Raw genomic sequence first — 72089 nt, 5'->3', positions numbered from 1 at the left:
TAAAAGCGGGTAATTTAAGTCATACCCACAATGTTATATAAGTTAGAATCTAAGCTCTATAAATATTTAGCTATGCCGAACCCTTAGGGAAATAAGGTTAAAATTGATTTATGCTTGTTTTGTAAATATTACTGTTATGTTGTTGGAGTACTATAAAATATCATTTTTATCATTTTATTTTATATTAAAAGCATGTTTCTCATTTCAAAATAGTTTAGGAATAATAGTTTGAGTTCGGATGAATAATATGTAGTAGTTAGAGTTTGGATGTAATAAATAGAGTCAAGAGAGTTTGGATGTGACTGTAAGAGATCGAAAATAATAAAAGTAGGATACGTTAGAATGAGTTCGAGCATTGCATGGTTAGCAAATCTGAGAGATCAGAAATAACATGTATAGCTATCATACACAATATAGAGTTAGGGAATAGTGCATTTTTATTTTATAGCATTTATGTCATTTTATGGATCAGAAAATAATAAGAGCTCGGGAGAAATGTTGCACAGTCTCTTTATAAAATATGGGAGTTCGGGAGAGAGTCTTTCCTTGAACCTTCTTATTAAAAGTAATTTTTTTATGCCGTTTGTAAAAACCACAATCTCTTTATATAATATTGGAAGTTCGAGAGAGAGTCCTTTCCTGGAACCCCCTTCCATATCTATGAAAAGCATTCTCTTAAAGTTTTCTTTTTCAAAATATTGGGAGTTCAGAAGAGAGTCCTTTTCCTAGAACTCTGTGACATCCTCACTTTAGATAGTCCGTACGTTCTACTGTTCCGGTGACCAATATTTGTCCTAACAGCCAAAATGTCTAGAACTATATTTAAATTATAGTGAAGAGTCATAAATAACCCAAATAATAATAAGAAAAATTAAGAAAAAATTTAGGAAATGAAATGCAAAGAAGTTAAACGAGCCAGAGCTACAGCGATGGGTGACCTAACGAGAAGTGACTGTAAATACAATTGCTGACCCTAGACCCATGGGAAAACCCTGTGAAATAATTTCTGGGACTCCATGGAGGGATTATTGAGGTTTCGATGACAATAGATTGTTAAGAAAACAAAAGAAAAATTAAATCAATCGGTACAGATAATTTTAGCTCAATGAGCAGAACGAAGGGCATTTTGGTCATTTTACCTTCAGAGATGATTTTTGACCAACTTGTCTATTTAAGTAAGTGAGCTTTACAACATAAAATATGAATAAATATTGCTAAAAATTTAATTAAAAATAAGTAAAAGAAAGAAGAAAAGAAAATAAAATAAAATGAAATTAAATTGAATTATTACATAAGCACACTTCATTAAAAATTTATAACCAATCATAAATAGGCAACCACATATAAAAAGACATAAAAATCAATTAAATGGACAAAAAGAACTCATCTTCTTCATTTTGGATCACCTTAGCAGAACCATACTCCAACTCTCTTCCTCCATTGTTGAGCTTTCTAAGCTCATGAATCCCTATGTTCTCTTAATAATTCCCATAACCCCTAACATAACATCTTGATTTTTAACCTTGCTTAACAATTTGGGAGCAAAAGTGAGAGGAGAATTTGAAGTTGTTACAAGCTTGGAAGAGTGATCCACATAAGGTTAGTGCTAATTCTTACCTTTCTCTCTCTCTATTCCATGTTAGGGACTTAAATTGAGTTAGAAATTGTAAGAAAAATAAAATAAAATACACATGCATAAAACCCTGAATTTTGGCAACCATGGGAGGAGGTTGGAAATTGTTGATTTGTTTGAATTAAATTGCTTAGAAATGGTCTTTGATGAATAGATTTGAGTTAGATGTTAATTGGTATGTGTTGGATGTAATTATGGATGGTGAGGGTTAGGGTTTGTGAATGAATTTAGGGATTTGTTACATTGTTGCTGAATTGATGTTATGAGATCAATTATGGATTAATTGAAGTGCCATGAATGTGAATTGAATTTTGGAAGTTGGGTGGAATGGAAAATTGGGAGTGTTGTTTCATTATAGGAATTCTGGACCTATGAGTCTAGTGTGTTTAAATGACCATAAGTAGAGCTATGTTACTCCAATTGGTGTGTGGACAATTGGAGATAAAACTTAGGACATAATACAATAGTTTTCATGAAGAAACCATGCCCAGAAACTGCCCACAAAATGACCTAAAATTGGTTTGAATCTTGGTAACCACTTGCAGGACCTGGAAAAATGACCGAATGAATAATAAATGTTCAAATGGCCATAATTCACTATAGGAAGGTCAGAATGACCTGATTTTTAAACCATTGGAACGCTTAGACATAGGAGAACATTTACTATGAAGAACTTAGAGCCCAGTTCTAACCCTAACCTAATAAAATTGTTAACCAAAGTTAGTCCAACAAAACTACTAGAACCAAACTGACCAGAAAATTCTAGACATTGACCAGCCTGACTAGTTTTGGAAAAAATGCCATAACTTGGTCTGCAACACTGTAAATGAAGTGAAACCAAAGCCCAAATTTCTATAAGACCTAGAACTACAAATTTGGTATTTTGACCAAAACCCAGAATGTGACACCCCTCACCCAACCATAGTGTAGCCGAGCAAGGCATGTCACACTCTGTGCCGGAGTACCCTAACTTATCTTACTTTATTTCTTTAATCATTTTCAAGTTATTATCTTTTAATATCAATTATTTTTCGATGGAGAAACTAATGGAGTTTCTCCTATTTTATTATCATTTGACGTGTTTTGCTATTTACCTGTTTGAAATTTTCAATAATATTTTAAAATAAAAAAATCTCATCATTTCATGTATCATCTATATATTTCAATTTCGTATTCAAATCCATACAATTTCATTCATATCCATTTCCATACATTCCCATTCATGCTCAACTCATATATAAAAATTTTCAATATTCATTAATTTACATGATATACAATTTAATCATGTATGAACTAACAGATTTATTAATTTACATCACATACCTATTAATTATATTTTCATAATCGACATTACAATACTATAACTAAGCATTTTATACAACATACAAATTATGACCTATATGGGCCTTATCTACATGCATTGCTGAGGAGGTGACAACCTTGAATACTTCAGACAATTCTACGGATCAAAACTCCAAATCTCTGTTTAATATTCGTTGGGCTTTATCTTCAGTACTTGCGCAAGGAAACAAATCTATCGCGCTAAGCATTGTTGCTTAGTGGTACAATAATATAACAGGAAAATAATATACAATAAAAAAAAGGATCAAAATTTGGATACTCTATAATTTAATCTAATTTCATATAATACTTCTAGTATTAACTATCCTTTGTTCTAATTTATTCCTCTTCAGAAGCGCTCAATTATTTCATAATAATAAAATTTTAATATCGTTCCAATTCATTTCAATTCTTTCTACTAAATAACTAATCTAATTTATTTTAAATATTCTTACTCATTTATTTAATTGCTAATATTTTCAGTTGCTAATATTCTTAACTTATTATTTAGTCGAAGGCTAATTACATCTTATGATATTAACTCTTTCTAGCATTTCATTAATTGTTTTCTTGACGATTTTGAGCCTCTTTTTATTGTAATTATTCTTGTTCTTTATCTTGATATTTAACTTCCTTACTTCCTTTAATAATCAATTCAATTACATTTATACTTTTCCATGCCCAAGTAACCTATACAAATTGACAAGACTGGATAAACGGGTAAACTAGCACTGGGTACCAGGTAACTCGGGCCGTCACACCATCGATTTGAAGGAACAGAAGCGTGAAAAACACAAGTTTATACCATTGAATTCAAAAATTTTCACCTAGGGTCACATGCATCATGCAAGATTTATTTTTATCTATTTGATTTCAATGATAAACAACATATTAAAACTCTTTTAATATGTTTTTGGATCTGTATTTGCCATTTAAGATTTTAAAATTAATCAGATTAATTTTAGAACCCTAGATTAAATCAAGAACGATTACACTAACCTCTTGATGCACTGCAGCGTGTCTGTGCCTTTGAGATTCGTCTTCAGGACACCAGATGTTGTCCCTCTAGCTTGTCCACACGAAGAACACCTATGGCAGCCCTTAAACAGCTTCTAAAGCTTTTTCTATTAATTAGAAATTCAAGTTCTTCCTTTTAAGAGATTAGAGATGTAAACAGGACACTAGAAACAATTTCTAGTATTCTTAATTCAAGAGATTGATGGCTAATCTCTTTGAATTGATGAGAGATGAAGAATAATAGATGAAAAACCTCAAAGTGGCGTGACAAAGGAGAGGAGTGGCTACTGGTTGCTTTTCTTTTTCATAACAACACTTAAATAGCTAGGTTAACACATTAAACCCTTGCCACATGTCACCCTTTGATTAGCTCTAGGTTTAAGTGACCCAATCACATTGTGCCAAGTGTCAAACCTATATTTAATCTTGATTTTAATCATCTTACATGATTAAAAAACATTTGGCAAGCTTATGTGTAATCCCACGTGTCACCATCTCATAGTGCCACGTGTCACACTATGAAATGACCAAAATGCCCCTGTGTCATAATTTTGAGTTCTCAACCCAAAATAATTATTTCTCTTCTTCTAATTAATTTATATCAAATATAAATTAATTAATTAATCTCTATTAATTAATTTCTCATTAATTAAATTCATATTTAAACACTTTAAATATAAATTTAACTTATATTATACATCCAATAATCTAGATTTGGTTTCAAGTCATGCTAGGGACTTTGCAATTTAATTGGAAGCCAAACCTATATAATTAATTAATTAAACTCTTTAATTAATTAATTAAATCATATTTAAATAGGTGATAACTTGTGTATGTGTGTGACTTACTAGGCTCATTACTAATTGGCAATGAGACATGATATCAACTCTTAATATCATCAGAACTCTTTCTTACCATAAATGAGTTCTCTAAATCATTTTATGAACCTCATAGACCATGGTTAACACCTAGCATAGCATGCCATGGCCACCCAATTAGTAATAAGGTTTACCTTAAATGAACCTGTAATCATATGTTACCATGCACTAGAATCTCTCTGTTACAAATTCTCAACTCAAGCTGGAGTCATGGTTTATGTCAAACTCCATTTGTTATGAATATTATGTTCTATTTTAATTCCAGTTCTTGATTAAAAAGATTTTCTCATCAGAAACTCTTTTCTGAATAAATCTATCTGTCCTGGCTAGGAACTTGACACATCAAGAACAATTAAATGAACATAGGATTTTATCTCTATTTACTTAGAGGAACAGATTCCATCTTGATCAACACCTACCTCCATATATAACTAGTAGGAGCCAACACATGCCCATATACCCATACATAGTACAAGTATGAAAGCAGTATCAAACTCAAACTACCTATATACAAGATAACTATGCTATCTCAGGTCTAAAGATTATATGCACTGATATGATTTATGACAAAACATTGACAAGAGTAAACTCCATGTGCTTGTCATAAGTGTTACTTGTTCGGCCTACTTATCATTTATAAGTGCCTATCATGTTTGTCATATGGCATGAGACTCACCATTCCATCTTATTTATATCTCATATAATAACTTGGTAACAAATATGAATACAATCTTTCTGGATAAGTCATGTCCTTATTATGAAGTATTATCGATTGTGAACCTATTTATGATACTTTGTGCTAGAAATATTGTCACTCATATTCTTAACAACTTAAGAATAATATTTCTAACAAAATATCAATGGACCTTTTCTATTACACATAAATATATTATGTAAACGGAAAAGTGGAAATGCCTTTTATTAATAAAAATATGTACAAGATACATACTAAATGATATGCTCTAAGGCATACTACTAACAATCTCCCACTAGCACTAGAGCCATTCATTACAATACCTTAGACCCATCTTCTCAAGATGTCAGTCTAACTGAGCTTGAAACAAAAGCTTAGTGAATGGATTAGCTGGATTTTTCAGCTGATGTTATTTTTCTGCATGGCTATATCGCCTTGCCCAACTATATCTCTGATAATGTGGTAGCGCCTTTCTATGTGTTTGGATTTTGGTGAGACCTTGGTTCCTTAGCCTGTATGACTGCTCCATTGTTGTCACAGTGTAGTGGAACTGCTGACTCAATGGAAAGAACTACTGTAAGTTCTGTCACGAACTTTTTTATCCAAACAGCTTCCTTTGCAGCATATAATGCAGCAATATACTCAGCTTCTGTAGTGGAATCTGCAGTCGTGCTTTGTTTGAAACTCTTCCAACTGACTGCACCTCCATCACAAATGAACACATATCCAGAGGTAGACTTTCTATCATCGATATCTAATTGGAAATCAGAATCAGTATAACCATCCAATTGTAAGTCTCCACCTCCATAAATCAAGAATAAATCCTTAGTTCTTCTCAAGTACTTAAGGATATTCTTGACAGCTATCTAGTGTTCCAAACCTGGATTGGATTAATACCTGCTAGTCAAAGTAACAGCATATGTGATATCCGGCCTAGTACACAACATTGCATACATTAAACTTCCAATAGCCAAAGCATATGGAATCCTTGCCATCTTATCTCTTTCTTCAGCTGTCTTTGGAGACAACTCTTTAGAAAGGTGGATACCATGTCTCACTGGTAACATTCCTCTCTTGGAATCAAGAATGTTAAACCTCTTTAACACCTTTTCCAAGTATAGACTTTGGGATAAACCAATTATTCTTTTCGCTCTATCTCTATAGATGCGAATCCCAAGAATATAGGTTGCCACCCCTAAGTCTTTTATGGAGAATGTATTTGACAACCATACCTTTATATTTGTCAACATACCTGTGTCATTACCCATCAACAATATGTCATCCACATATAAGACAAGGAAAGTGATAGCACTGTCACTAACCTTCTTATATACACATGGCTCATCCTCATTTTTGATAAAACCAAAGGATTTAATGGCTTCATCAAAACGGATGTTCCAACTCCTCGAAGCTTGTTTCAACCCATAAATGGATCGCTTTAGCTTGTATACCTTGGAACCATCTTGGGATTCAAAACCCCTAGGTTGTTCCATGAAAATGTTTTCTTCAATGTATCCATTGAGAAAAGCTGTTTTGACATCCATCTGCCAAATCTCATAATCATAGTATGCAGCTATTGCTAATAAAATCCTAATTGATTTAAGCATGGCAACAGGCGAGAAAGTCTCCTCATAGTCGATTCCTTGCCTTAGGCGAAACCCTTTCGCTACTAGTCTTGCCTTATAGGTCTCTACCTTTCTATCAGAACCAATTTTCTTCTTGAAAACCCATTTGTTCCCTATAGGTACAATTCCTTCAGGTGGGTCAACAAGATGCCAAACTTGATTCTTATACATGGAATCAATCTCGGATTTCATAGCATCAATCCATTTTGAAGAGTCTATATCTGATATAGCTTCTTCATAGGTAAGTGGATCATCTCCATGTTCTACTTCTTTATGAGTAGACAACTCTTGTTCTTCTTCATGAAGAAAACCATATCTCACTGGTGGATGAGATGCCCTGGTTGTTCTACGAGGAACAGCTGTAGATGTTTCATCAACGGGTATAGGTTGACTAGATGGATCTATATGTTAGTAGTATGCCCTAGAGCATATCATTTAGTATATATCTTGTACATAATTTTATTAATAAAAGGCATTTCCACTTTTCCGTTTACATAATATATTTATGTGTAATAGAAAAGGTCCATTGATATTTTGTTAGAAATATTATTCTTAAGTTGTTAAGAATATGAGTGACAATATTTCTAGCACAAAGTATCATAAATAGGTTCACAATCGAGGATACTTCATAATAAGGACATGACTTATCCAGAAAGATTGTATTCATGTTTGTTCCCAAGTTATTTATATGAGATATAAATAAGATGGAATGGTGAGTCTCATGCCATATAACAAACATGATAGGCACTTATAAATGATAAGTAGGCCGAACCAGTGACACTTATGACAAACACATGGAGTTTACTCTTGTCAATGTTTCGTCATAAATCATATCAGTGCATATAATCTTTAGACCTGAGATAGCACAGTTATCTTGTATATAGGTAGTTTGAGTTTGATACTGCTTTCATACTTGTACTGTGTATGGGTATATGGGCATCTGTTGGCTCTACTAGTTATATATGGAGGTAGGTGTTGATCAAGATGGAATCTGCTCTCTAAGTAAATAGAGATAAAATCCTATGTTCATTTAATTGTTCTTGATGTTTCAAGTTTCTGCCAAGACAGATAGATTTATTCGTAAAAGAGTTTCGATGAGAAAAATCTTTTAATCAAGAACTGGAATTAAAAGAGAACATAATATTCATAGCAAATGGAGTTTGACATAAACCATGACTCGGCTTGAGTTGGGATTTTGTAACAGAGAGATTCCAAAGTGCATGGTAACATATGATTATAGGTTCATTTAAGGTAATCCTTATTACTAATTGGGTGGCCATGGCATGCTATGCTAGGTGTTAACCATGGTCTATGAGGTTCATAAAATGATTTAGAGAAATCATTTATGGTAAGAAAGAGTTCGATGATATTAAGAGTTGATATCATGTCTCATTGCCAATTAGTGATGAGCCTAGTAAGTCACACACATACATAAGTTATCACCTATTTAAATATGATTTAATTAATTAATTAAAGAGTTTAATTGATTAATTAAATAGATTTGGTTTGCAATTAAATTGCAAAGTCCCTAGCATGACTTGAAACCAAATCTAGATTATTGGATGTGTAGTATAAATTAAATTTATATTTAAAGTGTTTAAATATGAATTTAATTAATGAGAAATTAATTAATAGAGATTAATTAATTAATTTATATTTGATATAAATTAATTAGAAGAAGAAAATAATTATTTTGGGTTGAGAACTCAAAATTAAGACACAGGGGCATTTTGGTCATTTTGCAGTGTGACACGTGGCACCATGAGATGGTGACACATGGCATAACACATAAGCTTGCCAAATGTTTTTTAATCATGTAAGATGATTAAAATCAAGATTAAATATAGGTTTGACACTTGGCACAATGTGATTGGGTCACTTAAACCTAGAGCTAACCAAAAGGTGACATGTGTCTAGGGTTTAATGTGTTAACCTAGCTATTTAAGTGTGGTTATGAAAAGAAAACATAACCAGCAGCCTCTCCTCTCAATTGTCACGCCACTTTGATCCTCTACATCTATTTCTCTTCTTCTCTCATCAATTCAAAGATATTAGCCATCAATCTCTTGAATTAAGAACACTAGAAATTATGTCTAGTGTCCTGCTTACATCTCTAATCTCTTAAAAGGCAGAACTTGAATTTCTAATTAATAGAAAAGGCTTTAGAAGCTGTTCAAGGGCTGCCATAGGTGTTCTTGGTGTGGACAAGCTAGAGGGACAACATCCGTGTCCTCAAAACGAATCTCAAAGGTGCATATACGCCAAAGACATCAAGAGGTTAGTGTAATCGTTCTTGATTTAATCTAGGGTTCTAAAATTAATCTGATTAATTTTAAAATCTTAAATAGCAAATACAGATCCAAAAACATATTAAAAGAGTTTTAATATGTTGTTTATCATTGAAATCAAATAGATAAAAATAAATCTTGCATGGTACATGTGACCCTAGGTGAAAATTTTTGAATTCAATGGTATAATCTTGTGTTTTTCACGCTTTCGTTCCTTCAATTGGTATCAGAGCCACTATATTTGCCATTTATATTATTGATTATATAATTTAATTGTGTGTTTGATCATGAGATCAAGAGATTCATTGCTGGTTGGATCATGAGATGTGGCGTCACACATGGTGAAGCCACCATTGGTGGCGGCAACAATGGTTCCTTGGGTGGTTCAAGGTTTGGCTTTTAATTCTGCAATTGTTGTATGATCTAAGGCCTATTCTTTGACTAATTAAAGTGTTTAATTAGTTGTTTTAATCACACAATTAAATTATGATTCAAATCAGAATTTTAAAAATTGTTTGAATGTGATTCAAATCTTAATTTTAAAAGTTGTTTGAATGTGATTCAAATCTGAATTTTTAAAGTTGTTTGAATCATATTTAAATCTGATTTTTTAAAATTGATTCAATAAAATTCAGATCTGATTTTTTAAGAAATATTTGAATGTGATTCAAATCTGATTTTTTAAAAAATGTTTGAATGTGATTCAAATATGAATTTTTGAAGTTGTTTGAATGTGATTCAAATCTGAATTTTTAAATTTGTTTGAATGAGATTCAAATCTGAATTTTTAAATTTATTTGAATCATATTCAAATCTGGATTTTTAAGTTGAATATGAGATATTCAATTTAATTTAAGTATGTATGTTTTATTTAATTGTTAAATAGTGATATGCATGATGGATGATCATGGACTATAAAAGACCAATGTGATTGGATTTATTTCTTTTATGTTTCTTTGGGATTGTAAATTAATTAATTTATTTTAATTTATTTTGGGCATGTATTATTAAGTTTGTAATATTTTTGGGTTGTAATTTCATTTATTTAAGTTCTTGTAAATTCGCCTTGGTATGCCAAGGATTACTATGTAATATTGGATTGCAAGAAGTTCAAGGAGGTCAAGAGCATTGGTGGGACCAGTGGGAGGAATTCAATATCAAGTGTTGATTATGTACTCCTTCAGCAACTCTTGTAAAATGAATGAATGAAATGCACCTAGGAATGCCCAGATTCAATTCTTGGTGGCTCGAATTGAATCCTTAGAAAGTCCATGATCATACCATATTTACTGCTTATCCATGAATGCATGAGATGTATGGGAATGTATGCAATTATATGATATATGCATGCTAAATGGATAATGTGCAAAGTGAGACCTTAATAGTAAATAGAATGACCATAAAATCTTCCAAACAAATGATTAAGTTGGAAATGCTATAATTAAAGTAATTATAACATAGGCCCTCCATTGGGGCAATTATTTTAAGAAATTTTAAATAGTTGCATAAGATGCAATTTATTTAAGAGATTTTCTTAAGAATAATTGTTAAGCATGAGATGTTGTAAATATGTAAATGGTTTAGTGGCCAATATTGGATGTACCTGAGGACATTAAAATTATTTACATAATTACTGGCTCAATGGGATCAACTTAACTAATGCAAGATAAGTCAATAATGGATGTACCTGAGATTTTGAGCATTAGGGGCTAGTAAAAGGATTGAACCTCACATGAGATGTGATGGGCAAGGAGTTGCTCACTTATAGTTTATTGTAATTCCAATAATGGATGTACCTGAGGATGATCAATAGAATTATAAGAATTCAATCACCCACTAGAAATCCATCCAACTAGGATTTCTGTTTTCTACTTTGGAAGTGTAGGATTCGCTAAGTTAGTGGGAGGACCAATTTGATTAAAAGACCATAATCATTTTGGTTAATTACATGATACATTTACTAATTAATCTGGTTATTTTCTCAGCTTAATTTTCTCGATAAAAATGAGCACAAAACAACAACCACCATCCAATATCCTTGCAAGCATACTTGATCACAATAGGTTGACAGACCTAATCATGCGATTAGCTAAGAAATTTGAAACTTGTCCTGAACCTTGAACATATAGGATATGTTCTAGATTCAAATGTTCCTGGTCCCTTACCTCCAGAGGCCACACAAGAGGAACATGAAACTTTGGACAAGTGGAAGGAGCATAATATGAGAGCTAAGTGTTACATGCTTGCTTCCATGAGTAATGAGTTACAGAAGCAGCATGGAAACATACAGAGTGCAAGAGAGATCCTCCTTCACCTACAAGAGTTGTATGGTGAGCACAGTAGAAATGCTAGGTATGAGATATCTAGGCAGCTATTCCGTATGAGGATGTTTGAGGGACAGAATGTTGAGGATCATGTCCACAAGATGATTCGGCTGATTGAGCAGTTGGAACATCTTGACTTCAACATGGATTTCCTACTACAAACGGATTTGATCCTTCAGTCCCTTCCTGAGTCTTTTGGGAAATTTGTGACAAATTTCCATATGACTAAACAGGAATGCACCTTAGCTGGTTTACTCAACATGCTAGTTATTGCCCAAAAGAATATGCTGGGCAATAAAGGAAAAGAGGTAGCTTTGGTTGCATCTTCTTCCGCTGGAAAGTCCAACAAGAAGAAGGGCAATAAGAAAAAGAAACTTCACATTCCTGGTCCTTCCAAGAAAATAGCTAAACAGAAAGGGAAGACAAAAGCTGACAAAGGCAAAGGAAAGTGTTTCCACTGCCAACAGGAAAGTGTTTCCATTGCTAACAGGAAAGTGTTTCCATTGCCAGTAAGAAAGTGTTACCACTGGCCAGAGTATAGCAATCTAAATGAATGCAATGCCATGGTGAAAAACAACTCAAGTTCAAAATATATTTGGCACTTAAGGTTATGTCATGTTGCAGAAGATAGGATTGCAAAATTGGAGAAAATGGGGATTCTATCCTCATTGGGCTCTGAGCCTACTCCAACTTGTGAATCTTGCCTTCAAGGCAAAATGACTAGATCACCCTTTGTTGGACAAGGGTTAAGAGCTGAAAATATTTTGGAACTAATACATAGTGATGTATGTGGTCCGTTTAAAGAAATGGCTAGAGGGGGCTTTCTTTATTTTATTACCTTTACTAATGATAAATCAAGGTTTGGGTATTTGTATTTGATGAAATACAAACATGAATCTTTTGAAAAGTTCAAAGAATTTAAATCTGAATTAGAAAATCAAACAGGAAAGAATATTAAAGCTCTTCGATCAGATCGTGGAGGTGAATATTTGAGTACTGAATTTGATGAATACTTGAGAGAGCATGGCATTGTTTCTCAACTGACTCCTCCAGGAACGCCACAGCTGAATGGTGTATCTGAAAGGAGAAATCGTACCTTATTGGATATGGTACGTAGTATGATGAGCTATACTGATATGCCAATCTCCTTTTGGGGATTTGCATTAGAATCAGCTTTATATATTCTGAATAGGATTCCATCAAAATCAGTTTCTTCCACACCTTATGAGATATGGCATGGAAGAAAACCAAGTCTTAAGCATGTTAAGATTTGGGGTTGTCCAGCTTATATCAAAAAGCTGAACACTGATAAATTGGAGACCAGATCAGAAAGAGGTCGATTTGTTGGATATGCAAAAGATAATTTTGGATATTATTTTTATTTGCCTACTTCACAAAAGGTTGTGATAAGTAGAGATGCCACATTTCTTGAACAACAGTTTGTTCAAGAAGGAGGCAAAGGAAGGCAAATAGAGTTAGAATTGGAGAATTCGACCAACCAATGATAAGATGGATATAGATCCATCTAGTCAACCTATACCCATTGATGAAACATCTAAAGTCGCTCGTAGAACAACCAGGGTATCTCACCCACCAGTGAGATATGGTTTTCTTCATGAAGAAGAACAAGAGTTGTCTACTCATGAAGAAGTAGATCATGGAGATGATCCACTTACCTATGAAGAAGCTATATCAGATATAGACTCTTCAAAATGGATTGATGCTATGAAATCCGAGATTGATTCCATGTATAAGAATCAAGTTTGGGATCTTGTTGACCCACCTGAAGGTATTGTACCAATAGGGAACAAATGGGTTTTCAAGAAGAAAATTGGTTCTGATGGAAAGGTAGAGACCTATAAGGCAAGGCTAGTAGCGAAAGGGTTTCACCAAAGGCAAGGAATAGACTATGAGGAGACTTTCTGCTTTGTTGCCATGCTTAAATCAATTAGGATTTTATTAGCAATAGCTGCATACTATGATTATGAGATTTGGCAGATGGATGTCAAAACAGCTTTTCTCAATGGATACATTGAAGAAAACATTTTCATGGAACAACATAAGGGATTTGAATCCCAAGATGGTTCCAAGGTATGCAAGCTAAAGCGATCCATTTATGGGTTGAAACAAGCTTCGAGGAGTTGGAACATCCGTTTTGATGAAGCCATTAAATCTTTTGGTTTTATCAAAAATGAGGATGAGCCATGTGTATATAAGAAGGTTAGTGACAGTGCTATCACTTTCCTTGTCTTATATGTGGATGACATACTGTTGATGGGTAATGATACAGGTATGTTGACGACTATAAAGGTATGGTTGTCAAATACATTCTCCATGAAAGACTTAGGGGAGGCAACCTATATTCTTGGGATTCGCATCTATAGAGATAGAGCGAAAAGAATAATTGGTTTATCCCAAAGTCTATACTTGGAAAAGGTGTTAAAGAGGTTTAACATGCTTGTTTCCAAGAGAGGATTGTTACAAGTGAGACATGGTATTCATCTTTTTAAAGAGATGTCTCCAAAGACACCTGAAGAAAGAGATAAGATGGCTAGGATTCCATATGCTTCGGCTATTGGAAGTTTAATGTATGCGATGTTGTGTACTAGGCCGGATATCGCATATGCTGTTAGTTTGACTAGCAGGTATCAATCCAATCCAGTTTGGAACATCGATAGTCACAAGAATATCCTTAAGTACTTGAGAAGAACTAAGGATTTATTCTTGATTTATGGAGGTGGAGACTTGCAATTGGATGGTTATATTGATTCTGATTTCCAATCAGATATCGATGATAGAAAGTCTACCTCTGGATATGTGTTCATTTGTAATGGAGGTGCGATGTTGGAAGAGTTCCAAACAGAGCACGATCGCAGATTCCACTATCGAGGTCGAGTATATTGCCGCATCGATGTCGCAAAGGAAGTCGCTTTGGATAAAGAAGTTTGTGACAGAACTTACAGAGTTCCTTCCATTGAGTCGCAGCCCATTACACCGTGACAACAATGGAGCAAATGCATGTGCTAAGGAACTAAGGTCTCATCAAAATCCAAACACATAGAAAGGCACTACTACATTATCAGAGATATAGTTGGGCAAGGCGATATAGCCATGCAGAAAATAGCATCAGCTGAAAATCCAGCTGATCCATTCACTAAGCTTTTGTCACAAGTTCAGTTAGACCGGCATCTTGAGAAGATGGGTCTAAGGTATTGTAATGAATGGCTCTAGTGCTAGTGGGAGATTGTTAGTAGTATGCCCTAGAGCATATCATTTAGTATGTATCTTGTACATAATTTTATTAATAAAAGGCATTTCCACTTTTCCGTTTACATAATATATTTATGTGTAATAGAAAAGGTCCATTGATATTTTGTTAGAAATATTATTCTTAAGTTGTTAAGAATATGAGTGACAATATTTCTAGCACAAAGTATCAAAAATAGGTTCACAATCGAGGATACTTCATAATAAGGACATGACTTATCCAGAAAGATTGTATTCATGTTTGTTCCCAAGTTATTTATATGAGATATAAATAAGATGGAATGGTGAGTCTCATGCCATATAACAAACATGATAGGCACTTATAAATGATAAGTAGGCCGAACCAGTGACACTTATGACAAACACATGGAGTTTACTCTTGTCAATGTTTTGTCATAAATCATATCGATGCATATAATCTTTAGACACGAGATAGCACAGTTATCTTGTATATAGGTAGTTTGAGTTTGATACTGCTTTCATACTTGTACTGTGTATGGGTATATGGGCATCTGTTGGCTCCTACTAGTTATATATGGAGGTAGGTGTTGATCAAGATGGAATCTGTTCCTCTAAGTAAATAGAGATAAAATCCTATATTCATTTAATTGTTCTTGATGTTTCAAGTTCTGCCAGACAGATAGATTTATTCAGAAAAGAGTTTCTGATGAGGAAAATCTTTTAATCAAGAACTGGAATTAAAAGAGAACATAATATTCATAGCAAATGGAGTTTGACATAAACCATGACTCCAGCTTGAGTTGGGATTTTGTAACAGAGAGATTCCAGTGCATGGTAACATATGATTATAGGTTCATTTAAGGTAAACCTTATTACTAATTGGGTGGCCATGGCATGCTATGCTAGGTGTTAACCATGGTCTATGAGGTTCATAAAATGATTTAGAGAAATCATTTATGGTAAGAAAGAGTTTTGATGATATTAAGAGTTGATATCATGTCTCATTGCCAATTAGTGATGAGCCTAGTAAGTCACACACATACACAAGTTATCACCTATTTAAATATGATTTAATTAATTAATTAAAGAGTTTAATTGATTAATTAAATAGATTTGGTTTGCAATTAAATTGCAAAGTCCCTAGCATGACTTGAAACCAAATCTAGATTATTGGATGTGTAGTATAAATTAAATTTATATTTAAAGTGTTTAAATATGAATTTAATTAATGAGAAATTAATTAATAGAGATTAATTAATTAATTTATATTTGATATAAATTAATTAGAAGAAGAAAAATAATTATTTTGGGTTGAGAACTCAAAATTAAGACACAGGGGCATTTTGGTCATTTTGCAGTGTGACACGTGGCACCATGAGATGGTGACACATGGCATAACACATAAGCTTGCCAAATGTTTTTTTAATCATGTAAGATGATTAAAATCAAGATTAAATATAGGTTTGACACTTGGCACAATGTGATTGGGTCACTTAAACCTAGAGCTAACCAAAAGGTGACACGTGGCTAGGGTTTAATGTGTTAACCTAGCTATTTAAGTTTGGTTATGAAAAGAAAACATAACCAGCAGCCTCTCCTCTCAATTGTCACGCCACTTTGAGCCTCTCCAGCTATTTCTCTTCATCTCTCATCAATTCAAAGAGATTAGCCATCAATCTCTTGAATTAAGAACACTAGAAATTGTTTCTAGTGTCCTGTTTACATCTCTAATCTCTTAAAAGGCAGAACTTGAATTTCTAATTAATAGAAAAGGCTTTAGAAGCTGTTCAAGGGCTGCCATAGGTGTTCTTGGTGTGGACAAGCTAGAGGGACAACATCTGGTGTCCTGGAAACGAATCTCAAAGGCGCAGACACGCTGCAGTACATCAAGAGGTTAGTGTAATCGTTCTTGATTTAATCTAGGGTTCTAAAATTAATCTGATTAATTTTAAAATCTTAAATGGCAAATACAGATCCAAAAACATATTAAAAGAGTTTTAATATGTTGTTTATCATTGAAATCAAATAGATAAAAATAAATCTTGCATGGTGCATGTGACCCTAGGTGAAAATTTTTGAATTCAATGGTATAATCTTGTGTTTTTCACGCTTCCGTTCCTTCACTATATCCATCTGATTTGTTGGTTGGTCAGAATTCTCCAATTCTAACTCTATTTGTCTTCCTCTGCCTCCTTCTTGAATAAACTGTTGTTCAAGAAATGTGGCATCTCTACTTATCACAACCTTTTGTGAAGTAGGCAAATTAAAATAATATCTAAAACTATCTTTTGGATATCCAACAAATCGACCTTTTTCTGATCTGGTCTCCAATTTATCAGTGTTCAGCTTTTTGATATAAGCTGGACAACCCCAAATCTTAACATGCTTAAGACTTGGTTTTCTTCCTTGCCATATCTCATAAGGTGTGGAAGAAACTGATTTTGATGGAATCCTATTCAGAATATACAAAGCTGATTCTAATGCAAATCCCCAGAAGAAGATTGGCATATTAGTATAGCTCATCATACTACGTACCATATCCAATAGGGTACGATTTCTCCTTTTAGATACACCATTCAGCTGTGGCATTCCTGGAGGAGTCAGCTGAGAAACAATGCCATGCTCTCTCAAGTATTCATCAAATTTAGTACTCAAATATTCACCTCCACGATCTGATCGAAGAGCTTTAATACTCTTTCCTGTTTGATTTTCTACTTCAGATTTAAATTCTTTACACTTTTCAAAGGATTCATGTTTGTATTTCATCAAATACAAATACCCAAATCTTGATTTATTATCAGTAAAGGTAATAAAATAATGAAATCCCCCTCTAGCCATTTCTTTAAATGGACCACATACATCACTATGTATTAGCTCCAAAATATTTTCAGCTCTTAGCCCTGGTCCAACAAAGGGTGATCTAGTTATTTTTCCCTGAAGGCAAGATTCACAAGTTGGAGTAGGCTCAGAGCCCAATGAAGATAGAATCCCCATTTTCTCCAGTTTTTCAATCCTATCTTCTGCAATATGACATAACCTTAAGTACCAAATATATTTTGAACTTGAGTTGGTTTTCACCATGGCATTGCATTCTTTTAGATTGCTATACTCTGGACAGTGGAAACACTTTCCTAGTGGCAATGGAAACACTTTCCTTTGCCTCCATCAGCTTTAGTCTTCCTTTTCTGTTTAGCTATTTTCTTGGAAGGACCAGGAATCTGAGGTTTCTTTTTCTTATTGCCCTTCTTCTTGTTGGACTTTTCAGCAGAAGAAGATGCAACCAAAGCTACCTCTTTTCCTTTATTGCCTGGCATATTCTTTTGGGCAATAACCAGCATGTTGAGTAAACCAGCTAAGGTGCATTCCTATTTAGTCATATGGAAATTTGTCACGAAATTCCCAAAAGACTCAGGAAGGGACTGAAGGATCAAATCCGTCTGTAGTTGGAAATCCATGTTGAAGTCAAGATGTTCCAACTGCTCAATCAGCCGACTCATCTTGTGGACATGATCCCCAACATTCTGTCCCTCAGACATCCTCATACGGAATAGCTGTCTAGATATCTCATACCTAGCATTCCTATTGTGCTCACCATACAACTCTTGTAGGTGAAGGAGGATCTTACTCGCACTCTGCATGTTCTCATGTTGCTTCTGTAACTCATTACTCATGGAAGCAATCATGTAACACTTAGCTCTCATATCATGCTCCTTCCACTTGTCCAAAGTTTCATGTTCCTCTTGTGTGGCCTCTGGAGGTAAGGGACCAGGAACATTTGAATCTAGAACATATCCTATATGTTCAAGGTTCAGGACAAGTTTCAAATTTCTTAGCCAATCGCATGAATAGGTCCTGTCAACCTATTGTGATCAAGTATGCTTGCAAGGATATTGGATGGTGGTGGTTGTTTTGTGCTCATTTTTATCAGAAAATTAACTGCAAAAAATAACCAGATTAATTAGTAAATGTATCATGTAATTAACCAAAATGATTATGGTCTTTTAATCAAATTGGTCCTCCCACTAACTTAGCGAATCCTACACTTCCAAAGTAGAAAACGGAAATCCTAGTTGGATGGATTTTCTAGTGGGTGATTGAATTCTTATAATTCTATTGATCATCCTCAGGTACATCCATTATTGGAATTACAATAAACTATAAGTGAGCAACTCCTTGCCCATCACATCTCATGTGAGGTTCAATCCTTTACCTAGCCCCTAATGCTCAAAATCTCAGGTACATCCATTATTGACTTATCTTGCATTAGTTAAGTTGATCCCATTGAGCCAATAATTATGCAAATAATTTTAATGTCCTCAGGTACATCCAATATTGGCCACTAAACCATTTACATATTTACAACATCTCATGCTTAACAATTACTCTTAAGAAAATCTCTTAAATTAATTGCATCTTATGCAACTATTTAAAATTTCTTAAAATAATTGGCCCAATGGAGGGCCCATGTTATAATTACTTTAATTATAGCATTTCCAACTTAATCATTTGTTTGGAAGATTTTATGGTCATTCTAATTACTATTAAGGTCTCACTTTGCACATTATCCAATTAGCATGCATATATCATATAATAGCATACATTCCCATACATCTCATGCATTCATGGATAAGCAATAAATATGGTATGATCATGGACTTTTTAAGGGATTCAATTCTGAGCCACCAAGAATTGAATCAGGGCATTCCTAGGTGCATTTCATTCATTCATTCATTTTACAAGAGTTGCTGAAGGAGTACATAATCAACACTTGATCTTGAATTCCTCCCACTGGTTCCACCAATGCTCTTGACCTCCTTGAACTTCTTGCAATCCAATATTACATGGTAATCCTTGGCATACCAAGGCGAATTTACAAGAACTTAAATAAATGAAATTACAACCCAAAAATTATTACAAACTTAATAAAACATGCCCAAAATAAATTAAAATAAATTAATTAATTTACAATCCCAAAGAAACATAAAAGAAATAAATCCAATCATATTGGTCTTTTATAGTCCATGATCATCCATCATACATATCACTATTTAACAATTAAATAAAACATACATACTTAAATTAAATTGAATATCTCATATTCAACTTAAAAATCCAGATTTGAATATGATTCAAATAAATTAAAAAATTCAGATTTGAATCTCATTCAAACAAATTTAAAAATTCAGATTTGAATCACATTCAAACAACTTTAAAAATTTAGATTTGAATCACATTCAAACATTTTTTAAAAAATCAGATTTGAATCACATTCAAACATTTTTTAAAAAATCAGGTCTGAATTTTATTCAATCAATTTTAAAAAATCAGATTTAAATATGATTCAAACAACTTTAAAAATTCAGATTTGAATCACATTCAAACAACTTTTAAAATTCAGATTTGAATCGCATTCAAACAATTTTTAAAATTCTGATTTGAATCATAATTTAATTGTGTGATAAAAATTCTAATTAAACAATTTAATTAAACATAAAATGGATCTTGGATCATACAACAATTGCACATTCACCATCCATTTACCTTTGCACACCATTGTGGTGCATCAACCATGCGTACCATGGTGTTCATCATTTGTGCCGCCACCTTGGCTTTGCAAACATTTATTTAATTGCTAATATTTTCAGTTGCTAATATTCTTAACTTATTATTTAGTCAAAGGCTAATTACATCTTATGATATTAACTCTTTCTAGCATTTCATTAATTGTTTTCTTGATGATTTTGAGCCTCTTTTTATTGTAATTATTCTTGTTCTTTATCTTGATATTTAACTTCCTTACTTCCTTTAATAATAAATTCAATTACATTTATACTTTTCCATGCCCAAGTAACCTATACAAATTGACAAGACTGGATAAACAGGTAAACTAGCACTGGGTACCAGGTCACTCGGGCCGTCACACCATCGGTTTGAAGGAACAGAAGCGTGAAAAACACAAGTTTATACCATTGAATTCAAAAATTTTCACCTAGGGTCACATGCATCATGCAAGATTTATTTTTATCTATTTGATTTCAATGATAAACAACATATTAAAACTCTTTTAATATGTTTTTGGATCTGTATTTGCCATTTAAGATTTTAAAATTAATCAAATTAATTTTAGAACCCTAGATTAAATCAAGAACGATTACACTAACCTCTTGATGCACTGCAGCGTGTCTGCGCCTTTGAGATTCGTCTTCAGGACACCAGATGTTGTCCCTCTAGCTTGTCCACACCAAGAACACCTATGGAAGCCCTTGAACAGCTTCTAAAGCTTTTTCTATTAATTAGAAATTCAAGTTCTTCCTTTTAAGAGAATAGAGATGTAAACAGGACACTAGAAATAGTTTCTAGTGTTCTTAATTCAAGAGATTGATGGCTAATCTCTTTGAATTGATGAGAGATGAAGAAGAATAGATGAAAAACCTCAAAGTGGCGTGACAAAGGAGAGGAGTGGCTGCTGGTTGCTTTTCTTTTTCATAACAACACTTAAATAGCTAGGTTAACACATTAAACCCTTGCCACATGCCACCCTTTGATTAGCTCTAGGTTTAAGTGACCCAATCACATTGTGCCAAGTGTCAAACCTACATTTAATCTTGATTTTAATCATCTTACATGATTAAAAAATATTTGGCAAGCTTATGTGTAATCCCACGTGTCACCATCTCATGGTGCCACGTGTCACACTGTGAATTGACCAAAATGCCCCTGTGTCTTAATTTTGAGTTCTCAACACAAAATAATTATTTCTCTTCTTCTAATTAATTTATATCAAATATAAATTAATTAATTAATCTCTATTAATTAATTTCCCATTAATTAAATTCATATTTAAATACTTTAAATATAAATTTAACTTATATTATACGTCCAATAATCTAGATTTGGTTTCAAGTCATGCTAGGGACATTGCAATTTAATTGCAAACCAAACCTATATAATTAATCAATTAAACCCTTTAATTAATTAATTAAATCATATTTAAATAGATGATAACTTGTGTATGTGTGTGACTTACTAGGCTCATCACTAATTGGCAATGAGACATGATATCAACTCTTAATATCATCAGAACTCTTTCTTACCATAAATGATTTCTCTAAATCATTTTATGAACCTCATAGACCATGGTTAACACCTAGCATAGCTTGCCATGGCCACCCAATTAGTAATAAGGTTTACCTTAAATGAACCTATAATCATATGTTACCATGCACTAGAATCTCTCTGTTACAAAATCCCAACTTAAGCTGGAGTCATGGTTTATGTCAAACTCCATTTGCTATGAATATTATATTCTCTTTTAATTCCAGTTCTTGATTAAAAAGATTTTCTCATCAGAAACTCTTTTCTGAATAAATCTATCTGTCTTGGCCTGGAACTTGAAATGTCAAGAACAATTAAATAAACATAGGATTTTATCTCTATTTACTTAGAGGAACATATTCCATCTTGATCAACACCTACCTCCATATATTACTAGTAGGGGCCAACACATGCCCATATACCCATACATTGTACAAGTATGAAAGCAGTATCAATGTCACACCCTACCCCTCTGTAAGGCATAACATGATCCCGTAGTATACCTAATGAATTACCAACTCCGTCTACTGATAACCCATTAAATACACTACAAGGGATTTTAAAAAACTTTTCTTACTTATTTTACAGTGGTGAGCACTATTTACAGGTATTAAAAACTTTGGTGAACTGAAGTGAAACAACTAACTCATTTGGATTATTTGGAATTTCTGTAAAAATTTTGGCAGAGTGCCATATGCATTTTGGACAAAACAGTTCTTCAGAAAACCTGTAAAAAGCACTTCAATAATTTTCCAAATCTCAACTCCAATACATTTCTCGACACAACCATTTATCAACTCAATTCCATAGAAAATTTTCAAAGTCTGAGATAAGGAAATATAATACAATTTTCACAAGTTAAATAACTCATAATTAATTTACAACTTCAAGGTACAATTGGAATTTACAACTGCTCAAAACCAAAAACAAAATGTACATACAGTGTCATACATTACAGTACAAAATGCAAAATATTGGTATACTCATTATACCAGGTAATCCCTCGCTGGATGTATATGCAGCCTAGTCTGTATACTGTCTGTCTCTCTGTCATGCGGCAATAATAAAGCTATCATTTGAGACAATGTCTCAGTGGTGCACAACATTAACCAAATACAATTTAAATCACAATTCATAAGTCATATAAATAGTGGATACTTAAAATCATAGTTAAATTCAAGACAGTAATTGTCAACAAGAATTTAAACTCCATTTGTCAATATCACAATAATTTTCATAAGTTAGATCATGTTTGAATTCAAAAGACAGTATATGTCAATGAGAGTTTAAATCCATTTCACAATCTCACAATAAACATCAATAAATCACACACAGCTTAATCATGATCCATAGTTCAATTCGTCCCAAAAGCCAATGGCTAATGAGGTATTCCATTCGTCCCAAAAGTCGATGACTAATGAGGAATAACATGGCTAGCTAGCAAAAATATGAGTACTCATTCAATTCGTCCTCAACAGGCACACACCTCAACACTTCAGCTAGAGAGGGAATTCAATTCGTCCCACTAGACAAGCTAATGAGGAATACAATCAATATACATGATAGCTGTGGTTTCAAACCATTTCCAATGCTTTTAAATCAATAAGTATCCATCAATGTCATTCAAACAATTTTTCACAGTTACAAACCATTCACAATATTTTTCAATCAATAAGTGTCCATCAAACTCATTTCCACAATTTAAAACAATAATATACAAATAGTCAATATTTATTTCAATTGAAAATAATTCAAAAGAACAGTTGTTGTGCACAAACCTCTGATATTTGTCTCCTGGTCTTGACTCAGTATTTCTTTCCCTTTTGCTGAGTCCTTGTTAACTGGGAAACACAATTTGAAGTGTTTCAGTACTAAATTAAACTGTCTCTATCGATGGTGTTTGGTAAATAATGCACTGAACTCAATTATTCACTTAATCACCTAATACACTGACCCTCAATGCGTTTTAGGTAAATTAGGTTTTAATGTCGTTAATATGTCACATTCGATAGGGTTTTAGGTTTGGTACATTTTACCAAAGTCATTTCCTTGTTTAGTGCATTTTAATGCAAATTGCTAGATTCCGGGACACTGGTTTGACCTAGCCGGACGATCTAGTTCCCTCGGTTTTTGGGTCTCGGTCGAAACTAAAAACTTGTAGATCTATGTCTTATTGCACGCGGGGCAAAATTTCAGGTCAATCCGAGTTAAGTAGACCAAGTTATGGTCATTACACTATTGCTAGTCAAATGGCATCAATTTAGGTCAATTTTAGGTCAATTTGGTCAACTCTGGTTCGGCCAGTTTTTGGACCCGAACTTGTGAAAGTTGTTTGACTTGCTTATGGTCATTTATGGGCTTTGGTGTCTTCATAAGACTTGTAGGTATAGGTCTTAAATATTCATGGTTAAAATTTCAGGTCAATTGGACCTGTTTTGAGTGAGTTATGGGCTAAACACTCACTGCTGCCCAATTGGTCATTTTTCAGGTCCTAATTGCACCTAATCCGAATTGGTCATTTTCTTAGGTCACCTTGCAAGCAGAATTTTGGTATGTTTTCTCAATGAAAGTTGGCACATTTTGTGCCTAGTTCCACCTCCAATTGGTCTCATACCAATTGAGGTTACACATTTAAAGTTATAGGTCTATTTGCACATTGCCCTCTATATGTCTTTCAAACCCCAATTCAAACACACATTTAACTTGCTCTACTTTAAATCCCCATACCTAATTCTGATTTTATACCATTCCATATTCATTTATCACTTCTTACTATGGTCAATTTGGATAGAATACAAACATTCTCAATACATCAAATACAACCCTAAACCACAAAGTCCAAATTTAGCAATACATGTACATAAATACACCTAATCATTACATATAATCTCCACTACTAATTTACATATACATTCATCAATTCTTCTATGTCAACATTCTGCCAACACTTTCATCAATACATACAATTATTCAAGGGTCCCCAAGCTGCCGAAAACCTTCTTCAACACCACATTGCCCTACAATTCATCAATTCTCATCCAATTGCCAAAATCACCATATAAACATGAAGTAATTCACTAGGCTATTAAATCATCATGATCAACACCATTTCTCATCAATTATATGCACAAATATCTCATCAAAAACGTGACTCCATGGCTGTCCAAAATGAAAACAACAATAACTCTTCAAACTCAAAATTTTCCTTCACAAAACCAACACCCATAACATGCACACAAAACTTAACAAAGCTATCTTCAAAATTATGAACTTACCTTATGCTTGGAGCTTGTTAAACCTTGCTTAAACTTCTCAAATTTAGTATCAAACTCTTCCTTGTGATGAGTAGACAAAGTTTCATGAAGGAACCTAAGAGATTGGAGTTGAAAATGGAGAGTTAAGAGAGCTTGCATGAAAAATGGCCATGGTGGTTTCCATTTTCTTCAATTCGGCAACTTTGAATCTAAATGAGGAAGATGAAGTTTCTGTTGGTTTAGTGGAAGTACAGCTGCCCCTCTTTGTTTTATTTTATTCCCTTAGTGGTCCACTCATTTAAATTATATCATAAAATAAGTTTAAATGTGTTATTTACACATTTTTCACCCCACTTTTGGCTATTTGTATTAGGTACCCCTCTTTTAATTTTTCATTTCATTTTCTAAGTGTAATATTATTTATTTTTAATGGACATTTAGGTCAAAAGACACTTCGGGATGTCAAATGACCATAATGCCCTGTTAGGTTGCATTCAGATTTTTCGGTATCTGGGTTTTGTCTGTTTTTCGATTTCTCACTTTTCTTTGTACTAATTATTTAAATTTTCTTTGATCTTTCTAATGATATTTATTCTTCAATAAGGTTCCATTTAAGTCCTAAAAATGTTTTCCAGGGTTCCCTGCAGTCCAGGGCTAGTCAACGGTCCACGCCGTGACTTCCCAGTGCGGTCACCCATCGCTAGGGTTCCCGGCTCGCTTAACTTGGTTACATTTCTTTGGTATGATTTTTCATTTGTTTTTCTTGTGTTTTCTTTTCTTGTATTTCATTATTTTATGTCTCCTCACTCATATCGAAGTACGGTTCTAGGCATCCTAGCTGTCCGGACAACACTGGTCACCGGGCAGTGAGCACTCTCATGAACTTTGGGGTGTTACAATTCTCTCCCCCTTAAAATAAATTTCGTCTCGAAATTTTACCTGGCATTAGTCTCTGAACAGCTGTGGGTGCTGTCTCCTCATATCCTCTTCACGTTCCCAAGTAGCTTCCTGGCCTGAATGATGGTTCCACAGCACTTTAATCAGGTGTATCTGTTTGTTTCTCAGCTGCTTCACCTCATAAGCTAGAATTTTTATGGGTTCTTCCACATATGAGAGGTCTGGATTTACTTCAATCTCTTCAACTGACAGTACATGAGATGGGTCAGATCTGTACCTCCTTAACATGGACACATGGAAGACACTATGTATCTTTGCTAGCTCTGGAGGTAATGCCAACCGATATGCCAAAGGACCCACTCTTTCCAGAATCTCATATGGTCCGATGAAACGAGGAATCAGTTTCCCCTTTCTGCCAAATCTCATAATCCTCTTCCAAGGAGAAACTTTGAGGAATACCTTATCACCCACTGTATACTCAATATCTCTTCTTTTCATATCAACATAGGACTTTTGACGGTCCGATGCAGCTTTGAGTCTATCTCTGATCACTCTGATCTTTTCCTCTGTCTGCTGAACAATTTCTGGCCCAATCATCTTCCTTTCACCTACTTCATCCCAACATAAAGGAGTTCTGCACTTCCTGCCATACAAAGCTTCATATGGAGGCATCCCTATGCTTGATTGGTAGCTGTTGTTATAAGCAAACTCAATCAAAGGCAAGTGTGTATCCCAACTACTTTCAAATTCAATCACACAAGCCCGTAGCATATCCTCCAATATCTGAATAACCCTTTCGGACTGACCATCCGTCTGTGGGTGGAATCTTTGTCTTTGAAGTTCAATCTAGTTCCTAGGGCTCTCTGAAGACTACCCCAGAATCTAGAAGTGAACCTAGGGTCTCTGTCAGACACAATTGATACTGGCACTCCATGCAGTTTTACAATCTCATATATATATAATCTGGCCAATCTTTCCAGGCTATAGTCCATCCGAACTGGTAAAAAGTGAGCAGACTTGGTCAATCATCAACTATAACCCATCTTTGCATCATGACTACCTGTGTCCTTGGAAGTCTGTAACAAAATCCATAGTTATTCGTTCCCATTTCCACTGCATGCGACAAAGGATGTAACAAACCAGTGGAACTTGATGTTCGCCTTTACTTGACAAGTTAGGCATTTGGAAACAAATTCAGCTATGTCTCTCTTCATACCCATCCACCAGTAATGCTCTTTCAGCCCTCTGTACATTTTAGTTCCACCAGGGTGCATAGCAAATGGAGACTCATATGCTTCCTTCATAATGATTTGTCTCAATTCCACATCACTAGGAACGCACATTCTACCCTGATGTAGCAATAAACCATCATCTCTCACAGAGAATTCAGGTTTCTTGCCTGTGAACTTCTTTCGGTAACCGATACTTTTCATCACTCTGAGCAGCCATTCTGATATGATCAATCAACACTGGCTGTACATGCCATGCAACTACTGTCTGTCCCTCATCATCAATCTCTAAACTGGCATGTTGTCACTACAAGAATTATAGTTTTTAACGACCAATTATCAACGAGAGAATTAAAATTTCCTCGTTAATGATATATAAATAACGACTAATAATATAATTGATCGTAATTATATAAAATTTTAACCACTGTTATAAAATACTCTAGTTAAAGAATAAAATATTGGTCGTTATATCTAAAATTTTAAATGAATTATTTTTAAGTCTTTCACGAGGACAAAAGGTCCTTGTAAATGAATTAACTTCTTTTTTTAGATTTTATTTTTCCCTCCAGCTGATATTATTAATTCCTATTTCTAAGAGGTTTCTAACTCCTAAAGCCCTAAATTGTGTTTCTAAACGTAACTGCCACCATCCCTCTTATTACGTTTTCTTTCTTCAACTTCCAATACAAATGCAATCAAATCGATCAGAAACACCATCCCTCTTTTACGTTGCTGCACTACTTGCAACGATACCATTTGTGCTGCTTCTTGTGTGGCTGAAATCCTAGGTGAGGTGGGCATTGCCATTGATTTTGAGGTGGGTATTACTAGTAATATGAGTAATAAAAGTGGTTATAGGATTTGTTCTTGTGTTTGATGGTAACAATATTGAATTTGGTATTGTGGGTATTGTAGGGCTTGCACTTGTTCTTACAAATTTGGATTAAGGTGTTGCTATTCAGATTTTGGAAGAGAGGAAGTCCATTGATTTTTGCAAATACCCCTTGTTTATTCCTACTGATCTTGATTTGGAAGCCTACATTGCTCATAGGGTTTATTAATTTGGAATTCTCTCCTGAATCAGCAATCTTACAAGTAAGTTTTTCTTATCAATCAGGTGGTGTCATTATATTTGATTAGGAGCTATTTGCCTTTAGGTCTCTATGTGTTTGATAAATTGCTAGAATGAAATTTTATGGAGGGTTAATAATATGAAAGAATATCTAAAAGCAAATAGAGTACAAATTTATTAAAATTTTATTTTAGAACAATATCTGCTTAAATTCTGCGGCAAATCCTATACTAATTACATTGAAATTCTGGTTCAAATTTTGCTACAAATTAATATGTAATTCCTGCTCCAATTTTGCTGCAAATTCTACAGTAATTCCTGCTTAAATTCTGCTGCAGTTCTACACAAATTCTACTACTTATTTTATTGCAAAATTTGCAGCAATTCTGCAGTAATTCTTACTTATTTTGATGTAATTTCTGTTCAAATTCTGCAGCAATTTCTGCACAAATTCTACTACTTATTTTACTGCAAAATTTGCAGCAATTCTGCAGTAATTCTTACTTATTCTGATGTAATTTCTGCTCAAATTCTGCAGCAATTTCTGCACAAATTGATGTAATTTCTGCTCAAATTCTGTAGCAATTTCTGCATAAATTCTACTACTTATTTTACTGCAAAATTTGCAGCAATTATCTTACTTATTCTGATGTAATTTCTGCTCAATTTCTGCAGCAATTTCTGCACAAATTTTACTAATTTCTGCTCAAATTCTGCAGCAATTTCTGCACAAATTCTCCTACTTATTTTACTGCAAAATTTGCAGCAATTCTGCAGTAATTCTTACTTATTCTGATGTAATTTCTGCTCAATTTCTGCAGCAATTTCTGCACAAATTCTACTAATTTCTGCTCAAATTCTGCAGCAATTTCTGCACAAATTCTCCTACTTATTTTATTGCAAAATTTGCAGCAATTCTGCAGTAATTCTTACTTATCTGATGTAATTTCTGCTCAAATTCTACTGCAATTTCTGCACTAATTTCATTGCAATTCCTGCTCAAATTCTGCTACAAATTAACATGTAATTCCTTCTCAAATTCTATGGCAATTTTGCACAAAATTCTGCAACATATATTTATTGCAAAATATGTAGCAATTCTGCAGCATTTCTTATATTTGATTGTGCTATAAATTCCACAGCTATTCCTGCTCAAATTCTGCTGCAGTTTTGCACAAATTCTGCTGCTTATTTTATAGCAAAATTTGCAGCAATTCTTGCTCATTCTAATAGCAAAATCTGCAGCAATTCTTGCTCATTCTAATGCAATTTCTGCTCAAATTCTACCGCAATTCTTGCACTAATTTCATTGCAATTCCTGCAGTAATTTTGCTATAAATTAATATGTAATTCTTGCTCAAATTCTGCTATAAATTTCGCAACAATTCCTGCTCAAGCTATTTAATTCCTGCTCAAATTGTGCTATAAATTCCACAGCTATTCCTGCTCAAATTCTGCTGCAGTTTTGCACAAATTCTGCTGCTCTTTTTATAGCAAAATCTGCAGCAATTCTTGCTCATTCTAATGCAATTTCTGCTCAAATTCTACCGCAATTCTTGCAGTAATTTCATTGCAATTCCTGCAGTAATTTTGCTATAAATTAATATGTAATTCTTGCTCAAATTCTGCTATAAATTTCGCAACAATTCCTGCTCAAGCTATTTAATTCCTGCTCAAATTGTGCTATAAATTCCACAGCTATTCTTGCTCAAATTCTGCTGGAGTTTTGCACAAATTCTGCTGCTTTTTTTTATAGCAAAATCTGCAGCAATTCTTGCTCATTCTAATGCAATTTCTGCTCAAAATCTACCGCAATTCTTGCACTAATTTCATTGCAATTCCTGCAGTAATTTTGCTATAAATTAATATGTAATTCTTGCTCAAATTCTGCTATAAATTTTGCAACAACTCCTGCTCAAGCTATTTAATTCCTGCTCAAATTGTGCTATAAATTCCACAGCTATTCCTGCTCAAATTCTGCTGCAGTTTTGCACAAATTCTGCTGCTTTTTTTATAGCAAAATCTGCAGCAATTCTTGCTCATTCTAATGCAATTTCTGCTCAAATTCTACCGCAATTCTTGCACTAATTTCATTGCAATTCCTGCAGTAATTTTGCTATAAATTAATATGTAATTCTTGCTCAAATTCTGCTATAAATTTCGCAGCAATTCCTGCTCAAGCTCTGCTACAATTCTGAACAAATTCTGCTGCATATTTAATTGCAAATCTGCAGTAATTTTGCAGCCAGTCATGGAGATAGCATCCTCCCTCAGTAATCTGCATATTTAATTGCAAATCTGCACAACTGATAGTTTCACAAATGTTATTTTGCTTGGCTAGAAATAGCATCCTCCCTCATGTTCTCTAAGATGTTTGAGTCCACTAAATCAAGTGCATTCTCTTTGCTTGTCATTTTGCTGCAAACCCAGTACACTATGTCCTTGTTCTCTCCAAATTCTGGTTCTACTAGCCTTTTTCCTGTGACCAACTCCATTAGGACTACTCCAAAACTGTACACATCACTCTTCTCATTTAGCTTGCATGTGTACGCATATTCTGCATTCCATAGTGCAGAAAACAGTCAAAATATGCAGCAAGTTTCCAAAAATTATCTATAGGAAAACATGATAATTTTGATTATGTACAGTAAATTACACCAATTTGGACTGCAGAATGTGACTAGCTAGGCAAGCATTACCGAACAAGCCTTTAATCATAAAATTTTCGAATAAGTTTGAAAACTCAACCATATTAGAATTAATTTTAATATTATGAGATATTAAATTTAAATTTAATAAAGTTTAATGCTAATAATTTAAAATAAAAAAGGGTAATGTTAATTAACAAAAATGAAGAGAAGAAGAAACGAAAAATAGAGGATGAAGGAAAATTAAAAATTGAGGGAGATTGAGAGTACAGCTGATTGATTTAGGAACAAAAAGGAGTGGCTTTTATTTTACCAAGTGTCTCCCTTTCATTGATCAATGCACAATTATTCCATAAGTTCTTTTGTATTTAGAAAATTCACTTTTATAGTTCTTTGTCTTTCAAATTCCTCCATTCTGACCCTACTTTTAAATTTCCACTTCATATAATATTTTGGCACCATCCTTTTTGTGATCAATGTTATTTAATTTTTTTTAATATTTATTTATTTAATAATGTAACCTAAATTTTAAACTAAATTTTTTTCTTGTCAAATACGTTTGCTTATTTTTATAAGTTATATTTCTAACTATCAATTTATCAGATAATGGCTCCTAGTAAAGGATGGATGGATCTTGTTGGTGATCGTCTTAATGATGTATATTTACGTGGGGTTGAGGAATTTTTAGACTATGCTTTTAAGAAGACTGGGAGGCATGGGGAAATACGTTGTCCATGTGTCAAGTGTAGTAACACGTATTCCGCCACACGAGAAGTGGTAGGGACACATCTCAAGGTGTATAGAATAATACGTAATTATACATTTTGGTATCACCATGGAGAAAGGGTAGGTGAATCTGAATCTAATTTAGAAAGTGTTGAACAAAGTGAAGATGAGCCTAGCAATGAGATGCATGACATTCTAAGGGATTTATATCCAGAGTTTTGTGGTCAAGATACAAATGATATGGATACGGATATCTTCGCTTGTGATATTCATAAAGAGGAACCGAATGAGGAAGCGAATAAATTCTATAGGTTACTAAGAGATTTTGAGCAACCATTATACCAAGGTTCTAAGAGCTCAAAGTTATCTTGCTTAGTCAAATTGCTCCATATCAAGAGCCTTGGTCGATGGAGTAATGAGTCATTTACTATGTTGTTGCAATTATTGAAAGATGAATTATTACCTCAAGGATCTAATTTGCCACAATCATATTATGATGCAAAGAAAGTAATTCAAGATCTTAGTCTCTCATACAAAAAAATTGATGCATGTGTAAATAATTGCATGTTATATTGGAAAGAGGATGAGAGGCTAGATTTTTGTAAGATTTGCGGCTATTCTAGATGGAAGACTGATAAATATAATGGGGAAGACAAGGTTAAAACCAATGGGAAGAGAATACCAAAAAAAATTCTGCGTTACTTTCCACTAAAGCCAAGACTTCAAAGACTGTTTATGTCCACAAAGACAGCGTCTTTGATGAGATGGCATAACGATAAGAGGGTAGATGATGGAGTGATGAGACACCCTGCTGATTCAATGGCATGGATTTCCTTTGACAAACTACATCCAAATTTTGCCTCAGACTCTCGCAATGTGAGACTAGGCCTTGCTAGTGATGGATTTTAACCTTTTGCCAATTCAAAAATGCCATATAGTGTTTGGCCAGTTTTACTCATTCCATACAATTTGCCACCTTGGATGTGCATGAAACAATCAAATTTTATTTTATCAATGCTTATTCCAGGTCCTGAGGGTCCCGGAGATGCAATTGATATCTATCTTCAACCTTTAGTAGAAGAATTAAGAGAGTTATGGGAAACTGGCATTGATACATTTGATGCATATGCACAACAGAATTTCAAGTTACATGCAGTTTTACTATGGACTATCAATGATTTCCCTGCATATGCGAACTTATCAGGTTGGAGTACTAAGGGAAAGTTGGCTTGTCCTTGTTGTAATAAGGACACCTGTTGGATGAGGTTGGCTAATGGAGGCAAGCAATGTTATATGGGTCGTCGACGATATCTTCCTCTTAATCACAAATGGAGAAATGATAACGAATCTTTTGATGGCATAAGGGAGCGAGGGTTACCACCCAAGCCACTTTCAGGAGATGATATACTTGATCAAGTGAAAAATCTTGAAGGGGTCATATTAACTAAGGCTCCTCATATGAAGAAAGCAATCTCACATGATGGTAGGGGGGACAATTGGAATAAAAAGAGTATATTCTTTGACCTTTCATATTGGAGGACCTTATTGCTACGTCACAACTTAGATGTCATGCACATTGAAAAGAATATATGCGATAATATACTAGGGACAATCATGAACATAAAGGGAAAAACTAAAGATGGCATCAAAACTCGCCTTGACTTGCAAGCATTAAATATAAGGCCAGAGTTACACCCAGTACAACAGGGGAATAAAGTTATGATACCTCCAACATTGTATAGTTTATCTACTTCTGAAAAATACAGGCTTTGCCAATTCTTGAAGCAGTTAAAAGTTCCAGATGGATTTTCATCCAATATTTCTCTTTGTGTAAACATGAAAGAGAGTAAAATCTCAGGATTAAAGAGTCATGATTGTCACGTTCTTCTATTACATATACTTCCTCTTGCAATACGTGGTTTACTTCCTAAAGTAGTATATGAACCACTTGTTGAGCTGTCATTGTTCTTCACTCATTTAGGAGCAAAGTCATTAAAGGTAGATGTATTGGAGCAATTAGAAAAGCAAATTCCTATAACTCTTTGCAAGCTAGAAAGGATCTTTCCACCTTCATTCTTTGACATTATGGTGCATTTGCCTATGCATTTGGCTAATGAAGCTAAAATTGGTGGACCAGTACAATATCGTTGGATGTACCCAATAGAACGAGCATTATATTCATTTAAGTCATGTATTCGTAATAGAGCTTGTGTAGAGGGTTCAATTGCAGAGGCAAACATTGCAAATGAGTGCATGACTCTTTGCTCAAGGTACTTGCATGGCATTGAGACAAAGTTCAATCGAATGGAGCGCAACTATGATGCTGGCAGTAATAAAAATAAAGGAGGCTTATCAATTTTCTCCAAAGTAGGACGGGGATTAGGTGCTAGTAAAACTCGTGATCTTGATACACAGGAGTGGGAGCAAGCTCATATTTATGTATTAAAGAATTGTGATGAAGTCCAACCATACATCGAGTATGATATTTTTTTTTTGCTTATTCATATTGTATTTACTCTTTTTTTTTAATTTATCACAATCACCTATAATCCTCTTTTTTTTTTTTTTTTTTTGCCCCTTAGAGAGTGTTCACAATTGCCAGCAACCAATTTAGTAGGTATGTCAGAAGGTCAATGGAATAAAAATTTTGTTAGATGGTTTAAGACGAAAGTAAATACACTTTAAGTTTTGTATGTATTTTGAGTAATTAATTATTTCAATTGTTTGTAACCATTAGGAATTGATTTTTCACTTTTTCAAACAAATTTTTTTTATAGGTTGCGTGGTTGCATAAAAATGACTCAAGTCCAATGATGGGAGCCCTACTCTCATTATCACGCGGTCCTGCTCGATATGTGACATCTTTTTATGGTTACATTGTCAATGGGTATAGGTTTCATACTAAATATCATGACCAAGGTTTGAGGACACAAAATAGTGGAGTTGTTGTAATTGGAGATATTGGTGATGAAGTTAACAACATAGATTACTACGGTGTCTTAACTGAGATTATTCAATTGCAATATCTTGGAGGAAGAAGTGTGGAGTTATTTCGTTGTAAGTGGTGGGATGTGTATGATCGAGTGAGGGTGGGTAAGATTGATGAATAGGGGCGGGATAGTGTTAAATGTAAACGAACAGTGAAAACAAATGAACCTTTCATTTTAGCTAACCAAGCATCACAAGTCTTTTATGTTCCAGACAATATTCACAAAGGCTGGCATTGTATGATAAAGGCACATCCTCGAGATTCTTATGACATCCCATTAGAAGAAGACGTTGACCCCGTTGACTTGAATCAATTAGGTGAAGCATATCAAGTCGATGAATCACAATCTTGAATCTGGAGAAACAACTACAGCTGATGCAAATGACCAAATTAGTTGGAAGAGGATGGATATAGAGCCACAAATAATTGATATATCTTCAACACAGAAGAAAAGAAAACATGGATCATGAAGTTTATTTAATTATTATTGTTTGAATGCTAGTGTATAATGTTTCTTTTCAAAATAAACTCTATAATATATACATAATTTATTTTGGATGTTTATGTGTAATTAAATTATTCAATGTAGTTTACATTTCATTTTGTCTTTTTCCCATATTTTATTTATGTTGTTTCCCATATTTATTTATGTCATAATATATTTTGTTGGTTTGAAAAAAAATTCACATATATTTGATGTGCTAATATTCCAGGTAAATGACGCTAGAAATGGGGTCACAAAAAAAGAAAGGACCTAGGACAAATATAATGAAGAGTTCATTTATACCACCGGGTGCATTAAGAAGGGCAAGGGGACATGGACATCAATCAAGATCATTTTTACCTATGACATCCACACAAAGTCAAACTGCATCAATTGCACGTTGTTCGTTAGAGCCACATAATGACAACTCTCTTTTTCAAGATGTTGATCATAGGGAAGAAGATGGTGGAGTACAGGAACAAATACCTGAACAAGTGCATGAAGGTTCAACTCCTATTTTTCTATTTCATTCAGGGTTATGAATTTAGTTTACATTAATAATTTACTTTTTATTTTTAATATTGATAGATTTTGATACTGCAGAATGTAATACAACAAGGCAACATCAAAGTAATAATAATCCAGCTCAGGAAGAAACACAAGAAGGTTCAAATAATTATTGTCATATGTATTATTAATAATTTGTATTTATTATTGATGCATTATTTCTATATCATTAATGAAGTTTTAAGGACTTTTTTATTTAGGTATTTCCACTATACAAAAGAAGAGAAAAACAAGAGGAATGAACAAGGGTAAAAAGATTGCAGCACTTAAGGATGGAGAGAAACTGGATGTGGTTTTTTATAATAATCGAGTTGTTGGAGAAAATCATGCAGAATGGTCAAGACATTTGGGCAAAATAGTGCGTGACCCAAACATTTGTCCAATAAGAGTGCACTCATGGAAGCAAATTGGAGAAGATGCAAAAGATCATATGTGGGATTCAGTCAAGGTACCTTTATTTTTAATAAAACATTGGATTAATTTAATTTACATCTATTCATTCATTCTTTTTTTTTTTTGTAGGAGAAATTTAAAAATGTTGACATTGAGCTATATCGAGAAAAGACTTTAGAGCATATGAATCATTTGTGGAATAATTGGAGAGGGGATTTGAAACGCCACAATATAAAGCCTTGTGGTTCTTTTCCAGAGATGTTGAAAAATGTTCCTCAAGGGATGCATCAAGAAGATTGGGAGTGGTTAGTTAAGAACCATTTTTGCACCAAAAAATTTAAGGTATGACATTTTATTTTACCAATATTAGAAATTACGTAAATTAAATATAAGTATTTTTATCTTTAGTTTTATTATTTTTTATAAGGGTTAACATAATGTTTTTAAATACTTTTTTTAATGTAGGAAACAAGTGTTCGAAACTCTGAAAATAGGAAAAATTTAACTATGCTTCATCGTACTGGTAGCAAACCTTACAGACAAATTATCTATGATTTGGTAATGTTAGTGAAATTTTTTCATGCTTTTGCATTTTAGAGATTAAATATATTATGCTATTGTGTAACAATATCGTATTTTGTAAAGGGAGGCAAGGATGGCAATCCACCAGACATTGGAACTATATTCTTTGAAACTCATAAGAAGGGTGCAAATTTGGTTGACTCTAATGTTCAAGAGAAATATGTATGTTATATTACTTTTATTGCAAATCTTTGTCTTTTCATAAATTGTTTTATTTGTGTCATTGATTAATCATAATTATTATAGGATCAAATACGTGATGTCATCCAATCCAACCCTTCTTTGTCTCATATGGAGGTTGTAGAACAATGTTTTGAAACACGACATCGTGATCAAGTTATTGGTTATGGGGGTGGAATAAAGGCAAAAGAAGTTAAGAAATCTCATTCCAACGTTGGCCTTCAAGAGGAGAATCGATTGCTTAAGGATCGTTTGTCTGAAGTAGAAACTAGGATGAAATACCTGGAGGACTTATTATTGAGCCAATACTCTAATGCTCCATCTAGAACTTCTCTATCTACAGATCAATCTACTTGATTGTGATAAGGTAAATTATCTTCTTTTTCATCTACTATATTGTTTATATTGTTTTTAATATAGGTCATATTTTAAGTTGTACATTTACAAATAGAAATAAATATTCACTATTATATATTTATTGAAGATAAATGTATATAATTTAATTAAAAAGCACAGAAATCGGATTGGAAGTTGATGAATATTTTTGAATTGATGTTTTATGCAAGTTATGAATTTGAATTATTTGTTTGAAATTTTGAAAATATTCAAAATACAAATGGAATTTTGCCGAATTTTTTATTTGATATATTATACTTAAACTGTTTAGAAATAAAATATTAACAAATTTTAAGTTAAATGTGAAACTCATTTCAAGCTATTAGTGGATTTCATAGTTGTTGCAATCTAATTATATTTTTATATTTTGGTGCAGATGTGATTATGCAAATAGTGAAAGCATTGAAGTAATTTTTTTGGGTGAAGGTGTTCAAAAGTAACTTAGAAGATATTGTTGAATTTTATTTCAGCCTTCACGTATTTATAGTTTTCTTATTGACATAAACAAATTAAGTGTAAATAATTAATATTAAACCGACATTTGAGACGGTTGTTATGACATTTTTCATATTGATGTATGAATGTTATTTTATTTATGAAGCATATTATTTATTATTATTAATTGCTTATTAAATTTTTTAGTGTTTTAAAAGTTAACATAATTAAATAATCATTATTAATGATGATTTTTGCATTCGTATTGATTGTTAATCACCTCTTTTTGTTATTGTTAATATGTTTTCACAACTATTTTTATGATTGTTAATCATTTTTAACGACCATTTTGCATCGTTGTTATCAATTTTTAATGTTCATCCTCAATTATTTTCAGCGACTATTTTTTACTATCGTTAGTAATTTTTAACGATCATCATTTGCTCTCGTTAATACTTTTTAACGAGATTTTTTTTTAATTGTTAATAACCATTAACGAGCATTATTTGTTGTTGTTAATATTTTTTAACGACCAATTTTTTCATTGTTAATAGTTTTTAGAGGCCGTTACATTGTAAAATAACGATCTTTTAATTTAAATTTGATGACCATTTTCTCCGTTGTTAATAACATTAACGACGGCTAAAATAGTCGTTAATACTATAATTTTAACAATCGCTTATTGTGTCCTCGTTATTAGTATCAACGACGAGTTATATAAATTCCTCGTTAAACTTTTTAACCATGGAGCCTATAACGACAACTTAACGACCAACTTTTGTGGTTGTTAATTATTATTAACGACCACTTTTTAACTTTTAACGATGATTTTTCCTCTCGTTAAATATTAATTTTCTTGTAGTGTGTGCTTTCAATTCATATACCATGGACATAGGAGAAACTCTGAGATTTGCCATAGTCTTGCGACTTAAGGCGTCAGCCACCACATTTGCTTTTCCTGGCTGATAGTCTATTAAGCAATCATAATCTTTGATGAGTTCTAACCATCTCCTCTGCCTCAAATTCAATTCCTTCTGGGTACCTAAGTACTTCAAGCTCTTGTGATCTGTGAAAATGTAGCATTTCTCTCCATACAGATAGTGTCTCCAGATCTTCAGAGCAAAAACAATAGCTGCTAACTCCAGATCATGTGTTGGGTAGTTCCTCTCATGCGGTTTCAGCTGGCGTGATGCATAAGCAATGACATTCCGATCTTGCATCAGTACACAGCCTAACCCATTGTGAGAAGCATCACTATAAGCTGTGTATTCTTTACCCGGAGTAGGTAAGGTGAGAACTGGAGCTTCAGTTAAACACCTCTTCAACTCATCAAAACTCTGCTGACATTTATCTGTCCATTGAAATTTTACATCTTTCCGAAGCAGCTTAGTCAGTGGAGAAGATAACATAGAGAATCCCTTCACAAACCGACGATAATATCCAGCTAAACCTAAAATCGAATTCTCGTGATGTTCTGGCGCTTCCAATTAAGGATAGCTTCTACCTTGCTGGAGTCTACCTTGATCCCTTCAGCTGACACAACATGTCCCAAAAAGGAGATTTCTTTCAGCCAAAATTCACATTTCGACAATTTGGCGTATAGTTGTTTCTCCCTTAAAGTCTGCAGTACAATCCGCAGATGTCTGTCATGCTCTTCTGCATTCCTCGAGTATATCAAAATGTCATCAATAAACACCACCACAAATTGATCAAGATATGGTCTGAAGATAGTGTTCATCAGATCCATAAAAGCAGCTGGAGCATTTGTCAACCCGAATGGCATTACTAGAAACTCATAGTGGCCATATCGAGTTCTGAAAGCAGTTTTTGGAATACTCTGCTCTTGCACCTTCAACTGATAATAACCAGATCGCAAATCAATTTTGGAGAATATAGCTGCACCCTTCAACTGATCAAACAGATCATCAATGCGAGGCAATGGATATCTGTTCTTTATTGTCACCTTATTCAACTGCCGGTAGTCAATGCATAAGCGGAGAGTACCATCCTTCTTCTTAACAAACAACACTGGTGCTCCCCAAGGTGACACACTAGGGCGGATGAAGCCCTTTTCAAGTAGTTCTTGCAACTGTATCTTCAACTCCTTCAACTCTGCTGGTGCCATTCTGTATGGCGTTATGGAGATTGGATCCACACCAGGCATAACATTAATTTCAAACTGCACTTCTCTTCCGAGGTAATCACGGCAATTCATCAGAAACACATCCGAAAGTCATATACTATAGGGATGTCCTTCAATGCCGACTCCCCACTTGGGTGTCTACCACATGTGCCAAGTAGGCTTCACACCCCTTTCTCGATCATTTTTCCGCTAGTGCAAATGAAATGATGTTTGATGGCAATAGCTGCCTCTCCCTTGTATTACCACATCACTGCATCGAGGAGACCAAAAGTGACTGTCTTCACTGACCAATCATGGCATGATGCCTAGTTAACCAATCCATGCCCAAGATGATATCATAATCTCTGAAGGGCATTTCAATGAGATCGGACAAAAAAGTGTGTCCTTGGATCACCAAAGGACAATCTCTATACATTCTATTAACCCTGACCTCCTGTCCTAACGGACTCGTTACTAGCACCTCAAAGTCCATTTTTGTACATGAAACAGCAATGCAATCAATGATGCTAGCACTCACATAAGAATGGGTAGAACCCGGATCAAATAACACAAACACATTCTGGTTAAAAGTTGAGAAGGTACCAGCCACAACATCAGATGTCTTTGCCTCTTCCCTCTGTCTCATGGCATAGACTCTGATTGGAGCACTATCTTGCTCTGATTGTTTTACTGTGCCTTGGCTGCCTGCTTGGCTACCTCTACCCCTGCCTCTACCTCTGCTAGGTGGTTGTGAGCTTCTGGTGACAGTGGCTCAATCGACCTTCTTCGCAGTAGTAGGAGGTGGTCCAACTCGCGACTCATCGTGCAGCCTTGGCAAAGTGTCCGGTGCCTCCACAGTTATAACAGGCTCCAATAGCCTTGTAGCAGATTCCACCATGATTCTTTCCACAAGTTTCACATTGGCGGGGAGGATAGGAACCTCTGGTACTTTGCTGTCCAGATAGGGGAGGTCTCTGTCCTGAATATCTTCCCCTACCAAATTTCTTGCCACCTCTGCCATGTCCCCCATAGTTCTTCCTCTTTCCAGTATGACAACTGGAACTCGCTCACTGATTTTCCTCTTTCTGTCTTCTCTCGATCTCTTTTCTCCTGAGCCGTCTCAAACTCAACTCTTTCCAACTCTAGGGCTTGAGAAACAAGTTCAGAGAAGTTAGTGTGTTTGAAGCCGATCACTTGTACTGACATCTGGGCTTCAAGCCGCTTTCAAACCTCTTGCATCTTTCCTCTGGTAGCAAGCAAACTTATCGCATAATGGCTCAAAGTGAAAATTCTCTTTCATACTCACCACTAACTGCTCCCTATTTCAAACTTAGGAACTCTTACACCTTCCGGTCTACATAAGCATCGGGGATATATTTACTCGAATTCCCGAGGAAGTCATTCCATGTTAGCACCGCAGCTCTACCAGATCGTGGGGAATGGTTTTCCACCACCATAAGCATCCCCTGTAGTAAGGACACCGAGTATTCAAATCTAAGCTCTTCGCATACAATGTAGCTTCTTGAACACCCTATCCATCCTCTCTAACCATTGTTCAAACTTCTAGAGGATCTACTGTCCCTTAAACTCAGAGCCCCATACTTCATCAATTTATCATACTGCCTCGTAGGAGACTGTGGTTGTACCACTGGTGTCTGTATTGGGACTTGAGTAGGTACATTGCCAGCCATTTGTTGGAACATTGCAACCATCTACTGAGCGAACTGAGCAGAAATCACAGATCGCAGGGCCGGTGCCTTGAACCACTAACATTTTGTAGGCCAGGGCATCCCTTGCACCTCAGCCTCAATAGACTGATAGACTGAACGATCACCCTCTTCCATATTCAATGCGAGGATTCTAGATCTCCTGAACAAATAACACAAGGAGATTTCCTCCCGTTAGTGCATTTTCATAATGTAATGTACTGTATGTATCAAACAATGATATTGAGCAGTTGTACTATGAAGAAAGAATATTCAAATAACAGGTGAAAACAGAATTTAAAAACCTTGCTCTGATACCACCAAAACATGTCACACCCTACCCTCCAGAAGGCATAACATGATCCCGTAGTATACCTAATGAATTACCAACTCCGCTTCATCGATAACCCATTAAATACACTACAAGGGATTTTAAAAACTTTTCTTACTTATTTTACATGGTGAGCACTATTTACAGTATTAAAAACTTTGGTGAATCAAGTGAAACAACTAACTCATTTGGATTATTTGGAATTTCAGAAAATTTTGGCAGAGTGCCATATGCATTTTGGACAAAACAGCTTCTTGTAAAATCAGAAAAGCACTTCAATAATTTTCCAAATCTCAACTCCAATACATTTCTCGACACAACCATTTATCAACTCAATTCCATAGAAAATTTTCAAAGTCTGAGATAAGGAAATATAATACAATTTTCACAAGTTAAATAACTCATAATTAATTTACAACTTCAAGGTACAATTGGAATTTACAACTGCTCAAAACCAAAAACAAAATGTACATACAAAGGTCATACATTACAAGACAAAATGCAAAATATTGGTATACTCATTATACTAGGTAATCCTCATTTGGATGTATATGCACTAGTCTGCCGCCTCTGCTCTCTCTCTACCGCGACAAGAATAAAGCTATCACGAGACAATGTCTCAGTGGTGCACAACATTAACCAAATACAATTTAAATCACAATTCATAAGTCATGTAAATAGTGGATACTTAAAATCATAGTTAAATTCAAGACAGTAATTGTCAACAAGAATTTAAACTCCATTTGTCAATATCACAATAATTTTCATAAGTTAGATCATGTTTGAATTCAAAAGACAGTATATGTCAATGAGACTTTAAATCCATTTCACAATCTCACAATAAACATCAATAAATCACACACAGCTTAATCATGATCCATAGTTCAATTCGTCCCAAAAGCCAATGGCTAATGAGGTATTCGATTCGTCCCAAAAGTCGATGACTAATGAGGAATAACATGGCTAGCTAGCAAAAATATGAGTACTCATCCAATTCGTCCTCAACAGGCACACACCTCAACACTTCAGCCAGAGAGGGAATTCAATTCGACCCACTAGACAAGCTAATGAGGAATACAATCAATATACATGATAGCTGTGGTTTCAAACCATTTCCAATGCTTTTAAATCAATAAGTATCCATCAATGTCATTCAAACAATTTTTCACAGTTACAAACCATTCACAATATTTTTCAATCAATAAGTGTCCATCAAACTCATTTCCACAATTTAAAATAATAATATACAAATAGTCAATATTTATTTCAATTGAAAATAATTCAAAAGAACAGTTGTTGTGCACAAACCTCTGATATTTGTCTCCTGGTCTTGACTCAGTATTTCTTTCCCTTTTGCTGAGTCCTTGTTAACTGGGAAACACAATTTGAAGTGTTTCAGTACTAAATTAAACTGTCTCTATCGATGGTGTTTGGTAAATAATGCACTGAACTCAATTATTCACTTAATCACCTAATATACCGACCCTCGATGTGTTTTAGGTAAATTAGGTTTTAATATCGTTAATATGTCACATTCGATAGGGTTTTAGGTTTGGTACGTTTTACCAAAGTCATTTCCTTGTTTAGTGCATTTTAATGCAAATTGCTGGATTCCAAGACACTGGTTTGACCTAGCCGAACGATCTAGTTCCCTCGATTTTCGGGTCTCGGTCGAAACTACAAACTTGTAGATCTATGTCTTATTGCATGCGGGTAAAAATTTCAGGTCAATCCGAGTTAAGTAGACCATGTTATGGTCATTACACTATTGCTGGTCAAATGGCATCAATTTAGGTCAATTTTAGGTCAATTTGGTCAACTCTGGTTCGGCCAGTTTTTGGACCCGAAATTGTGCAAGTTGTTTGACTTTCTTATGGTCATTTCTGGGCTTTGGTGTCTTCATAAGACTTGTACGTATAGGTCTTAACTATTCATGGTTAAAATTTCAGGTCAATTGGACCTGTTTTGAGTGAGTTATGGGCTAAACACTCACTGCTGCCCAATTGGTCATTTTTCAGGTCCTAATTGCACCTAATCCGAATTGGTCATTTTCTTAGGTCACCTTGCAAGCAGAATTTTGGTATGTTTTCTCAATGAAAGTTGGCACATTTTGTGCCTAGTTCCACCTCCAATTATTCTCATACCAATTGAGGTTACACATTTAAAGTTATAGGTCTATTTGCACACGGCCCTCTATATGTCTTTCAAACCCCAATTCAAACACACATTTAACTTGCTCTACTTTAAATCCCCATACCTAATTCTGATTTTATACCATTCCATATTCGTTTATCACTTCTTACTATGGTCAATTTGGACAGAATACAAACATTCTCAATACATCAAATACAACCCTAAACCACAAAGTCCAAATTTAGCAATATATGTACATAAATACACCTAATCATTACATATAATCTCCACTACTAATTTACATATACATTCATCAATTCTTCTATGTCAACATTCTGCCAACACTTTCATCAATACATACAATTATTCAAGGGTCCCCAAGCTGCCGAAAACCTTCTTCAACACCACATTGCCCTACAATTCATCAATTCTCATCCAATTGCCAAAATCACCATATAAATATGAAGTAATTCACTAGGTTATTAAATCATCATGATCAACACCATTTCTCATCAATTATATGCACAAATATCTCATCAAAAACGTGACTCCATGGCTGTCCAAAATGAAAACAACAATAACTCTTCAAACTCAAAATTTTCCTTCACAAAACCAACACCCATAACATGCACACAAAACTTAACAAAGCTATCTTCAAAATTATGAACTTACCTTATGCTTGGAGCTTGTTAAACCTTGCTTAAACTTCTCAAATTTAGTATCAAACTCTTCCTTGTGATGAGTAGACAAAGTTTCACGAAGGAACCTAAGAGATTGGAGTTGAAAATGGAGAGTTAAGAGAGCTTGCATGAAAAATGGCCATGGTGGTTTCCATTTTCTTCAATTCGGCAACTTTGAATCCAAATGAGGAAGATGAAGTTTCTATTGGTTTAGTGGAAGTACAGCTGCCCCTCTTTTTTTTATTTTATTCCCTTAGTGGTCCACTCATTTAAATTATATCATAAAATAAGTTTAAATGTGTTATTTACACATTTTTCACCCCACTTTTGGCTATTTGTATTAGGTACCCCTCTTTTAATTTTTCATTTCATTTTCTAAGTGTAATATTATTTATTTTTAATGGACATTTAGGTCAAAAGACACTTCGGGATGTCAAATGACCATAATGCCCTCGTTAGTTGCATTCCCGATTTTTCGGTAATACCGGGTTTTGTCTGTTTTTCGATTTCTCACTTTTCTTTGTACTAATTATTTAAATTTTCTTTGATCTTTCTAATGATATTTATTCTTCAATAAGGTTCCATTTAATTCCTAAAAATGTTTTCCAGGGTTCCTCAGCCTGTATTAGTCAACGGTCCACGCCGTGACTTCCCAGTGCGGTCACCCATCGCTAGGGTTCCCGGCTCGCTTAACTTGGTTACATTTCTTTGCTATGATTTTTCCTTTGTTTTTCTTGTGTTTTCTTTTCTTGTATTTCATTATTTTATGTCTCCTCACTCATATCGAAGTACGGTTCTAGGCATCCTAGCTGTCCGGACAACACTGGTCACCGGAGCAGCAGAACGCACTACCGAACTTTGTGGTGTTACAATCAAACTCAAACTACCTATATACAAGATAAATATATTATGTAAACGGAAAAGTGGAAATGCCTTTTATTAATAAAAATATGTACAAGATACATACTAAATGATATGCTCTAGGGCATACTACTAACACGGTTACAATGTGTCTCCCGGTGTGTAGACAGAATGGCTAATAAGCCATAAAAGCAATAAGGCATAAAGCAAAGTATAACATCATAATCAGTATAGCCATAGGCTATCATATCATAGAAAGGCATGGAGCCATACATCATACGCAGTACTGCTATCAGAACCCTATTGGCATGCCAACCTATCCAAACCAATCACACTAGGCCTACTAGGGCATATTACAAAGTTATTTCTTGAATATCTGTACTTAACATGTAAGGTTACTATTCATTTAGTCATTTAAGTCAAAATATTGACTTTCTCATATATAATAGTTACATGAGTTTTAATCGCATAGATTTACCACATTTTGGCCCCCAAAAGTGTTGGCATTAGTTGCCAATCCATAAATTAAAAATTTCAGTTTTGGGTGCTAGAGTTCACTAATTCATTAGGCCATTCTACAGTGAGAATTTGGCCAAGTGTTCTTGATCAAAGTAGTTCTTTATTGTGTCTAGTTATATTTCACTTTTTGAATCTCCCCATTTGGAGTTTTCTAGCTCAAGTTATGGTTATTTCACCATAACTGGTTAGATTACCTTTACCCAGATTTTCTGGGCAATTTTTGGTTCTGTCAGATTTGATAGTTCAACTTTAGCTAGCAATTTCATTTAGCAACTTTGTGTTCTATATGAAAGTTGTTCTAATTTTCCTAAGCTTTCCATTGATATAAATTTTAAGTCAATTGGACCTTTCTACACTGAGTTATAATCAAATGAATGAACACTATTCATTTGGTCATTTTGCTCAGGTGGAATGTGTGTTACCCGGATTTGGTCAATTTTTTAGGGCATCCTAAGTTTAATTTCTGGACAAGGTTTCTTCATCAAAGTTGTGCCATTATGTGTCTAGTTTTATGTCCAATTGTCCTTGCACTAATTGAACCTACACAACTCAAGTTCAAACTATCCAACCTTGCTAGACTCACACCCAGCCCTGCAGGTCACTCAAGGCAGCACCTCTAACCTCCATTCCCATGGCACATTTCACTTCATTTCCTACTCAAACACAACAAAATGGTCACTAATTGACCATTAGAATTTCCTTTCACCAATACATGAGCAAAATTATAAATTTGTTGCCCAAACCCTAGCTCTAACAATCCATCACTTCATATATCATACACAAATCAACATCTAACTTTAATATAATTATCAAACATCATTCCCAAGCAATTTAATTCAATCAAATCAATAATTCTCAACCTTATCCCATGGCTGCTGAATATTAGAATGTTCTTAACATGCATATTTTCTTCATTTTCTAACTTAACTCAAAGTTCAAATAAAAAATATAAAGAGAAAAGTAAGAGATTTAGCACTAACCTTGAATGGAGTCACTTCTAAGCTTGGTAAACCTCACTTTTTCTTCTTCTAATTGCTGCCCAAGTCTTGCTCTAGTGGTAGGGACAAATTTTTGTGAAGAGAAAATGGGGTTTTGATGTGGTTTGGTAGGTGATATGAAGCTTGGGTGAAGTTTTTAGTGGTGGAAGAGAGAAATGAAGTGGGTCACGACTGGAAGAAGGAAAAGGATGAGCAGAATTTCTTTTGATTTTTTAGCCCATTTAACTCCTTTAATTAGGTTTATAATGAGGTGTCAAAATGTGATTGGGTGGGAGTGCTTTAGTGACATAAGCATGAGGTCAAAATTATAATTTTAATTCATTTTCTTTTCTTTTCTTTACTACCCATTTTCAATTAAATTTTTAGCAATATTTATTCATATTTTATGTCATAATAATTATTTACTTAACTGGAAAAGTCGGTCAAAAATCATCTCTAAAGATGAAATGACCAAAATGCCCTCCGTTTGGCTTAAGGAGCTAAAATCATATGCACCGATTAATAAAATTTTCTAGCAGTCTGATGCAGCCTCGAGTCGATCTCTGATCAATCTGATCTTTTCCTCTGTTTACTGAACAATTTCTGGCCCAATCATCTTTCTTTCACCTACTTCATCCCAACACAGGGGAGTTCTGCACTTTCTGCCATACAAAGCTTCATATGGAGGCATCCCAATGCTTGATTGGTAGTTGTTGTTATAAGCAAACACAATCAAAGGAAAGTGTGTAAGCCAACTACCTTCAAACTCAATCACACAAGCTCGTAGCATATCCTCCAGGATCAGAATTACCCTCTTAGACTGGCTATCTGTCTATGGGTGGAATGTTGTGCTAAAGTTCAATCTAGCTCCTAGGGCTCTCTGAAGACTACCCCAGAATCTAGAAGTGACCCTAGGATCTCTGTCAGATACAATCGATAGTGGCACTCCATGCAGTCTTACAATCTCATCTATGTACAATTTGGCTAATCTTTCCAGGCTATAGTCCATTCGGACTGGCAGAAACAATTTATTTTAAATATTCTTACTCATTTATTTAATTGCTAATATTTTCAGTTGCTAATATTCTTAACTTATTATTTAGTCGAAGGCTAATTACATCTTATGATATTAACTCTTTCTAGCATTTCATTAATTGTTTTCTTGATGATTTTGAGCCTCTTTTTATTGTAATTATTCTTGTTCTTTATCTTGATATTTAACTTCCTTACTTCCTTTAATAATAAATTCAATTACATTTATACTTTTCCATGCCCAAGTAACCTATACAAATTGACAAGACTGCATAAACGGGTAAACTAGCACTGGGTACCAGGTAACTTGAGCCGTCACACCATCGGTTTGAAGGAACAGAAGCGTGAAAAACACAAGTTTATACCATTGAATTCAAAAATTTTCACCTAGGGTTACATGCATCATGCAAGATTTATTTTTATCTATTTGATTTCAATGATAAACAACATATTAAAACTCTTTTAATATGTTTTTGGATCTGTATTTTCCATTTAAGATTTTAAAATTAATCAGATTAATTTTAGAACCCTAGATTGAATCAAGAACGATTACACTAACCTCTTGATGCAATCGCAAATGTCTGCGCCTTTGAGATTCGTCTTCAGGACACCAGATGTTGTCCCTCTAGCTTGTCCACACCAAGAACACCTATGGCAGCCCTTGAACAGCTTCTAAAGCTTTTTCTATTAATTAGAAATTCAAGTTCTTCCTTTTAAGAGATTAGAGATGTAAACAGGACACTAGAAACAATTTCTAGTGTTCTTAATTCAAGAGATTGATGGCTAATCTCTTTGAATTGATGAGAGATGAAGAAGAATAGATGAAAAACCTCAAAGTGGCGTGACAAAGGAGAGGAGTGGCTGCTGGTTGCTTTTCTTTTTCATAACAACACTTAAATAGCTAGGTTAACACATTAAACCCTTGCCACATGTCACCTTTTGATTAGCTCTAGGTTTAAGTGACCCAATCACATTGTGCCAAGTGTCAAACCTCTATTAAATCTTGATTTTAATCATCTTACATGATTAAAAAACATTTGGTAAGCTTATGTGTAATCCCACGTGTCACCATCTCATGGTGCCACGTGTCACACTGTGAAATGACCAAAATGCCCCTGTGTCTTAATTTTGAGTTCTCAACCCAAAATAATTATTTCTCTTCTTCTAATTAATTTATATCAAATATAAATTAATTAATTAATCTCTATTAATTAATTTCTCATTAATTAAATTCATATTTAAACACTTTAAATATAAATTTAACTTATATTATACATCCAATAATCTAGATTTGGTTTCAAGTCATGCTAGGGACATTGCAATGTAATTGCAAACCAAACCTATATAATTAATCAATTAAACTCTTTAATTAATTAATTAAATCATATTTAAATAGGTGATAACTTGTGTATGTGTGTGACTTACTAGGCTCATCACTAATTGGCAATGAGACATGATATCAACTCTTAATATCATCAGAACTCTTTCTTACCATAAATGATTTCCCTAAATCATTTTATGAACCTCATAGACCATGGTTAACACCTAGCATAGCATGCCATGGCCACCCAATTAGTAATAAGGTTTACCTTAAATGAACCTATAATCATATGCTACCATGCACTAGAATCTCTCTGTTATAAAATCCCAATTCAAGCTGGAGTCATGGTTTATGTCAAACTCCATTTGCTATGAATATTATGTTCTGTTTTAATTCCAGTTCTTGATTAAAAAGATTTTCTCATCAGAAACTCTTTTCTGAATAAATCTATCTGTCCTGGCCAGGAACTTGAAACATCAAGAACAATTAAATAAACATAGGATTTTATCTCTATTTACTTAGAGGAACATATTCCATCTTTATCAACACCTACCTCCATATATAACTAGGAGGGGCCAACACATGCCCATATGCCCATACATTGTACAAGTATGAAAGCAGTATCAAACTCAAACTACCTATATACAAGATAACAGTGCTATCTCAGGTCTAAAGATTATATGCACTGATATGATTTATGACAAAACATTGACAAGAGTAAACTCCATGTGCTTGTCATAAGTGTCACTGGTTCGGCCTACTTATCATTTACAAGTGCCTATCATGTTTGTCATATGGCATGAGACTCACCATTCCATCTTATTTATATCTCATATAAATAACTTGGTAACAAACATGAATACAATCTTTCTGGATAAGTCATGTCCTTATTATGAAGTATCCTGAATTGTGAACCTATTTATGATACTTTGTGCTAGAAATATTGTCACTCATATTCTTAACAACTTAAGAATAATATTTCTAACAAAATATCAATGGACCTTTTCTATTACTCATAAATATATTATGTAAACGGAAAAGTGGAAATGCCTTTTTTTAATAAAAATATGTATAAGATACAGACTAAATGATATGCTCTAGGGCATACTACTAACACGGTTACAATGTGTCTCCCGGTGTGTAGACAGAATGGCTAATAAGCCATAGAAGCAATAAGGCATAAAGCCAAGTATAACATCATAATCAGTATAGCCATAGGCTATCATATCATAGAAAGGCATGGAGCCATACATCATACGCAGTACTGCTATCAGAACCCTATTGGCATGCCAACCTATCCAAACCAATCACACTAGGCCTACTAGGGCATATTACAAAGTTATTTCTTGAATATTTGTACTTAACATGTAAGGTTACTATTCATTTAATCATTTAAGTCAAAATATTGACTTTCTCATATATAATAGTTACATGAGTTTTAATCGCATAGATTTACCACATTTTGGCCCCCAAAAGTGTTGGCATTAGTTGCCAATCCATAAATTAAAAATTTCAGTTTTGGGTGCTGAAGTTCACTGTTCCATTAGGCCATTCTACAGTGAGAATTTGGCCAAGTGTTCTTGATCAAAGTAGTTCTTTATTGTGTCTAGTTATATTTCACTTTTTGAATCTCCCCATTTGGAGTTTTCTAGCTCAAGTTATGGTTATTTCACCATAACTGGTTGGATTACCTTTACCCAGATTTTCTGGGCAATTTTTGGTTCTGTCAGATTTGATAGTTCAACTTTAGCTAGCAATTTCATTTAGCAACTTTGTGTTCTATATGAAAGTTGTTCTAATTTTCCTAAGCTTTCCATTGATATAAATTTTAAGTCAATTGGACCTTTCTACACTGAGTTATAATCAAATGAATGAACACTATTCATTTGGTCATTTTGCTCAGGTGGAATGTGTGTTACCCGGATTTGGTCAATTTTTTAGGGCATCCTAAGTTTATTTTCTGGACAGGGTTTCTTCATCAAAGTTGTGCCATTATGTGTCTAGTTTTATGTCCAATTAGCTTTGCACTAATTGAACCTACACAACTCAAGTTCAAACTATCCAACCTTGCTAGACTCACACCCAGCCCTGCAGGTCACTCAAGGCAGCACCTCTAACCTCCATTCCCATGGCACATTTCACTTCATTTCCTACTCAAACACAACAAAATGGTCACTAATTGACCATTAGAATTTCCTTTCACCAATACATGAGCAAAATTATAAATTTGTTGCCCAAACCCTAGCTCTAACAATCCATCACTTCATATATCATACACAAATCAACATCTAACTTTAATATAATTATCAAACATCATTCCCAAGCAATTTAATTCAATCAAATCAATAATTCTCAACCTTCTCCCATGGCTGCTGAATATTAGAATGTTCTTAACATGCATATTTTCTTCATTTTCTAACTTAACTCAATGTTCAAATAAAAAATATAAAGAGAAAAGTAAGAGATTTAGCACTAACCTTGAATGGAGTCACTTCTAAGCTTGGTAAACCTCACTTTTTCTTCTTCTAATTGCTGCCCAAGTCTTGCTCTAGTGGTAGGGACAAATTTTTGTGAAGAGAAAATGGGGTTTTGATGTGGTTTGGTAGGTGATATGAAGCTTGGGTGAAGTTTTTAGTGGTGGAAGAGAGAAATGAAGTGGGTCACGACTGGAAGAAGGAAAAGGATGAGCAGAATTTCTTTTGATTTTTCAGCCCATTTAACTTCTTTAATTAGGTTTATAATGAGGTGTCAAAATGTGATTGGGTGGGAGTGCTTTAGTGACATAAGCATGAGGTCAAAATTATAATTTTAATTCATTTTCTTTTCTTTTCTTTACTACCCATTTTCAATTAAATTTTTAGCAATATTTATTCATATTTTATGTCATAATAATTATTTACTTAACTGGAAAAGTCGGTCAAAAATCATCTCTAAAGATGAAATGACCAAAATGCCCTCCGTTTGGCTTAAGGAGCTAAAATCATATGCACCGATTAATAAAATTTTCTAGCAGTCTGATGCAGCCTCGAGTCGATCTCTGATCAATCTGATCTTTCCTCTGCATCTTGAACAATTTCTGGCCCAATCATCTTTCTTTCACCTACTTCATCCCAACACAGGGGAGTTCTGCACTTTCTGCCATACAAAGCTTCATATGGAGGCATCCCAATGCTTGATTGGTAGCTGTTGTTATAAGCAAACACAATCAAAGGAAAGTGTGTAACCCAACTACCTTCAAACTCAATCACACAAGCTCGTAGCATATCCTCCAAGATCAGAATTACCCTCTTAGACTAGCTATCTGTCTGTGGGTGGAATGCCGTGCTGAAGTTCAATCTAGCTCCTAGGGCTCTCTGAAGACTACCCCAGAATCTAGAAGTGACCCTAGGATCTCTGTCAGATACAATCGATAGCGGCACTCCATGCAGTCTTACAATCTCATCTATGTACAATTTGGCTAATCTTTCCAGGCTATAGTCCATTCGGACTGGCAGAAAGTGAGCAGACTTGGTCAGTCTATCGGTTATAACCCATACTGCATCATGACTATTCTGTGTCCTCGAAAGTTCCATAACAAAATTCATAGTTATCTGTTCCCATTTCCACTCTAGTATTGGTAATGGATGTAACAAACCAGCTGGTACTTGATGTTCTGCCTTCACTTGTTGACAAATTAGGCATTTGGAGACAAAGTCAACTACATCCCTTTTTATACCCAGCCACCAATAATGCTCTTTTAGCCCTTTGTACATTTTAGTTCTACTTGGGTGCATAGCAAAAGGAGACTCATGTGCTTCCTTCATATTGATCTGTCTCAATTCCACATCATCAGGAATGCACATTCTGCCCTGATGTAGCAATAAACCATCATCTCTCACATAGAATTCAAGTTTCTTGCCCTGCTAGACTTCTTTCAGAAGCTTTTGATATTTTTCATCATTCTGAGCAGCCATTCTGATCTGATCAATCAACACTGGCTGTACATGCCATGCAACTACTTTATGTCCCTCATCAATCATCTCCAAACTGGAATGCTGTGCTTTCAACTCATGTACCTTGGACAAAGGAGAAACTCTGAGACTTGCCATAGTCTTGTGACTTAAGGCATCAGCCACCACATTTACTTTCCCTGGCTGATAGTCTATTAAGTAATCATAGTCTTTAATCAGTTCTAACCATCTCCTCTGTCTCAAATTCAATTCCTTCTGAGTGCTTAAGTACTTCAAGCTCTTGTGATCTGTGTAGATATAACACTTCTCCCCATATAAGTAATGTCTCTAGATCTTCAGAGCAAAAACAATAGATGCTAGCTCCAAGTCAAGTATCGGATAGTTCCTCTCAGGCGGTTTCAGCTGGCGTGATGCATAATCAATGACATTCTGACCTTGCATTAGTACACAGCCTGATCCATTGTGAGAAGCATCACTATAAACTGTGTATTCTTTACCCAAGGTAGGTAAAGTAAGGACTGGACCTTCAGTCGAACACCTCTTCAACTCATCAAAACTCTATTGACATTTATCCGCCCACTAAAATTTCACATCTTTCCGAAGCAGCTTGGTCAGTGGAGAAGCTAACATAGAACACCCTTTCATAAATCGGTGGTAATATCCAGCTAAACCCAGAAAACTGTGAATTTCAGTGATATTCCTAGGTGGCTTCCAATTAAGGATAGCTTCTACCTTGTTGGAATCTACCTTGATCCCTTCATCTGATACAATATGTCCCAAGAAAGAGATTTCTTTTAGCTAAAATTCACATTTCGACAATTTGGCGTATAGCTGTTTCTCCCTTAAAGTCTATAGCACAACCCGCAGATTTCTATCATGCTCCTTTGCATTCCTCGAATATATCAAAATATCATCAATAAACACCACCACAAATTGGTCGAGGTATGGTATGAAGATAGTGTTCATCATATCCATAAAAGTAGCTAGAGCATTAGTTAACCCGAATGGCATTACCAGAAACTCATAGTGGCCATATCGAGTTCTGAAAGCAGTTTTTGAAATACTCTGCTTTTGCACTTTCAACTGATAATAACCAGATCGCAAATCAATTTTGGAGAACACAGCTGCACCCTTCAACTGATCAAACAGATCATCAATGCGAGGCAATGGATATCTGTTATTTATTGTTACCTTATTCAACTATAGGTAATCAATACATAAGCGGAGAGTGCCATCTTTCTTATTAACAAATAATACTGGCGCTCCCCAAGGTGACATACTAGGGCGGATGAAGCCCTTTTCAAGTAGTTATTGCAATTGTACCGTCAACTTCTTCAATTCTGCTAGTGCCATTCTATATGGTGTTATGGAGATTGGATCCACACCAGGCATAACATCAATCTCAAACTGCACTTCTCTTTCTAGAGGTAATCCTGAAAATTCATCAGGAAACACATCTGGAAAGTCATATACTGTAGGGATGTCCCTCAATGCTAGACTCCCTACTTGGGTGTCTACCACAGGTGCTAAGTATGTTTCACACCCCTTTCTGATCATTTTTTTGGCTAGTGCAGCCGAAATAATGTTTGATGGCAATAGCTGCCTCTCCCCGTGTATTATCACATCACTGTACTGAGGGAGATCAAAAGTGACTGTCTTCAGTCTACAGTCAATCATGCCATGATGCCTAGTTAAACAATCCATGCCTAAGATGATATCATAATCTCTGAAGGGCATTTCAATCAAATCAGACAGAAAAGTATTTCCTTGGATAACCAAAGGACAATCCCTATACATTCTATTGACCCTGACCTCTTGTTATAGCGGACTTGTTACTAGCACCTCAAAGTCCATTTTCACACACGAAACAGCAATGCAATCAATGATGCTAGCACTCACATAGGAATGGGTAGAACCCGAATCAAATAATACAAACACATCTAGATTAAAAGTTGAGAAGGTACCAGCCACAATATCAGATGTCTCAGCCTCTTCCCTCTATCTCATTGTGTAGACTCTGGCTAAGGCACTGTGTAACACCCTCTCGGTAGCAACTCCGTACATTTTACTGTTCTGGTGACCGGTGTCGGTCTAGACAGCGAGAACGTCCAGAAAAATATTTAAACTAAAGTCAGGAACCATAATTAACTCAAATATTAATAAGAAAAATTTAGTAAAAATTTTTGAAATAAAATACAACCAAGTTAAACGAGCCGGTGCCCAAGCGATGGGTAACCAGAGGGAAGTTGCGGTTCTCGCAACGAGGAGCCCTAGACCCAGGGAAAAATTCATAAAATAAATTTTGGGACTCCAGAGAAGGGTCATTGAGGTTCCTATGGCATTAGAATGCCAAGAAAATATTTAGAAAAATTTTTCAATCGGTACAGACAATTTTGACCCGTTAAGCCAAACGGAGGGCATTTTGGTCATTTCGCCTTCAGAGACAATTTTTGGCCGACTTGTCCAGTTAAGTAAATAATTATTATGACACAAAATGTGAATAAACATTACTAAAAATTAAATTGAAAATGAGTAGAGATGAAAAGAAAAGAAAATGAAAGAAAATACCTAATAATGACATCATATGATATCATTAAAAACCTATCCACCAATCACAATTTGTTAAACTCATTAAAAGAGATAAAAGAGACCAAAAATAGGAAAAACCAATCTGCATCTTCAACCTTGGGCAGCCTAAAAAACGTTGAGAGAGAGAGAGAGAAGAGGTTCCACCATTAACACTCATTCAAGCTCCATTTCTCTCTTTGTTCCACCATAAAATCCCTTCTTCACTTCATTAAAACTTGTCCACTCATCTCGGGAAAGTGTTTGGCAGCCTAGAAAAGGAAATAAAGTGAAGTTTGAGCTTGAAAAATTCTGCCCTACAAGAGGTTAGTGCCTATTTAAACTTAAATCCCTTTTATTCCATGTTAGAGACCTAAAATAAGTAAGAATTTGTAAATTAAGTGGATGAAATTTATGTATATGTACTCCATAAATTTCGGCTGCCCTAAGGAAGAAATAGGATTGAGTGTTTTTGAATGGACTTGGAATGAACTAGAAATCATGTATAAAGTATATAAACATAAGGAAATGAATTAGTTAGTCAACTAGGGTAATTTGTACAAAATCTTGAATTTGAGTTAGGGTTTGGGAGTGAAAACTTGACTTTGCTTATGAAATTGTTAAAGAACATTCTAATGGTCAATTAGTGACCATTTGAGGTAAGTTGACCATAATTTGAAGTGCATTAGAGTGTTACAAAGTGTTTTGGTAGGCTGCCTAGTGATAGCAACAGGGAGGCTGTGAGTCCAGCCTGTTTGGACTGCCATATCTTTGGCTGTGTAGGTTCAATTGGTGTTTGGCTAATTGTACATGAAACTAGACTTATAATGGCACAATTTTGCTGAAGAAACCATGCCCAAAAGACCAAAGCAAGTGGACCAAAAGTTGGCCCCAATCCGGATACCCTGCAATCAGCTTCTGCAGAATGACCAAATAAATAGTAACTGTTCATTTGGCCATAACTCACTGTAGAATGGTCCATTTGACCTGAACTTTTTACAGCAACAAGATAAGACATAGAAAAACAACTTTCATGAAGAAACCTACCCCAAAATATGACCAGAACCTATCCAAAAAGTCAGTGGCAATCACTATTCATGGTACTGTAGATTTGGTAAATTCTGCAGAATTGAAATCCGGCCAGCTATGGTTTTTGGACCATATCTGGAGCTACAAAACTCCAAATGGAGTGATTCAAAAAAGGAAATTCAACTATACAAAATAAGAAACAACTTTCATGTTTACCATTTCCTCAAATTCTCAATGTAACAGTCCCTAATGGAACAGTGAACTTATGGTACAAAATCTGAAATTTCTGCCCCTTAGTGCTAAGCTTGGAAATGGATTTGGTGACTTATTCCAATAAGTTTTAAATGCAAAATGTGGTACATTGGGAGTGTTAAAACCAATGCACCTATTTTCTATCTAAAAGTCAACATTTTTGTTGACTAATAAAGTGAATAGTGACACCAAAACTTGAAATATGAAATATACTTACATGAATAAATTGTAGAATGAATAAACGTGATAAAAGTGTCATTTGTGATTTAGGTTCCCATCAAGAGAGAAAGGTTAGCCCAGTTTCCACTCTAAAATTGTCCAATGGAATAGTAAACTCAGGTAGTAAAAACTGAAAATTTAGAAATACATCTAGGGGACTTTAAATTGCAATTGGCAATTAATACTAGCAAATGTAAAACTCAAAATGTGGGATCTTGGTGTAATTAGAATTAATATATCCATTAAGTATAAAAAAGTCAACATTTTGGTTGACTAGTAAGGTGAATAGTAATCAAAATGATTAGTAAATTAAGATGAAGACCTAGAACCAATTCTAAGCTTAAATGCTTAGAATTGTATGACAAATGTGGACTATGCATCCTAGTCAAAATTGTTAAAAAGAAATTAAGGCCATAAATTTGAAATTCATGAAATATTCATGGATTACTTGAAACATGAAAAATAAGTCACCTAATTGATGTGAATAGATAGCTAGGGCTTATATGCCCATCACAAATGGAATTCATAAAATATTAGTAACTCAACTTGAAATATAAAATTTATAATTACATAAGTAGATTATTGAATGTATAAATGAGAAAGGAAAAATGTTTTGAATACAATGGTACATGTGAACCATTGTTTAGAATTGTTATCAATATGAATAACATAATGAATAAATAAATAAACCATATTAATGTATAAATGAGACATTAGTTCTCATTATTGTAGAGAGGAGGAGTATTTTGAGTAAAATGGTATAAAAGAATAATTGATGTGAATTGTGATCATATAAATGATCAAATGAATGTATGAATTATAATTGGAATTTATCATGAAATAATAAAGTCATAAAACACAATATATTAATATTTAATGATATTATGTGCCCTTGTATTACCTAGACATGTGTGTCAGATTGGATAGTTTGGCATGCCAATAGGGTATTATTTTAGCAGTACTGCGAAAGGCTTTATGCCTGTATTCATGGCTTTATGCCCGTATTCATGGCTTTATGCCAACATTCATGGCTTTTATGCCCGATTATGTGTTATCATGGCTTTTTAGCCATACTGACTGCATACGTGGTTGACGTTCTGTGTCCCATGGTATGACGGCCCGAGGCACCGCGGTGTCCAGTGCCAACGACCCGTTATCCAGTTTAGTCAGCCTGTCGTAGGTTACTTGGGCAGTGTAATTTATTGAGATAAGTTAAGAATATTAGCAATTAAAAATATTAGAAATTAAATAAAATAAATGAGTAAGATGACCTAAAATAAATTAGGATAGTTATTTATTAGAAAGAATCGAAATGAACTGGACAGATATCAAAATTTACTTATTATGAAATAATCTGAGACAACCTAGCAATTATAGAGAAAATGCTAAAAGATTAGCAAAGAAAATTATAACATAAATAAATATTGCAAATGTGCTTATATAACAATATAAGCATAAATTTATTATTTTCAAATCATTTTTCTTTGTACATTATTACTGTACATTGGCAAATAAACACTTTTAAAGAAGACTAAATTAGGATATAACACATTAAATTTTAGAAACCGCATGTGAAGTATAAATAAATCTTGATTATTTGAATTATGTTTTATGTCTATCTTTATTTGTATATTATTTCCTTGTTATATTATTGCACCACTAAGCAGCAATGCTTAGCGCGATGGAATTGTTTCCTCGCGCAGGTACTGAAGCTAGAACCCACTGGACGTTTGACTGGAAATTTTGAGAGTTCAGATCTGCAGAGTGTCAAAGGTTGTCACCTCCTCAGCAATGCATGTAGATAGGGCTCACATTAAGCATATCATGTATTTTCTGTATGTTAATTATTTCTTATATTGTAATATAAATTAACAAATTGTAATTAATTTGTATATCATGTAAATTATAAAATTTTGTAATTATTTTGTAAATTATGTAAATTAAGGAAATTTGAAAATTTTGCTTATGTAATTTGAGAATGTTTACATACGAATTGAGTATGCATGGAAATGATTATGAAATTGAAATGTATGAATGAGATTTGAAATATGAGAAAATTATGAGAATGATTGATGAGATAATTATGATTAGCATGGATAAGACTTTATTCTGAAAATATTGTTGAAACTTTCAAACAGGTAAATAGTAAAACACGTCAACTGGTAATAAAATAGGGGAAACTCCGCTGGTTTCTCCGTCAAAAAAATAATTAATATTAAAATATAATGAAATCAAATTATGAAAGGAATAAAGTAAGATAAGATAGGGTGCTCCGGCACCGAATGTAGCACACTTTGCTCGGCTACACTGTAGTCGGGTGAGGGGTGTTACACACTGCCTTGCTCTGACTGATTTACTGTGCTTTGGCTGCCTGATGGGCTACCTCTACCCTTGCCTCTACCTCTGCTAGGTGGTTATGAACCTCTAGTGGCAGGATTTTGAACTGACCCTTTTGCAGTAGTAGGAGGTGGCCCAACTCTACAGGCATTAGTGCAGTCTTTGGCAAAGTGTCCTATGCCCTTGCAGTTATAACAGGCTCCTATGGCCTTTTAGCATACCCCACCATGATTTTTACCACAAGTTTCACATTGACGGGGAGGGCAGGAACTTCTGGTAGTCTGCTGACCAGATAGAGGAGGTTTCTGTACTGAAAATCTTCTCCTACCGGACTTTTTACCACCCCTGTTGTGTCCCCCAAAGTTCTTTCTCTTTCTAGTAGGACCACTAGAACTCTGATCTACTGACTTCTCCTCTTTCTCTTTTTCTGTCTTCTCTGATTTCTTTTTCTCTAGGGCTGCTTCTAACTCAATTCTTTCTAATTCAAGTGCTTAAGAAATGAGCTCAGAGAAGTTATTATGTTTGAATCCGACCACTTGTAGTCTGAGACTGGGCTTTAAGCTGATTTTAAACCTCTTACATCTTTTTCTGCTGGTAGAAAGGAGACTTCCTGCATAGTGGCTCAAACAAGAAAATTCCCTTTCATATTCTGCCACTGATCTACTTCCCTATTTCAGACTTAAGAACTCTTGTAGCTTCTGGTCCACATAGGCATCTAGGACATATTTTTATCTGAACTCCTGAAGAAAGTCATCCCAGGTTAGCACTGGAGGTTACACCAAACTATGGGGAATGGTTTTCCACTAGTCATATACATCCCCCTATAATAGTGACACTGAATACTTAAATCTTAGCTCATCTGTGCAGTGCAGTTTCTTGAACACCCTATCCATTCTCTCCAACCATTGTTCTACCTCTAGTGGTTCTACTGTCCCCTTGAACTCAGTAGCCCCATATTTAATCAGCTTGTTGTACTGCCTAGCTGAAGGCTGTGGTTGTACCACTAGTGTTTGCAGTGGGGCTTGAGTAGGCATGTTACCAGCCATCTGTTGGAACATTGCAGCCATCTGCTGAGCAAATTGAGCAGGGAACTGCTGTACTGAGAGAGCTGATGCGGCTGATCCACTCACATTTTGGAGGACTGGGGCTTCCCTTTGTACCTTAGCCTCTATTGATTGATCGATTGAACGGTCGCCTTCTTCCATAGTCAATTAGAGGATATTATACCTCCTGAACAAATAACACAAAAAGATTTCCTCCTGTTAGTGCATATTTATAATGTAATGTACTGAATGTATCAAACCATGACATTGAGCAATTGTACTATGAAGAAAGAATATTCAAATTACAGGTCAAAACAGAATTTTAAAATTAGCTCTGATACCACTAAAACATGTCACACCTTACCCCTCCGTAAGGCATAACATGATCTCGTAGTATACCTAATGAATTACCAAACTTCGTCTACTGATAACCCATTAAATACACTACAAGGGATTTTAAAACTTTTCTTATTTCTTTTTACAGTGGTGAGCACTTTTGACAGGTGTTAAAAAAATTTTTTAACTGAAGTGAAACCAAATAACAAATATAAGTATTAGTAATTTCTGTAAAAATTTTGACAGAGTGCCGTCTGTATTTTGAATAAAACAGTTCTTCAAAAACCTGTAAAAAACACTTCCAATATATTTGTTCAATCCCAAACTCCAATATGGCTCAACCCAAAACAATTTTCTGAATATAAGTCAAACTCAATTCAATATCATTTTCAGCAATTCCAAAAATAGACTGTAAAATGACTGAGTAGTTTAAAAGCTGAGATGAGAGAAGTATATTACAACATTTTTATAAGCCAAAATAATTTATAACTTTAGTTTACAACTGCTCAAGACCAAGTACAATATATACATACAGTTCACATACATTACAACAAAAATTACAAGGAGGTAGTATACTCAATATACCCGACAAAATCCCAAAAGTCTAGCACAAGCAGCTTGCTCTGTTGCTCTATTTGTCTGTCTACCTGCGACAGCAATGAAAAAGCTATTGCTGAGCTAATGTCTTAGTGGTGCACAATATTAAGAAAATGCAATTTAAAACCATAAACCATAAATCATATAAACTGTGGATACTTAAAATCGTAGTTAAATTCAAAAGACAGAGAATGTCACAAAGAATTAAACTCCATTTCACAATGTCTCAATAAATATCAATAAATCACACACACAGCTTAATCATGTTTCCCAAGTCCAATTCGTCCCAAAAACCAATGGCTAATGAGAAATAACATAGCTAGCTAGCAATTATATGAGTACTCATCCTATTCGTCCTCAACTAGCACACACCTCAATACTTCAGCCAGAGAGGGAATTCAAAACCAATTTGTCCCACTAGACAAGCTAGCGAGGAATTTAATCAAATACACATGATAGTTGTGGTTTCAAACCATTTGCAATATTTTTCAAGCAATAAGTATCCATCAAATTTCATTCAAACAAATTTTTCACAATTTAAGCAATAATATACAAATTGTCATAATTTATTTCAATTGAAAATTCAAAAGAAATAACTGTTGTGCACAAACCTCTAATGAGTAGCCTCTTGGCCTTGACTCAATGGTTCTTCCCCTTCCCTGAGTCTTTGCTAACTGAAACATACAATTTAAAGTATTTTAGTACTCATTTAAATTGTTTCTAATAATAAGGTTCGATAATTAAATTTTATTAATACTATTACTTTCATTAGTCAACCTATAATGTTGACCTTTGATGCACTCTAAGTGAGTCAATTCTAATGTTACCAATATGCCACATTTTACAGTCTTTTAGTTTTAGTATATGTTACCAATTTCATTTTCAAGTGTATTGCATTCTATTGCAATTTATTGGATTTTGGTATGTTGTATTAACCTAGCCGGATGACCTAGTTCCCTCAGTTTTTGGGTTATGGTCAGAATTACAAACTTGTAGGTCTATGTCTTATTGAACTTTTTCCACAAATTTTAGGTAATTAGGAGTTTACTAGACCAAGTTATGGTCATTTTACTAATGCTGGACAGGTTGCACTAAAATGGCAAACCTAGGTCATTTTTAGGTCACTTCTAATTCTGGCTGTTTTTATACCTGAACTTGTGCAAGCATTTTGATTTGCTTATGGTCATTTCTAGGTTTTGTGATCTCTACAGAAGATGTAGCCCTATGTCTAAGCTTTCCAATGGTATAAATTTTAGGTCATTTGGACCTATTTGGGTGAGTTATGACCAAAAGACTAACTACTATTCAAATGGTCAATTTCTGGGTTACCAAATTTGAAATTCCGGATTAGGTCAGTTTTAGTGTCACTTTCCGGACATAATTTTGGTAGGCTATCACCATGAAAGTTGGCACATTTTGTGCCTAGTTTCACCTCCAATTGGCCTCATACCAATTGGAGTCACATAATTCCATTTATAGCCTAAAATACATACTACCCTTAACACATTTTTAAAGCACCAACCAATCACACATTCTACTAGCTATACTTTACTTCCCAAACCTAATTCTGCATTTGTATCATACCACAATCATTCATTACTTTACATTATAGTCACTTTGGGCAGCATATAACCAATTGACAATACACCAATTGCATCCAATTCTAAACAATATATCCACATAACACTCCTAACCATTACATATAACTTCCATCATCAAATTACATATATATTCACTATTATATCATATACATATTTTGCCACTTTTAGTACCATAATTAAACAAACCATTCCATGCAATTAAACACTTCCAACTTCACCATAAGGCTGCCCAAGTTACACATATACATCAAGCTTCCATTTTCAATTTTCAACTTACAATTCAAACTATATACATGGTAAATCACTCCGATACATTTAAGCACTTAAATCAACACCTCAAATTACCATTTACATGTAAAAACAAGCTAAACATTTTGAACTTCCATGGCTACCAAAAATGGAACATGTAACACCCCTATTTGTATAGCCTGGTATATTTCACTGTTCCGGTGACCGGTGTCGGTCCGGACAATTAAGGCGATTAGAACCATATTTAAGACAACTAGAGAAACCATAAACACAAATAATTAGTAATGTTCAATTAGTTAAGTATAAATAAGAAAAACAGAACATAAGAAGTTAAACGAGCCGAGAGTCACAGCGATGGGTGACCTCCTCGGGAACGACTGCGAAGTCATTTTAAACTCAAATTTCGAACCGTAAAATGTGACGCTGCGGTACTTAGGACCCTTATAAACACAGTGGAAAAGAGAAAATCATGAAAAATAACTGTTAAGCTAGTCAAATAATTAGGTCAGGGAGCCGGAAGAAATATGAAATTATTTGCAAACCGGGATGAACCAGAAAGGGCCAATTTAGTCAATTGACCCCAAGAGCTGACTCTTGACTTAACTTTCAAATAAAATCAGAGAAAAGAAAATTTTGGAATCGAGAATTAAATTAAAGAACTAATAGAAAAAAAAAAGAGGAAAATGAAAAAGTAAAAAGGTGATAACATCATGCATGACCTCATGCATGATGTCATAAAAGAATTAATTAAATTATTTATTAAATTAGATTTTGTGGTCTTCCATAACATAAAATAAATAAAGAAAAGAAAAGAAAAAAAAAACAAAAATCTCTTCTTCTTCTTCCCTTTTGCCGCCTCCCTTCCCTCTCCCAAACCCTCTCACAAAACACCATGAAAGCTCATTTTTGAGCTTGAAGAACCCAAAATCCAACCATGGAAAATTGTCCTACCATAACTAGATGTTGTTTGGACAACTAGGAAAGAGGATTCAAGGAAAAGAAAGAAGAAAAATTTGAAGAAAAGGAGGAAGAAAATTCTGCTCAAGGTTAGTACTATAAACTTCAATTTTTTTTGTTTAATTAGTGTTAGTATGGCATCAAGAGCTTGTAAATAAACTTAAAATGAAATAAATATGGGGGGGAGGACCAAACTGAAATTTTGGCCTGTTGAAGGGGAGTATGATTTTGTATGGTTTGATGGATTTAAATGAGTTTATGGACCTCCATTAGTTGATTGATTATGGTTGAAAGCTTTGAATTTAGTTAATTGCAACAATTAAGTGAATTAGGGTTTTGGGACTTAGGGTTTATGAATAAAAAATGTAAGAAATGAGTAAATGGCATGTTTGACCTATTGTGAAGTGAAAATTGGTCAATTGTGACCAAATGAGTTGTGTTTGAATTGTTGGAGCTGAAGCCAAATTCGGAGGGTATATGGTCATGCTGCTGGCAGCATGACCAAGTCAACTTTGAAGGACCAAAACTGAAATTTTACAAGTCCAATTGATATGGTATCAATTGGGGATGAAAATAGACATAAAATGACACAATTTTAATTTAGGAACTATGCGCAAAAACTGACCAAAACCTAGTGAACAAATTGACCAAAGTTGAATAAGAGCAGTCTGCCACTGTATAAACTGACCAAATGAACAGTGTTTGTTCATTTGGTCATAACTCAAGCTAGGCAAGTCAAATTGACCTGAAATTTTACCAGTGGTTAGACAATATATAGACCTAAAACTTTCATGAAGAACACAAGTCCAAATTCTGCCAGCAACCAAGCCATTTGGCCACCCAAAGTTGGTGACTCAAATCTGCCAGCACCAAAATTTGCCCAGAAAATCTGGGTTGTGTCCAATCCGGCAGCCCTAGTTCAAATGGCCATAACTTGAGCTACAAAACTCCAATTGGGGTGATCTAAAAATGAGAATAAACTTAAGACAACAAGGAACATTTTCTATGAAGAAAGATTTGCCAAATTCCAACAGTAGATTGACCAATGGAATAGTGCAACTAGGAGCACCAAAACTAAAAATTTGACAATTTTGCTTGAAGGACTTAAGCTTTGAGAAAATGACCAAAACCAACAAATTTAATGACCAAAATGTGGTATGTGGGTGAAGATGAGTTCCCATACCTATTAAGCGTTAAAAAGTCAACAATTTGACTTGAATAGTGTAGTGAATACTAACCCGAAGCGCAAAAACTTCAAGAACGTCGAAATTAGTACATTAAAGCTAGGTAAAAATGAAGTGAAATTTATTTTTGGATTTATGCTAAGTTATGGTACTAAAACACTGTGAAATTGTGTGTTTCAGCTGAAAAAGACTTGGAAGCTCTGAGAGACTGAGTCAAGGCCTAGAGGCAACTCACGTCAGGTCTGTGCACAGTAATTGTTGTTTAAATATATGATTCTTGAAAATTTGATTTTTCTTGAGTTAATTATGAATTGTGTTGCCATTTATGATTGTGAATATGACTTTGAAAATTTACCAGATTTCCAATAAATTATTTGAATAAATTGTTTTGAATTGATTTTATGTTCACACTAAGCATGACAGTATCACATTATTCCTCCTCCATTTATGGGGTTGAGATCGTTTATTTTCCTCCCTCTCTGGCTTGCCAGTTGAGGTTGAGATCGGATGAGTACTCATTAGCTTGCTAGCCACCTCCCTCATTGATTTCGATTAATGGGGTTGTAGATTGCTTTGTCGTGGTGTACAACACGGCATTGATCGGAAATTTTTTGTCATGGCTTAAGTTGTGTATGATTTTGGCAACACTGTGTTTATGAAATTATTTGACTAAATTGTGTTTTTATGAGCTTTGATATTTGTGAAATGTGATTGAGAAGTATTCAAATTGTGTTTCATCAATGAATGATTTATGTATTGCATTTTAAATTTTTATTGTGCATCGCTGAGTATTTTATACTCAGCGATAGCTTATTTTGCTATTGCAGATAAGAGCAAGGAGAAAGCAGTAGAGTGAGCTGCTATTAAATCGAGGACTACTCTGGTCTTTGTGTACGGGTATTATTTTATACCCTTGTAATTAATTTTGATGTAAATATAGAAATGTTGTATGTATCAATGTAGTTGAGCAGTTGTAAATAAATTGTAATAATATTATTTTGGATTTCCTTCTGTAGATTTAATATTTATACATATGAATTTCATGTTTTATGCCTTGTGAATGAAGTATTAAATATTTTGAGATTATGAATTTTGATTTGTATTGTGGAATTACTTTGAAGTGATTTGAATTGAGTTGATTGAGATTTATTGGAGGTTAGGAGTTGTGAAAAATTTTTGGAAGTGTTTTTTTCGCAGGTATTTGAAGAACTGTTTTCTCTAATTACAAACGGAACTCTGTCAAAATTTTTATAAAATTTGCGGCAAAATTAAAATGGACTAAAATTTTAACTAGTATTTAAACTTTGAATAAATGGTTTTTAATTCCTACCAAAATGCTCACCACTTTCAAAATGTAAGAAAATTGTTTTAAAATCCCTTGTAGGGTACTTAATGAGTTATCGGTAGATGAAGTTTGGTAGTTCATTAAGTATTCTACGGGATCATGTTTTGCCTTACAGAGGGGTAAGGTGTGACATGTTTTAGTGGTATCAGAGCATGATTTTTCAATAAATTTTGACTATGTGTGTGAACATTTTATTGATAAGTACAACTGCTCAAGTGTCCTTAATTGATACATATGACATATTTACATCATGAATATGCACTAACGGAGGTCAACCTCCTCGTGTTTGATCTCAGAAAGTAGAAAATTTTGAGAAAATAGAATGGAAGGAGGAGATCATTCCGAAGAACAATCTGTTGAGGCTGAGGTTCAAGGGGAAGCCCCAGCACTTCAGAACGTGAGTGGGTCAGCCACTCCAGCTCCTGCTCCAGCACCGTAGTTTCCTGCTCAATTTGTACAGCAGATGGCTGCGTTCTTCCAGCAAATGGCGAGTAATGTGCCACCCCAAGTTCAAATGCCAGTACATGTAGCCAAACCACAGCCCTCAGCTAGGCAATATGAAAAACTGATCAAATTTGGGGCCACCGAGTTTAAAAGCACTGTGGATCCACTGGAGGCAGAACAGTGGTTAGAAAGAATGGAACGAGTTTTCAGAAAACTGCAATGTACGGAAGAGATGAAGTTCGAGTATTCTGTTTCCTTGTTACAAAGGGATGCATATGAATGGTGGAAGACCATCCCCCACAGCCTGGTTGAGCCACTTGTGCTGACATGGACAGACTTCCTGAGGGAATTCAGGCAGAAATGGGTTCTTGATGAGTATGTGGGTATGAAATTACAAGAATTTTTGTGTTTGAAACAAGGGGACCGAACCATAGCAGAGTATGAGAGAGACTTCTCAAGGCTAAGCCACTATGCTGGAAGCTTAGTCTCCACCCCCAGAGACAGATGTAAGAGGTTTGAATCTGGGTTAAGGCTGAATCTGAGGATGCAAGTCGTGGGTTTCAGACATCAGAATTTTGCTGAATTGATCTCACAGGCCCTGGAACTGGAAAGGATAGAATCAGAAGGGGCAGTGAAGAAGGGTACACAAGAGAAAAAAAAGACTGAAAAGACTACTGGACAAGCATCTGAAAGTGGTTCTGGGAAGAGAAAACAGTTTGGGGGATCCAGTTCCACAGATCTGGCAGAGGCAGATTTTCTGGCCAACGACCACCCCGGTTTGGTTAGCAGACCTAGCAGACACCCCGAGGAGCTCTATCAGTATGGCAATGTGAAACTTGTGGTAGAACTCATGGTGGGGTTTGTTTCAAGGCCACCGGTGCATGTTTTAACTGTGGAGGGAGCGGACATTTCGCTAAGGATTGCATTAGTCCGCACCGGTCTGGATCTTTTGCTACATCTGAAGGATCAGCCCTAGTCTCTGCACCTAGAGGGTCACAGTCAGCTGCTAGAGGTAGAGGCAGAGGTAGGGGTCCTGGTAACACCCCTGGAAGTCAAAGCACTGTTAACCATCCAGCACCCAGTGGCGCACCAGTCAGAGTGTATACCATGCATCAGAGGGAGGAAGCTGAAACATCAGATGTAGTAGCTGGTAATTTCTCCATCCTTGACCAAGATGTGTATGTGTTATTTGATCCTGGCTCCACACATTCGTTTGTTAGTGCCAGTGTCATGTGTTCTACTGCTATTCAGTGTGTACCAATGGACTATGATGTGCTAGTAACTAGTCCATTAGGCCAGGAAGTCAGGGTAAATAGGCTATATAGGGACTGTCCTTTGGTGATCCAAGGACACACTTTTCTGTCTGATTTAATTGAAATGCCCTTCAGAGATTATGACATTATCTTGGGCATGGATTGGTTAACCAGGCATCATGCGATGATTGACTGTATACTGAAGACAGTCACTTTTGGTCTTCCTTAGTATGGTGATGTAGTAATACATGGGGAGAGGCAGTTATTGCCTTCAAACATCATTTCAGCTGCATTGGCAAGAAAAATGATTAGAAGAGGGTGTGAGGCGTACTTGTCACATGTGATAAACACCTAAGTGGGGAGTCCAGCACTGAGGGACATTCCTACTGTATGTGACTTTCCGGATGTATTTCCTGAAGAATTGCCAAGATTACCTCCAGAAAGAGAAGTGCAGTTTGAAATTGATGTTATGCCTGGCGTAGATCCAATCTCCATAACACCATACAGAATGGCACCAGCAGAACTAAAAGAATTGAAAATACAGTTGCAAGAGCTGCTTGACAAGGGCTTCATCCGCCCTAGTGTGTCACCTTGGGGAGCGCCAGTATTGTTTGTAAAGAAGAAAGATGGCACTCTCCGGTTATGCATTGACTATCGGCAGTTTAATAAGGTGTCAATAAAGAACAGATACCCATTGCCCCGTGTTGATGACTTGTTTGATCAGTTGAGGGGTACAGCTGTATTCTCCAAAATTGACCTGAGATCAGGTTATTATCAGTTGAAAGTACAAGAGTAGAGTATACCTAAAACTGCCTTTAGAACCCGTTATGGCCATTATGAGTTCTTGGTCATGCCATTCGGGTTAACTAATGCTCCGGCTGCTTTTATGGATCTGATGAACACTATCTTCAGACCATACCTCGACCAGTTGTGGTATTTATCGATGATATATTGGTCTATTCGAGGAATGCAGAAGAGCATGATAGACATCTGTGGATTGTACTACAAACTTTGAGGGAGAAACAACTATACGCCAAATTGTCGAAATGTGAATTTTGGCTGAAGGAGATATCCTTTTTGGGGCACGTAGTATCAGCAGAGGGTATTAAGGTAGATCCTAGCAAGATTGAAGCTGTCCTTAATTGGAAGCCCCCAGAAATGTCACAGAGATTCGTAGTTTTCTGGGGTTAGCTGGATACTACCGTAGATTTGTGAAGGGATTCTCCATGTTGGCATCTCTATTGACCAAGCTGCTTAGAAAAGATGTGAAATTTCAGTGGATGGACAAATGCCAGCAAAGTTTTGATGAATTGAAAAGATGTTTGACAGAGGCTCCAGTCCTAACTTTACCTACACCGGGTAAAGAATATACAGTTTACAGCGATGCTTCTCACAATGTGTTAGGTTGTGTGTTGATGCAAGATCAAAATGTCATTGCCTATGCATCACGCCAGCTGAAACCGCATGAGAGGAATTATCCGACACATGACTTGGAGCTTGCAGCTATTGTGTTTGCTCTTAAGATCTGGAGACATTATTTGTATGGGGAGAAGTGCTACATCTACACAGATCATAAGAGTTTGAAGTATTTGGGCACCCAGAAAGAGTTGAATTTGAGACAGAGGAGGTGGTTAGAGTTGATAAAAGACTATGATTGTCTGATAGACTATTAGCCAGGGAAAGCTAATGTTGTGGCTGACGCCCTAAGTCGCAAGACTATGGCAAGTCTACAGGTTACTCCTTTTTCTTTGGTACATGAGTTAAGGTCACTACATGCCAGTTTAGAGATTAATGATGAGGGGCAGACAGCTGTTGCATGGCATGTACAGCCAGTGTTAATTGATCAGATCAGAATGGCTGCTCAGAATGATGAAAGGTATCAGAAGCTGTTGGAAGAAGTCTGGCAGGGCAAGAAACCAGAGTTCTCAATCAGAGATGATGGTTTACTGCTACACCAGGGCAGGATGTGTGTTCCTAATGATGTTGATTTGAGGCAGATTATTTTGAAGGAAGCACATGAGTCTCCTTTTGCTATGCACCCTGGTGGTATAAAAATGTATGGAGCGTTAAAGGAACATTACTGGTGGATGGGTATGAAGAGAGATGTGGCAGAGTTTGTATCCAAATGCCTAACTTGTCAGTAAGTAAAGGCAGAGCATGAAGCACCAACTGGGTTGTTACATCCACTACCAGTGCCAGAATGGAAATGGGAGAGAATAACAATGGATTTTATAATGGAACTTCCGAGGACACAGAAGAATCATGATGCAGTGTGGGTCATTGTCGACAGACTGACTAAGTCTGCTCATTTTCTGCCATTCCGAATGGACTACAGTTTAGACAGATTGGCCAGGTTGTACATTGATGAGATTGTGAGACTTCATGGAGTGCCAGTATCCATTGTATAAGACAGAGATCCTAGGTTCACTTCTAGATTCTGGGGTAGTCTTCAGAGAGCCCTAGGAACTAGATTGAACTTCAGTACTGCGTTCCACCCACAGACAGATGGCCAGTCTGAGAGGGTAATTCAGATCTTGGAGGACATGCTACGGGCTTGTGTGATTGAGTTTGAGGGTAGTTGGGATACACACTTGCCTTTGATTGAGTTTGCTTACAACAACAGCTACCAATCAAGCATTGGGATGCCTCCATATGAAGCTTTGTATGGTAGAAAATGTAGAACCTCGTTGTGTTTGGATGACTTGGGTGAAAGAAAAATGATTGGACCCGAAATTTTTCAACAGACTGAAGAGAAAATCAGGGTGATCAAAGATCGACTTAAAGCTGCATCAGACCGTCAGAAGTCCTATATTGATTTGAAAAGAAGGGATATTGAGTATGCAGTGGGTGAGAAAGTTTTCCTCAAGGTTTCTCCTTGAAAGAGGATTATGAGATTCGGCAGGAAGGGGAAACTGAGTCCTCGTTTTATCGGGCCATATGAGGTATTGGAAAGAGTGGGTCCTTTGGCATATCGTTTGGCACTACCTCCAGAGTTGGAGAAGATACATAACGTCTTCCATGTGTCTATGTTGAGGAGGTATCGATCAGACCCATCTCATGTACTATCA

At 35.0% G+C, this 72089-nt stretch overlaps 2 protein-coding genes across 2 annotated transcripts; both read left to right on the top strand.

Annotated features, from left to right (window-relative positions):
• The first annotated feature begins 28159 nt into the window (after window positions 1-28159).
• Window positions 28160-38141, top strand: LOC110659733 (uncharacterized). Its single transcript, XM_058152068.1, has 10 exons — window positions 28160-28323; window positions 28422-28601; window positions 35655-35929; window positions 36014-36091; window positions 36193-36440; window positions 36515-36727; window positions 36851-36943; window positions 37031-37129; window positions 37214-37514; window positions 37920-38141. Exons 3-9 carry the CDS (start codon window positions 35659-35661, stop codon window positions 37502-37504), a joined length of 1293 nt encoding a protein of 430 aa, XP_058008051.1. The 5' UTR covers window positions 28160-28323; window positions 28422-28601; window positions 35655-35658; the 3' UTR covers window positions 37505-37514; window positions 37920-38141.
• LOC110664818 (uncharacterized) lies at window positions 32967-35062 on the top strand. Its single transcript, XM_058150781.1, has 3 exons — window positions 32967-34429; window positions 34535-34622; window positions 34730-35062. Exons 1-3 carry the CDS (start codon window positions 32967-32969, stop codon window positions 35060-35062), a joined length of 1884 nt encoding a protein of 627 aa, XP_058006764.1.
• Window positions 38142-72089: the final 33948 nt, after the last annotated feature.

This window comes from Hevea brasiliensis, chromosome 8, assembly GCF_030052815.1.
Source record: "Hevea brasiliensis isolate MT/VB/25A 57/8 chromosome 8, ASM3005281v1, whole genome shotgun sequence".
NCBI lineage: Eukaryota > Viridiplantae > Streptophyta > Magnoliopsida > Malpighiales > Euphorbiaceae > Hevea > Hevea brasiliensis.
Note: the sequence above shows the minus strand (reverse complement) of the source record. Positions and strands in the feature narration are given on the sequence as shown.

Coding starts and splice junctions, on each gene's coding strand:
- LOC110664818 (XM_058150781.1), top strand. CDS start 32,967: ATGCTTATTCCAGGTCCTGAGGGTCCCGGAGATGCAATTGATATCTAT. Junction 34,430..34,534: donor GAAGTCCAACCATACATCGA/GTATGATATTTT, acceptor TTTGCCCCTTAG/AGAGTGTTCACAATTGCCAG. Junction 34,623..34,729: donor TTAGATGGTTTAAGACGAAA/GTAAATACACTT, acceptor TTTTTTTTATAG/GTTGCGTGGTTGCATAAAAA.
- LOC110659733 (XM_058152068.1), top strand. CDS start 35,659: ATGACGCTAGAAATGGGGTCACAAAAAAAGAAAGGACCTAGGACAAAT. Junction 35,930..36,013: donor ACCTGAACAAGTGCATGAAG/GTTCAACTCCTA, acceptor TAATATTGATAG/ATTTTGATACTGCAGAATGT. Junction 37,130..37,213: donor CTAATGTTCAAGAGAAATAT/GTATGTTATATT, acceptor TAATTATTATAG/GATCAAATACGTGATGTCAT.